The sequence below is a fragment of the Mytilus trossulus genome, chromosome 5 (assembly GCF_036588685.1).
Source record: "Mytilus trossulus isolate FHL-02 chromosome 5, PNRI_Mtr1.1.1.hap1, whole genome shotgun sequence".
Classification (NCBI taxonomy): Eukaryota; Metazoa; Mollusca; class Bivalvia; order Mytilida; family Mytilidae; genus Mytilus; species Mytilus trossulus.
Window position 1 is genome coordinate 14,490,835 of NC_086377.1, and position 72,089 is coordinate 14,562,923.

General features: G+C 32.0%; 4 protein-coding genes across 4 annotated transcripts in view; 2 read left to right on the plus strand and 2 right to left on the minus strand.

Moving 5' to 3' along the window:
- The window catches only part of LOC134719432 (adenosine 5'-monophosphoramidase HINT1-like), an 11,402-nt gene extending 6,265 nt beyond the window's left edge, over positions 1–5,137 (minus strand). The window contains exon 1 of the mRNA XM_063582432.1: positions 4,962–5,137. Within this exon, the coding sequence (XP_063438502.1) occupies positions 4,962–5,072 (111 nt within the window). The 5' untranslated portion in view covers positions 5,073–5,137. The remainder of the gene's footprint in view (positions 1–4,961) is intronic.
- Positions 5,138–25,299: 20,162 nt separating this feature from the next.
- Positions 25,300–39,349, plus strand: LOC134717635 (glutathione hydrolase 1 proenzyme-like). The gene is made up of 12 exons (XM_063580129.1): positions 25,300–25,342; positions 28,447–28,609; positions 31,383–31,508; positions 32,382–32,473; positions 33,175–33,367; positions 33,855–34,018; positions 34,625–34,774; positions 35,497–35,651; positions 36,263–36,453; positions 36,935–37,175; positions 37,725–37,838; positions 39,021–39,349. Exons 1-12 carry the CDS (start codon positions 25,300–25,302, stop codon positions 39,168–39,170), a joined length of 1,782 nt encoding a protein of 593 aa, XP_063436199.1. The 3' UTR covers positions 39,171–39,349.
- Positions 39,350–42,756: 3,407 nt separating this feature from the next.
- Positions 42,757–44,356, minus strand: LOC134719433 (otolin-1-like). Its single transcript, XM_063582433.1, has 2 exons — positions 43,921–44,356; positions 42,757–43,183 (listed from the first exon to the last, which is right to left on the minus strand). Exons 1-2 carry the CDS (start codon positions 44,270–44,272, stop codon positions 42,789–42,791), a joined length of 747 nt encoding a protein of 248 aa, XP_063438503.1. The 5' UTR covers positions 44,273–44,356; the 3' UTR covers positions 42,757–42,788.
- A 16,758-nt stretch (positions 44,357–61,114) lies between these two features.
- On the plus strand, positions 61,115–65,846 carry LOC134717636 (uncharacterized). Its single transcript, XM_063580130.1, has 6 exons — positions 61,115–61,240; positions 63,256–63,306; positions 63,562–63,618; positions 64,089–64,148; positions 64,396–64,461; positions 65,695–65,846. Exons 1-6 carry the CDS (start codon positions 61,177–61,179, stop codon positions 65,844–65,846), a joined length of 450 nt encoding a protein of 149 aa, XP_063436200.1. The 5' UTR covers positions 61,115–61,176.
- Positions 65,847–72,089: the final 6,243 nt, after the last annotated feature.

The window sequence follows — 72,089 nt, forward strand, 5'->3', positions numbered from 1 at the left end:
TGAAGAAAACATTATACCCATAAAAAGATTTAATTGCTATTAACATTCCAATATATTTTACCGATATTTAGTCCAATCCAATTCGGTAAAAAAAAATGCACTTAGACTACTTACTGTAAATGACTATTTGAGTCAAGTGTTTCAAAACAAGGTCATCACGAGCTGGAGATGAAAAAGTTTAGAAATTGAACATCTGTTTTAAAACCCAGTATAATTATAATTTCATTTGTTTAAACGGGCAGTGCATTAGAATAAAATTAATTTTTCCTGGTTGTTTCATCATATGTAGTATAGAGGGCGTAATGTTTTCCCGCTTCAAAATTATTTTCAAGGTATTTTATTGCCTTTGTAATCATTCAGCACGACATCGTCAATCTGTCAGAGCAGTCAAATTTCTTGGTAAATTTTAATTCTGGTTTGGACCAACTTGAAATCTGGGCTCATAATCAAAAATTTAAGTACATGTTTAGATTCAGCATATCAAAGAGGCCCAAGAATTCAATTTTTGTTAAAATCAAACTTAGTTTAATTTTGGACCCTTTGGACTTTAATGTAGACCAATTTGAAAACAGGACCAAAAATGAAGAATCTACATACACAGTTAGATTTGGCATATCAAAGAACCCCATTTATTCAATTTTTGATGAAATCAAACAAAGTTTAATTTTGGACCCCGATTTGGACCAACTTGAAAACTGGGCCGATAATCAAGAATCTAAGTACATTTTTAGATTCAACATATCAAAGAACCCAACCGATTCATTTTTTGTCAAAATCAAACTAAGTTTAATTTTGGACCCTTTGGACCTTAATGTAGACCAATTTGAAAACGGGACCAAAAGTTAAGTATCTACATACACAGTTAGATTCTGCATATCAAAGAACCCCAATTATTCAATTTTGATGAAATCAAATAAAGTTTAAATTTGGACCCTTTGGGCCCCTTTTTCCTAAACTGTTGGGACCAAAACTCCCAAAATCAAAACCAACCTTCCTTTTATGGTCATAAACCTTGTGTATAAATTTCATAGATTTCTATTTACTTATACTAACGTTATGGTGCGAAAACCAAGAAAAATGCTTATTTGGGTCCCTTTTTGGCCCCTAATTCCTAAACTGTTGGGTCCTAAACTCCCAAAATCAATACCAACCTTCCTTTTGTGGTCATAAACATTGTGTTTAAATTTCATTGATTTCTATTTACTTAAACTAAAGTTATTGTGCGAAAACCAAGAATAATGCTTATTTGGGCCCTTTATTGGCCCCTAACTCCTAAACTGTTGAAACCAAAACTCCCAAAATCAATCCCAACCTTTCTTTTGTGGTCATAAACCTTGTGTCAAAATTTCATAGATTTCTATTAACTTAAACTAAAGTTATGGTGCGAAAAACCAAGAAAATGCTGATTTGGGCCCTAAAATGTTGGTAATCATCAAATGTTAAATTGACCAGTTATGTGTATAATATATGAAGCCTTACAAGCAACCTTTCTGTTAATTGCCAGATAGATATGCAAACTGCTTAGTTAATAACATGGTTAACAACTGACCAAATGTTTGACCAGATGGCAGTAACCATGGTAACAGCAATTTGGTTTGTGTATTTTTCTTGAATGCATCATTATTATTTATTTATCCTTATTATTTCCTATTCACTTATGTGTTATTCAAATAAAGTTGATATGATGGACTTTGATTTAAAATCAGTCACAATGTTCACAAGCCTCAATGTAATAAAATGTCAAACATTACCATTCTATCTCAAATGGTGTTAATTGCATAATTTTATTTAACATTTGATGAAAGGGAAAAGGTTGTGTGCAGGACTGAAATATGCTAATAAGTGGTATGCGATTAAGTGGAATTGACTCTAATAGGTTTTCATTCGAATTTTAAAAATCAACCAATAGATATAGGAATAGGTAGTGTGAGTGCCATCTTTAAACTTCTTACCAAAAAGAAGTTGTTTTGCAATGAAGATCTAAAGAGCACAGCTATTGTTTGTAGATGGTGATGTGATTGTTTGATCTCTCTAAATCTGAAGAAAACATTATACCCATAAAAAGATTTAATTGCTATTAACATTCCAATATATTTTACCGATATTTAGTCCAATCCAATTCGGTAAAAAAAAATGCACTTAGACTACTTACTGTAAATGACTATTTGAGTCAAGTGTTTCAAAACAAGGTCATCACGAGCTGGAGATGAAAAAGTTTAGAAATTGAACATCTGTTTTAAAACCCAGTATAATTATAATTTCATTTGTTTAAACGGGCAGTGCATTAGAATAAAATTAATTTTTCCTGGTTGTTTCATCATATGTAGTATAGAGGGCGTAATGTTTTCCCGCTTCAAAATTATTTTCAAGGTATTTTATTGCCTTTGTAATCATTCAGCACGACATCGTCAATCTGTCAGAGCAGTCAAATTTCTTGGTAAATTTTAATTCTGGTTAACGTTTATCAAGCTTTTATTTGGAGAGTTTTTTTATTGATACTGATGTTTGAATTATATATTATATATATGTGTAGATATATAATGTTTGAATTGTGTTTATTTCTTATTAAATATAAGTTGTCATGCGACTATCCACTTTACAAAGTCTTTTATGGTGTGTATATATATATTCAGAGTGTATATGTATACTTGGATATTTGGTACAAGTATTGGTTATACTTGGATATATTGGTACAAGTATTGATTATACTTGGTTATTTGGTGCAAGTATTGGTTTTATGTCTACATTGATGGGTGGTTTATACCAGGAGAAAAGTGGGTTCCAACTACGTGTCCCCATTCAAATGCATTGATTATCAAACAAAAGAGAGTAACACAACTTGTCACTCTGTACTAATAATTTATTTTCTCTAATTATGACTTATGGTACATAGGTCAACTGCTGATCGTGGTAATAAATTTCCCCCCCCCCCAAAAAAGACAATAAAGTCTTCAAAGTAGTAAAGATAATTATTTAAGAACTCTGACAAATCACTAAAAAGGATATTTTGTGAATCAGAGTAAAATTTTAACAAATGGACGCTTACACTAGCATTAAATGACCGTATGACGCAAGACGGCAAAGGGCATAATTTACAACTCTCTAAAATAGGATAGGTAGTTTTACATAGTCTTATCGGGGCCTTTTATAGCTGACTATGCGGTATGGGCTTTGCTTATTGTTGAAGGCCCCATGGTGACTCATAAAATCAAAGTGCTGGATAGCACCTCTGGAAAGTTTGCAACTGTAGCTATGTATTATTCCCAAAGGGTTATAGGCGTGTATTATTTCAAATATGTATTTCATCTCAGCTTTGATGTTTTAAACTAAACCATCGTCTCGTCAGTAATTATCAAAAATCACTTTTTTTATGTTTATCATAAAAAGTTTTGATATTTTCTCATGATTGCAACCTTAAGCTGCAGATCTAAAATAAAGAAATATATATACATGAAGAAAGCTCTGTTAATTTCTTTAAGTACCATGTTAACTTCAAGGGCCTGTGAATTAGTATTTTTCTATTGATTTAGGTCCTTCATATTTGTTTTTTTGTAAATAAGCACGTAAGTTTTTTTGTTTAAAATTGTTCCACATGTTTCATATCGGGGCCTTTTCATAGCATTGGTTCTTTGCAAAAAGTACTGCATCCTCACTTATAAATATGACAGTTACAGTAACTTAAACCAATACAACTGTAAAGAAAATGATATATATATTAAAGGCTTTTATTAAAAATAGGGAACATGTCCATGGGACTCAAATGATGCCATCGCTAGCATTGGATGAAGACCGAAGAAGAATTGACGTTGGGTCAATGTTTTTTCTGCTGTCAGTTTGATCCACTTGAGCATGCTAAATGAGTAAAGGCCCCTATATCCACATTGGAATGCATTTAAATAACAGAATTAAAAGTTTTCAAATGATTTTTGGCATCAAAACCTTTTGATCGATGTTTAGACAAATACAATGCATTTTTTTTTTTTTTTATGAAAGCCGGTACCGTATTTACAAATGTACCTGTACTCGTTCATTGATGAGACATTAGACATATAATTATGGAGTATTTTATATTCTAATTATATGGAGTATTTTATATTCTATCACCTGTGTTTTGTTATAACAAACCATTATCACTTGTCAATTATCCGACCGATTGGCAGTCAAAATGTCAACTTGTTCTCGCATTTTTATCAGTCATTCCCGATTTTTTGATACTCTCGGGCTTTTACCACGTTTACGTACATACATATAGTAAACAGGTAAAAGAAGAGCGGAAAATGTTCATTCATGAAATTTTCATGAATGAAACTGACGCAATCTTGCGTAGATTTCTTGTGATTTTCTCTTCAGCGTATGGCAGATCCGCGAAGTAGTGTTTGAGATACCCATGTTCAAAATGAAGTTAAATTCATCTGAATCGTCGGTGAACATTCAATTCTTTTTTTTTAAAGCTGTAATCTTTTCAGTCAAATGAATAGTTACTCAAAAGAGCCTTCCAAGGATCAGAATTCAAACACGTACTAGTACTAAATTATCTCGGATCAGAATAAATGGCGATAATCTGTCACCATAAGTTTGAGGCCAACGGCTATGGAAAGTAGCAATAGCAAGCTATAGCAAACTTTCCAAAAATAGCCTATACAGTCGTCATAATCATTAGGACTAAGTAAACTCATTTACCTTTTTTGTTTGGCCTACATGTATGTGGTTCAAAATCATGTTTGTTTTTATAAATAGATTTGGTTTTAACCGTTTAGATAACTTGAATAATGCTGGATCATAATTTGATTATTATTGTTGTAAAACATCAAAGCAAAAAAATGTAATAGTCTTTTTCAAGACGTCATAATTATTTGGACTAGGGGACGAACGAGAAAGGGGACGAACGTGAATGGGATTCACCATGATTGAGAAACCGAAAGTAGACCGTATTTGGTGTTATTTATGTTTATTGGGTGTACCTGCTCATCCTCATAGATAAATTTAGTTGGTATTTCACCCCTAACAATTTTCCCAAATATTGTATCTCCTTCTGGTTGTGCAGTTTGTGCCTTTTCTGTTTCTGAGGCCATGCCGGATTCTGTTGGCTAGAGCGTCAGGGTACCGGAAGCTACCGAGTTTTGACGAAGGAAAATCAATAAAGCTTAATACCAGTGCGTCAAAGAATATAACAACGTATAGGAAATCCCCACAAAATCAAATACTTCAAGAAAATTATAAGATTTTTAAAGATAAGATTGGTCGTCGTACTCTATTCTAAACAATACATGGAATATTATTTAGATTTGAAAATTTTGACAGAACAGAACATAACATGTTTTATTTCCAATTAAGGGGCATATATATATACAACTCGTCTAAACATCAACCCAACAATGTTAGATCTGTAAATTTGCTTTCGCAAATTTATGGTTCTTCCCTCGCCGGGATTCGAACCCATGCTACAGTGATATCGTGACACCGAATCGTCTGCACTGCAGCCGTCCCGCTAGACCAAACGACCACCTGGGCTCTCAAAACTAGAGGCTCTAAAGAGTCTGTGTCGCTCACCTTGGTCTATGTGCATATTAAACAAAGGACACAAATGGATTCATGACAAAATTGTATTTTGGTGATGGTGATGTGTTTGAAGTTCTTACTTTACTGAACGATTTTGCTTCTTACAATTATATCTATCATGAACTTTGCCCATTAGTAACAGAGAACTATATTTGGTAAAAATTTACATAAATTTACCAAATTAATGAAAATTGTTAAAAATTGACTATAAAGGGCAATAACTTTTTAAGGGGTCAATTGACCATTTAGGTCATGTTGACTTATTTGTAGATCTTACTTTGCTGAACATATTTGCTGTTTACAGTTTATTGCTATCTATAATAATATTCAAGATAACCAAAAACGGCAAAATTTCTTTAAAAATAACCAATTGGAGGGCAGCAACCCAACAACCAGTTGTCCAATTCATCTGAAAAATTCAGGGCAGATAGATATTGACTTGATTAACAATTTATCTTCTTGTCAGATTTGCTCTAGATGCTTTGGTTTCATAGTTATAAGCAAAAAACTGCATTTTACCCCTATGTTCTATTTTTAGCCGTGGCGGCCATCTTGGTTGAATGGCCAGGTCATCGGACACATTTTTCAAACTAGATACCCCAAAGATGATTGTGGCCTAGTAGTTTCAGTGGAGATTTTGTAAAAGATTACTTAGATTTATGAAAAATGGTTAAAGATTGACTATAAAGGGCAATAACTCCTAAAGGGGTCAACTGACCATTTTGGTCATGTTGACTTATTTGTAGATCTTACTTTGCTGAACATTATTGCTGTTTACAATTTATCTCTATCTATAATAATATTCAAGATAATAACCAAAAACAGCAAAATTTCCTCAAAATTACCAATTCAGGGGCAGCAACCCAACAACCGATTGACCGATTCATCTGAAAATTTCAGGGCAGATAGTTCTTGACCTGATAAACATTTTTATCCCATGTCAGATTTCCTCAAAATGCTTTGGTTTTTGAGTTATAAGACAAAAACTGCATTTTACCCCTATGTTCTATTTTTAGCGATGGCGGCCATCTTGGTTGGTTGACCAAGTCACGCCACACATTTTTTAAACTAGATACCCCAAAGATGATTGTGGCTAAGTTTGGATTAATTTGGCCAAGTAGTTTCAGAGGAGAAGATTTTTGTAAAAGATTACTTTAATTTACGAAAAATGTTTAAAAATTGACTATAAAGGGCAATAACTCCTAAACGGATCAACTGACCATTTTAGTCATGTTGACTTATTTGTAGATCTTACTTTGCTGAACATTATTGCTGTTTACAGTTTATCTCTAACTATAATAATATTCAAGATAATAACCAAAAACAGCAAAATTTCCTCAAAATTACCAATTCAGGGGCAGCAACCCAACAACCGATTGACCGATTCATCTGAAAATTTCAGGGCAGATAGATCTTGACCTGATAAACATTTTTACCTTGTCAGATTTGCTCTAAATGCTTTGGTTTTTGAGTTATAAGCCAAAAACTGCATTTTACCCCTATGTTCTATTTTTAGCCGTGGCGGCCATCTTGGTTGGTTGACCGGGTCACGCAACACATTTGTTAAACTAGATACCCCAATGATGATTGTGGCCAAGTTTGGTTTGATTTGGCCCAGTAGTTTCAGAGGAGAAGATTTTTGTAAAAGTTAACGACGACGGACGACGACGGACGACTACGGACGCCGGACGCCAAGTGATGAGAAAAGCTCACTTGGCCCTTCGGGCCAGGTGAGCTAAATAGAGCTTACGGTGGGCATGTGTTACCTTTCCACGTCAGTTTTAATCTAGCGGCGTACTACAGTACATGATATATAAGGCATGAAGATGTTATTGTTATATATATATACAGATTATACATGAATAAGGAAAAAGTTTAAGAATATTGATTTGCATAGATACATAAATACAAACATTTTTTTTACATACAGTTACAATACAATTACTAACTCATATTCACTTTAATAAATTTACCAACAGCATTAAGGACCTGATTGTCCCAAAGACAAGACAATGATGTGAATTCATCCTGATTTTTTTTTTAAAGACAAAAAAGTCATTACACTATATAAAAAAAGTTTATCAATTTCTTTTCACTGGTTTGGGGGATGATGACAAAAAAAAATCGTTATTCAACCACATGTTTGAAGGTTGATTATAGTACTAGTATTATGATACTACTATATGACCCGTCAGTGTTTTATTTGTTAAGATAGTCTTTTCTAGTAGTTTTGGTGTATAATTATTAGTACCTCTACTTTGGTTATGGAAATTACTTTCATTTCCTTATTGAATTTTCGACGTATATAGTATGTAACAGTATCGGATCCAGAAATATTCATAAAGGGAGAGTGGGCCTCGCTAACTGCCTAAGAGGGGGGCCAATCCAGTCATTGTTATATAATTTCCTAAATAATCGACAAAATATTTCACACAAAAAGGGGGCCCGGGCACATATTTGCAACGTTCTATACGTATTTAAGACCATATAGGTATTTTCAAAAACAGTCTGAAATACTCAGAGCAACACCCAGCCTTTCAAGACTGTCATCATAGGCGGATTAAGGGGAAAAATTTGGTTGCTTATATAGGGAATCACTGAAGCGTGACTGGAGCGGGCCCCTCCTAGGTCTGTCAGTGAACCCCCCCCCCCCCCCATTTATGAAAATTTCTGGATCCGCCACTGGTCATAACCAAGATAAATACTTGGACAAGTATTGTGAAATAATTGTAAATTTTCATATAATTGTATGAATTTCAAGATTATCTGTACGTCACAAAAGAACTTCATTGTTTGTGTTTTGCTATATACACTATTGTTAAAGGAGGAGGTCCGTTGTTTTGATGTGGGTTACATTTAATGTATTATAATAGGCATTTCTATATGCTGAGTGTTCTTGTTTGTGTGTTCTGTATTACTTTCACGCAGTGTTGTCATCATTTAGCGACATCTTTTAACATTGCCATATAAGCGAAAACTTTGGTTAGCAATAAAACCACCATTTTTTCTTAAAATGTCCTGTACCCAGTCAGGAATATGGAAGTTGTTATATAAAATATTCCGTTTTCATGTATGTTTTACGTAAGTCAGTGTTTCTGTTGTTCTGTTGTTATTCTCTAATAGATGACGTGTTTACCTCGGTTTTTGTTTGTGACCCGGATTCTTTTCCCATCAACCGATTTATGAATTTTGAACAGTGATATATACTGTTGTATGTATTTTAGATCGTATGAATCGAAGGAAGAATACATTTAACATCTTTTTTAAATTAGTAATATTTAAGAACATTGAAATAATTGAAAACAAGCTAAAAAAAATTAGATCGAAAAAAGAAAAACAAGAAGGTTCAATGCCAATGTTCTTACGACTGTGAAAAAACAATTTACTTCTCGTTTATAACGGTTCATTTAATTACTTCTTATAAAATATATTTCAAAGCCGATATATTGTGTTTTGCAAGTTAGCATTTTAACCTTTTTTTTTGTATTTCTTTTGTCTTTCGTTTTTCATGTTTGAATATTCTTTTAAATTATAGCTATTATTTATAAAAATAGAACTTCAAAAGATCGTATGATTTTTAGAACATTCATATATTTTGTGCATTGTGTCTTATAAGTCAAATTGATATGGATGGGAAATGATTGTTTTATGTTTGCAAGTTCTTGTATAATATGTATGTCAATCAATATGTGACACAATAATAAAAACAGATTATTACATGATGGTCATTACAATACCCGTATGGGGTCAATTACTCATATGATACGGAAAATATCCACTATACATATTATCACATTCAAATTTGATTATGTTTAATGTGAAATTTCAAAACAAAATCACGTTAGATTACGAGTATACTGTAAATTACATTTGTTATCCATTCGTTTGATGTGTGTGGACTTTTGATATTTGCATTTTGATTTTGGACTTTCCTTTTTGAATTTTCCTTGGAGTTCAGTATTTTTTTGTTTTTACCTTTTACAAATTGAAATTCAGTTGAAATTAAACAATAGGAGTGAAGCTATCTCTGGAATTGTTCTTTATGACTTGAATACTTTACACGTCTGGCGTGTTACAGACAAGGACTAACACAACCACAGAGCTATCATTTCATTTTTTAAACATTTGTTTTAATGCCATAAACAACCCCAAATTCTCAATGTTTAATATTTTATGTCACATAAATCAGTTTTTTTTTTATTAAATGGTAAAATATATCATAAGATTGATGGTAGATCTTGAAATTATATAGTACACACACAAGCAACATTCATTCACCATACTGTTTGTAAGTGTCAATTCAATTTGTAAAGCATTACAGCAGTTTACGACATTTATACCAGTAAGGATTTAGCTAGCTATAAATCCAGGCTCAATCCACCATTTTCTACTTTAAAAATGCCTGTACCAAGTCAGGAATACGACAGTTGGTGTCCACTCGTTTGGTTTATTCGCGGTTTTGAATTTGCATTTTGATTATATTTGTAAATTTTATTATGCTTGACAAATAAATTTCATCAAAGTGAAAGGGTAAGCGCTATAAAACCAGGTTTAATCCACCATTTTTTTACATTTAAAAATACCTGTACCAAGTCAGGTATATGACAGTTCTTGTCCATTCATTTTTGTTGCGGTTTTTTTTATATTGTAAAATACTGTAAACAATTCTATCATATCAAACTATCATATTGGTAAAACATTTGGACTGTTATTGACAATGGCTCTTGTCAGGAGCAGACGTAAGAAGATGTAACAATTTGTTAAGAGTAAACCATAATTTATACTGCAATCAGCTATTTTACTGTACAGATAAAGCTATACGTATAAACGTTAGCTTTATACGTCAATGACCCCAATTGACCTATAAGCCCCGCCTCCTTATTGTATTTCATCAACAACATCACGTCACGACCATGACAACGTAAAGTAACAATGGTCAAACTTTTTTGAATTTAAACTTTTATGTCTTCAAATTGGTTATTTATATATCATGTTTATCAAATGCTATTAATTAAGTTCATTTTCCCTTTCTAATTCCTTAATACGCCAATGTCTTACCACCTGGACTACGCTCATAGGGAAATACCCCAAAATGGTACCCCAAGAGGGAAATTCCAAACACTTTTTTTAACAATTTTTGTTACATGTTTTTTTCATTTTTCATTTTTTTTTTCGATTTCAGTATAAAGACAATATACGTATAGTGTCTTGAAATATGAAATTTATTTGTATTCGGTACGAAACGGGAAAATGCTCGGTAGAACCTCGCATTTTCCCGTTTCTAAGCCTCATACAAATAAATTTCATATTTCAAGACACTATACGTATATTGTCTAAAAGCACGTTCTGTAACACGGAGTAGTGGCTTACACCGAACAGCAATCTATAAAGGGCCCCAAAATGAATAGTGACAGGAAAATCAACAGTCTAATCTATAAAAAAAACGAAAAACGAGAAACACTTATCATGCTTATGAACCACATCAACAAATGACAACTACCGAACAACAGGTTCCTGTCTAAGGACAGGTTAAAAATGATTTATTCAAATCCAACTCACGTCTTTCCAAATAATGACACACATATGAATTAATTTTGTTGTTTCGGGAAGGAAAAGCCAAACCTGTATACATCAATAGTTTTTTTTTTTTTATAATAAATGAATTCAGAAAAAAATATTTAATCTAAATCAATCCAAATCAAAAGAATTTAGTACATAAACTTCACAAAGTTCGACATCTGATTACAATGTCATATAAAAATCATTTATGACAGCTTGAAAAAAAAATCGGTTAACAATTAATTGTTGAGTAAAAAACGAAAACAATAGTATCGTTAAGCTCAACTTTAGCCGGACACCGACTTCTTATTTCAAAAGATGCATCACCTATTTCAACTTGGTAAATATATATAGATATATAAAAAGATTTCATCGAGCCGGTACATTAACGTAATGTTTGAGTTTCAATGTTATCAAAACATTATTAAGATGTAAAAGAAGCTGACTTATATGTTCCATAATCATATAATCATGCTGCCTGTCTGCCTAAGAGGGTGCCGCTCCAGCCATGCTTCAGTGATTCCATGAACAATCTACAAAATATTTCAGCAAAAGGGGGTCGGGCACGTATTTGCCGCGTTCTGTACGTATCAATTTATGAATATTTATACCTTGTAGGTGTTTTCAAATAAAGTCAAAATAACTGATCATAGCAATCCACAGAAACCCACAGCAACCCACAGCAACCCACAACAACCCACAGCCTTTCAAAACTGTAATAATCATGATAATTATTGGACTCGTATTGTGAACATAATTGTAAATTTTGGGATCCCATTTAATATAATTATATGTATTTTTAGATAATATATACGTCACAAAAGTACGTCACTGTTTGTGGTAAGCTGTGCAGTTGTTAGAGGAAGATGTCCGTTGCATCATACGGTTTACATCTTGAAATGTACTAATATCATTTATGTATGCAATTCTCGGTGATGAGTGCTCTTGTATTTGTTTGTACTGTATTGCTGTCACGTAGCGTTGTCATTCCAGCAATATCTTTTAACATTGGCATATAAGCGGGGGATTTGGCTAGCCATAATACCAGGTTCAACCAGACATGTTTTCTTAAAATGTCCTGTACCAAGTCAGGAATAAGAAAGTTGTTATCAAACATTCAATTTCTATGCATGATTGCGTTTGTTTTTGTTGCACGTTAGTGTTTCTGTTGTTCTGTTATTTCCCTCTATAGTTGATGTGTTCCCCTCGGTTTAAGTTTGTTACCAGGATTTGTTTTCCCTCAGTTGATTTATGAATAGCGGTAAACTGTTGCCGGTTTTCTATATCGTATGAGTAGGAAGAAGAAGACATTAAACTATTTTTAAAAATTATTTATAGTTATATTTAAGAAAATTGAAATAATTAAAAACAAAGTTATCAAAACCAAATTAAGATTGAAAAAGAAAAACATTAAGGAGATTTGTTAACAACTATTATAGTATAATAAAGTATCTGAAGTTGTATAGAAAAAAAAGAAAAAGAAAAACAATTAAGAAGGTTCAATGTTCCAAAATCTTGCGACTGTTAAAAAAACCCAACACTTTTACTTCTCGTTTCGACGGTCGGATCATTTAAATTTTCTTGAAATCATAATTCAAAGTCGACATATTGTGTTTTGCAAGTTAGCATTTTTAACATTTTTTTTCGATTTTTTATTTGGTGTTTTATTATGGTTTGATGGTATATATTTTGTGCAATGTGTCTCATAAATTAAATATATGGCTTAGAATTGATAGTTCTATGTATTCTTTAATGTTATTGTATAATGCATGTCAATCAATATACCACTTTTGAGTTTGTCCTTCACCGAAAAAAAAATCGTCAATAATGTGCGCCTTTATGACGTCATTTACCCGAAAGAGGAGATCGCCTTCATCCCCACACAATTAACGTTCATCAAGCGTCTTAGTTGTCGCCATTGTGTAGGAGACACAATATTTGTTCTGTAGGTTCTTAATCACAATTCCCTAATGTCAGCAGTGCTGATTGTCAATTATGAGAATTCAATTTTCCGAATTATTTGTGCAATATAGCATCACAGTTTTCCAACCACTCGCTCCGACATGGGAACGGAGGTGACGATGCTCCTAAACACACGAATGATGTTCACTTAAACCAAAGTGTTTGTCGGAAATGCATCGAATTCTAATTCTAAAGTTGTTTATTATATGTGACACAATAATAAAATAGATTAATATTTTTATTGTACATATAAGGACACATTGCCGAAGATGATCATGTAAAACTTCTTTTACTATATTGTTCAATTCGCCGTTTCAGAATCTAATGCATTCTGGGTAATATTTTCAAAAGCGTACACCAAAGCGTTTTGATTGGTTTAAAACGTTATAAACAATGGAAATTAAACCAATGACGTAACGTTATTTTCACTTTGGGGTACGAACAATGAAATTACCGATGATGCTTTAAATTCAGAAACGGCCAATCGTCGCCACAGACAGTAGATAATCAAAATTTATCAAGCTAGTAAAACAACAGTTAAAATGCAAATCAGAGTTAGAGATCGTGACAAGAGATGCATTACAATCAAAAGTATAACAAATTAAATCTGGGATAAGGATGACCCGGGTTTTTTCAACCGGAAAGCATTTAACTGGAGAAATATTCTAGATACAAAAATACAATAACTATGACCAATTAAAGGACAACAAAATTTGTATAATTTCTTTGAAGTAGAATTGCTGTAACTGATATATGTTGAATAGCTAAAAGGGAAATGAGATGAACACACCTGAATATAGTTCTATAATATAAGACTTCCTTAAGCATTGAAATTGAAAAAATATATGAAAAAAAACAAACGTTGAATGCGAACGATATGAAGCTACGATGTCTTTTATCATAGGATATGCAATTTATGAAATAAGACATTTTAAAAAATTTAAGCCAGAAAACTAAATGTCTGTTTTATGCACAATACAATGAACGAAAAGAATTTGATCTACAGCCACAAACGATAACCACTAAATTACAGGCTCCTGACTTGTAAAAAAATGAATAACAAAAATTAAAAAAAAGTAAAATACTGTAAACAACTCGAACTATCATATTGGTCTAAAGTTTGGACTGTAATTTACAATGGCTCTTGTCAGGAGTAGATATAAGAAGATGTCACAATTTGTAAAGAGTAAACCATAATAAGTAAAACTACGGCCTTCAACACGGAACCTTGGATCATACCGAACAGCAGTCTATAAAGGGCACAAAAATGAATAGTGACTGGAAAACCAACAGTCTAATCTATATAGAAACGACAGGTTCTTGACCTAGAACGGGTTAAAATGATTTATTCAAACCCATCTCACGTTTGTCCAACAAATGACACTTGGTGTTTATATCACAATTAAAATTGTGGTTTTTAGGAAAGATAAGCTAGACCTGTATACAATCTATAATTAAACTTTCTGACTATACTTTTAAAAGTAAATTTAAAATGATAAATGAATTCAGAATAGAATCAAACTCTTAATCAGTCTAAATCAATAGAATTTAGTACATAAACTTCACAAAGTTCGACACCCGATTACAATGTCATATAAAAAACATTTATGACAGCTTGAACACAAAATTCGGTTAACAATTGTTGAGTTAAGAAAAACAAAAAAATACAGAATCGTTAACTACACCTTGAGCTGGACACTGACTTCTTATTTCAAAAGATTCATCATATATTTCAACTGGGTAAATATATCAAAAAGGAGATTTCTTTGAGCCGGTACATAAACGTTATGTCCGAGTTTAAATGTCAGCAAAACACGTTAAGACGTAACAGAAGCTGACTTATATGTTCTATAATCATATAATCATTCTGACTTCATGCCTAAGAGGGGACTGCTTCAGGCATGTTTCAATGATTCCATACAGTGTACAAAAAAATTCACACAAAAGGTGGTCGGACACGTATTTGCCGCGTCTATACAACAAAGTCATATACATTTATGAATATTTATACTTTATAGATATTTTCAAATAAAGTCTAAATAACTGATTACAGCAACCCACAGCATTTCAAAACTATAAAAATCATGATAATTATTGGACAAGTATTGTGAAGATAAATGTGAATTTTAGGATCTCGTTTCATATAATTATATGAATTTTAAGATTATATATAAGTCACAAAAGTACGTCACTGTTTGTGGTATGTTATGGTGTCGTTAAAGGACGGTTTCCGTTGCTATTATACGGTTTACATGTTGAAATGTACTTATATTATTAATGTATGCGTTTCTCTGTGCTTAGTGTTCTTGTGTTTGTTTGTACTGTATTTCTGTCACGTAGTTTTGTCATTTTAGTGATATTGCCATCAAATAACAAAACGCATCAAATCATCAAAGTAAGAGGGTTAGCACTATAAAACCAGGTTTAATCCACCACTTTCTACATTTGCCTGTATCAAGTCAGGAATGTGACAGGTCTTGTCCATTCGTTTTTGATGCGTTTTGTTATTTGATTTTGCCATGTGATTATGAACTTTCCGAATTGATTTTCCTCTAAGTTCAGTATTTTTGTGATTTTACTTTTCAATAGTAAATGAGAAATAAATAAATGAATTCAGAAAAAAAAGTAAATTTAAATCAGTTTAAATCAATAGAATTTAGTGTAAAAACTTCACAAGGTTCGACTTCTGATTATAATCTCATATAAAAAACAGTTATGACAGCTTGAGATAAAAAGGTTAACAGTTGATAAGTAAAAATAAAAAAATAACAGTATTAGTAATTGCATCTGAAGCCTGACACTGATTTTTTATTTTCAATGATGCATCACCTTTTTCAACTTGGTAGCGATTCAAATAGAAGATTTCATTGAGTAGTTTCTGAGTTTAAATGTTATCAAAACATTGTTAAGATGCGAAAGAAGCTGACTTCTACGTTCAATGATCATATAATCATGCTGACTGCATGCCTAAGAGGGGGCCGCTCTAGTCATGCTTCAGTATTACCCTAAACAATCTACAAAATATTTCACACACATAGGGGTAGGGCATTTGTTTGCCGCGTATAATTATATATTAAGATTGTAAATACGTCACAAAAGTACGTCACTGTTTAAGTGTTGTGTGCTGTTTTTAAAGGACAATGTTCTTTGCTATTACATGTATATGTTTTTTTAGATATAGGAAGGTGTGGTGTGAGTGCCAATGAGACAACTCTCTATCAAAATAACAATTTAAAAAAGTAAACCATTTGAGTTTAATGTAAAGCCTTTTTGTCTATTTTTTGTCTGTTTCAGTCCTCAATGCTCTCCAACTTTATTTGGCCTTTAAACTTTTTTTATTCGAGCGTCACTAATGAGTCTTTTGATGACGAAACAGTCGGGCGTAAATACAAAATGTAATCCTGGTATCTATGATAAGTTTATTTATTATATTTGTTGCAATAAATTACATTGATTTCCCAGTTAAATAAAGAACATTTAAATAGAATAAATTCAAATAGAAAAAATATTTAACTCGTGACGTGATAGTTAAATTCTGCGCTACTCGCATTCATTAATTAATTTGTTGTTCGGTCACTCGTTGTAATTAAGAGAGTTAATATTTCATTTTAAAACTTTAATAACTTGTAACTTATGAAACCTGGAAGTGTTAGACTTATGAAATTTACAATAATTAATTTAATAAATAATTTAAATTTGGATGTAACGTGTCTTCTGATTGGCTGACAGTGTTTTGTCATCAACGTTTTTTCATGATTTACGCCGGTGAAAAATGGATTTTACTTATTAGGAATGACTTTAATATTTTGTCTGTCTGTTCAAAATAACATAACAAATGTGGTGCACACTTACTAATAACCCACGTCCACCACATTTTTTTATGTTATTTCTTCATAGACAGAAAAAAATATTAGTCATTCCTTGAATAACAGTTATTTATCAACGTTCATCGTACCGGATCGATACATGTCTCTTAATTGATGTTCGTGGCCAAAATATTTGAAAACCAATATAAAAGATGAAGATCTATAATACAAAAGGTCCAAAAAGTATAGCCAAATTCATTATCTTTTTATCGTTCTTTTACTGGACTTTTCTCTGCTCTTAAGATAGTTTTACGCTTGGCGAAAGCAAGCTTGATAATGTCTTCTCTTGCATTGTGACGTCGCTGATAATGCATGGTCTCGTATTGAAGCCTTGCTACGAGAATTACGGAGCGACAGAGCAGGGTGATATAGGCATAGGGAGGGCCGATAAGAACTGAGCCATGCCAATATAGTATTACCAAAAAATATACTAAATAGTAAATCTTCTTATTTTAAAAATACAGATTAAAGATCACAATAACACGTTACAAAGATGATGAGCAACGATTCAGTACCAAGCTTTTATACTGCAAGACCATCATGTATTATTTGTGAAGTTGGTACATAATATATGGAATAGTTATCAACAAGTGTTAGTATCTTTTGATTAACTTCACTTTAGAAAAGGACGATACATTCTTTGACCTACCCGCTGATTCGTGAACTTCATAAAGTCTGTGATGCAGCTGCAATCTCTTCAATATTAATGAGTTTGTCAAAGTGTAATTAGGTAAACTAATTAGTATCATAGCGTATATTAAACATATATCTGAGTTCTGAGGTATAAGACGAAGTTTTCAAATATACATGTATATGTATACACTGAATAGACTTCATATGAACTGTGTTACATCGCGTTTATAGAATATATTTCGAATTCAGGTCAATTCTCTACAGATGTCACCTTTTACCTTTAACGTTGAATTAGTACTATAGCGTTTAAAAATAGATATGGTTATATTCATAAATTTGCTGTTTACACATTTTTGAATTTTTTGAAATACTAAGGCTTTTCTACCCCAGGCATAGATACCTGAGCTGTATTTGGCCAAACTTTTAGGAATTTTGGTCCTCAATTCTTTTCAACTTCGTACTTTATTGGACCTTTTTTTCACTTTTTTGGATTCGAGCATCACTGATGAGTCTTTTGTAGACGAAACGCGCGTCTGGCGTATATACTAATTTTAGTCCTGGTATCTATGATGAGTTTATTTTCTACTTCAGGAAGATATATACCTATCAAAATTTCCACTTGTCTTGTAATTGTGTCAGAACAAATCTTTTAAATACATATTTCTTTTTCGCCGTTTCAAGTTTTCAACTTGTTTTCTATTGTAGTTGTATTAATAAGTCAGTATCATAGCGTTCAAAATATATTTCTAATTCGGGAAAATGTAAAAAAAAAAAAGCTTATCCGGTAGAGGGACCTGCCTGCATCCCTGCACTATTAAAATACCTCAAGCGTCTTCGTTGGTCGACATTACGAAGGATTTAAATGCACGAGGCTTGCCGATCTTTTGAAATAATTAAAACTAAACTGCTGAAATTGGATAAATATTGTTATTCACGAGTGACGGCGTTGAAACATATTTTTCTAATGATATTTATCCTCGCTTTTCAAAATATTGCAAACAAATGTGTTCTTTATACATGACGTACCCCGGTTTGGTAAACTTTTTGCAGGTCGTCACATTATGAAATGCAGAAAAACATCAAGAAAATTTAACCTCATAATAAAATTTCGACCGACCGTTTTTTGAAAACAGATATTTCACTAGTGAAATATTTTTCGCACAACCCTCAGGAAACATATTTTAGGTCAGAAATCGACACCCTCTAAAATGTGAGCACATATAATTGTTTTTATAAGTTATGAAAATTAAGGACACGAAGATTCTATCAAATTTGTTTATTAGGAAATGGATTGTTTTGAAATTTTTTATTTTCGTAATAGGAAAAGAAATATTCAAGAATTGAGAGTTAATCAATTTGTCAATCGTTGTTCAAACATTGGAACCAAAAAGTAAAATCACAAAAGTACTGAACTCTGAGGAAACTTGAAAACGGAAAATTCCTAATAAAATGACAATGGTGGATTGAACCTGGTTTTATAGCACGAAACGTCTCACTTTTATGACAGTCGCATCAAATTTCATTATATTTACAATAGTTACTACAATGCGTGAACAGAACAGACATAATAGGCAAAATAGTCAAAAAGTGATACAGCAGTCATAACTGAGTTACAATCTCTAAACAAACAAATATTTTACAAAAAACACAAAAAGCATCTATCAAATTTAAAAACGACGTGCATTGCTCCTAATAAAAAATCATATGGGGAATGGAAGTATACAGGGTTACAGGATCAAAAGTATGTCAGAACAAATTTTAGAAACATACCTAGATTTTAAATTATCCAGAATTCCTTTTGAATTTTTAAGAAACCATATATGAGTAATACCCCTACGCAAGGAAAAAATTTTGTCGTTCAAAGTATTTTCAGCTTTATAATAGAAAAATAACGTAATGAGCTATAATACAACAATAACATATTGGCGGGATATTTAGAAGTAGAGAGTCACATCATATGAACCAAAGAAACACAAAAAGTCGCACATTTAAAACACACCAGCAAAAATGAAAGATAATACAAACGCATTGACGGGATGTAAAAGTTCCTAGTCACGTCAAATGGATATCACAAAAAACAGAACAAACAGTTAAAGTAATATTAATAATAGAACAAAGAAAAATGAAAAAAAAACAATATAACACGTGTAAGATGATAAACAACGTCAGGACGCAGAATCTATACATCAAGACCATCCTGTATTATTTGTGAAGTTGATACGGAATATTTATCAACAAGGTCCTTGTATCTTCCGATGGACGTTTTTAGAAAAAATAATGAGACGTTCTTTGACACACCCCTGGTTCAACAACTTTTTGCTCAGACGCTGGTGAAGTTTTATAAAGTCTGAGTAGGAGCTGCAAACTCTTGAATATCGAATAAGTTGGGAAATATATATCCCATATGCAGGTGAAGTTTGTATATTGCTAATAAGAAGGGGAAAATTGATAATTTCAAAATTAAAATCGTCTCGTTTGTCATCGATTCTGGTTCTTAGATGACTGTGTATGTCAAATTCGAGATATAAGGCCGTGTTCACATTGATCTAAATTCGGTGTTGTGTTAGTATAACTCACACGTAAACTAAACACAATTGCGTTCCCATTGATAAACTCAATGTTTACATGTAGTTTAAATCATGTTTTACCTACACACAGTCGATAGTCAATGTAGGCCTTGTGTAGGTGAAGTGTACACAAAACCAGGCATTTAGGACATTAGTTTATCGTGTAAATATTTAAGGAGTAAACTATTTTTGAGTAAATTTGATATTTTTGATAATTATTAGTTATCTAATTTTACAGATTTTTTTTTTGTTAAAAAAAAATAACGTACTTTATTAACCCATAATCAAGACTCAAATCAGCATTATTCCCGAACCCTTAAGGCAGCAACCAATTTGATTTACGGGGGGGGAGGGGGAGCTATTATAGTCGAGTATAAAACATAAAGGTAAGGGGGTTGGGGTGGTGATCTATGGATTTTGTTTTGGAAACAAAAAATGTTTCCAGTTTTTGGCCTTGAAAAAAATTTGTTTGTTTCACCCTCAGCTACCACTATATATTATGCTAAACTTGATTTCGACTTGTCACCAAAATTTGTCCTGAAATAAATCAAAAGCTCACGCCCCCCTCCCCCTCCACAAAAATGAAGTAAATAGTTGCTGCCTAATTCGTTTGAAAAGGTCTTCCCGAATCGACTTGACGTACACAGAAATATTCGCCACTGGTCTTTACTCAAAAAACGATTCACGCATAAATGCATGACCAAAAAAAATGTGTGAGGTAAATGATATGTTTGTCTAGTATCTCAATTCCGTTAATTAACACGTAAAATAAATTAAAAAAAAACCCGTTCCCTATCCCTTTACCAAATACTCCTTGGAGAAGAAATAGCATTTGAAACGAACAGAAAAGATAAAAATGTAGTGATCCCTAATATCTCAATCCTTTTTTTTCGGCTGTAAGCACGCTGTTGCAACTAACGTTTTCTAATGCGTTATCGAGACATCTCTAGTATATTCAAACTACTGCAAATTATAAAAATGGCTTTCAAAAAGTAGCAACCACTTAACTTAAAAAAGGGGGAGGGTTATTTTTTTTTATCTGACTCAGATTTTTTTTCGCGCGTATGTTTTTATTCCTTTTTTTTCGATGCTGGTGATCAAATACTTTTTTTTCAATATTTAACACTATAATGTATGGGGAAACTCTTGATTTAGAATATTTTTTTTATCATCTGTATGACCATTTTTTTTTATCAAATTGGGGATCGGAATATTTCCATTCCCATCCCCCACCCCCCTTTTGAAGTCAAATGGATGTTCCCTTACCGCTAGAAAAAATTTCCAAAAAATTTGAATTCAGTTCTACGTAATGAACATTTAAAATATAATTTCTTTCGCTTGAACGTAGTGAATAAGAGTGAAAATATTTTCTCTTGTTTGTTCATGATGTATGTAGGTGTCGTGCTTATCGCACGGTCATTTTTCCCGCCAAAACGGGGGTTTTGGTCATTCAGCACGACAGCGCCGAACCGTCAACACACATTTATCTAAAGTTTAATTCTTAAGTAAGTTGGTAAATTTTTATTTATGATTCCCCCTTTTATCGTAATTATATGATTGCCAGGACTGGAGGGTAGTTTTTTATGTTTGGAAAAAATATAAATTATATTGTTGAAATATTGTATTGTGTATACAAGTTATATGAATTGTTTCATATCTTTAATAAACTGAGCAGCGGCGTTGTCGTGTGGCTTTGCACTTTATTTACGAGTTTATTGTTTTCTTCATACTGTTTAGCAGTATGTCATTTACAATTTCATCAATACGAAGTATTTGTGGTATATGGTATATGAGACCAATACGAAGTATTTGTGGTATATGGTATATGAGACGGCATTGAGTAGTAATTCTGTTTTTTGAATACAGAATGAAGTTTGTTACAAGAGAATGACATATAGTTTACAAGTGGGAACAAATCTGATGTACAGGTAGCTAAACAAGGTGTATAGATGTGAACAAATGTAATTTGAAACCAGTGTACACTACACTAAACTAATTGTAAACATGTTTACTCTACACGGCGTTTGGTGTGAAAACGGCCTTAGTCTACAAATGAGGCGGAAGAAGCCGTGTCTGTTGTTGTTTTGTATTTCTAGTTCTGGAGGATATATCAATGGAACCCAATCAGAAAAGTTCGGATTGTTCATGGAAAAAAACATCATCAATATATTTGAAAGGAAAGTTAGATAATCTGGCTGCCTTTATCTTCTTGTTTTTTGACAAATGTCCGAAGGAAGTCCAATTTAAATGAAAATAAAAAGATGTCGACAAGGAAAGGTGCGCAGCTCGTTCCCGTAGGAATGCCGACAGTTTGTTGTAAAAGCTACCATTTTGATGTTGAAAGGCATTAAAGCCTTTGTCAATTACCGTTCAAACCTTTGAACCAAATGACAGTCATTTAAAGAAAATTTGATATTTCTATTGATTTTTTAAACATTAAACTTTACAAAGTAATATTTTGTCGTATCGTAAGCTTGGCATCGTCCAGATATAAAAGAGGGACGAAAGACACCAAAGGGACAGTCAATCTCGTAAATCTAAAACAAACTGACAACGCCATGGCTAAAAATGAAAAAGACAAACAGAAAAACAATAGTACACATGACACAACATAGAAAACTAAAGAATAAACAACACGAACCCCATCAAAAACTAGGGGTGATCTCAGGTGCTCCGGAAGGGTAAGCATATCCTGCTCCACATGCGGCACCCGTCGTGTTGCTTATGTGCTTATAACCTACACAAACAACTGTTTATTACACCATAATATATTTTGTGTACAAACTTAAAAAGTAGAGTTGAAAATGTTGGCATGCAGACTTCGATTATGAGACTTATTTGTTGATATTGTTGTACTGTTTTTTTTCATTTTAAAGTTTCGGTATTTTTTTCGAGACAATAGGTAAAAATGAAAAACAAATATATTATTAAGACGACGTCTGACAGTTAATGTACTTTTTTGATTGAGTTAAGTCTGCCATTTAATATTTTATCGTATGTTTTTCTATGTTGTGATGTTATGCTATTGTTTCAGAAAAAGGGAGAAGGTTTGGATCCATTAAAACGTGTAATCCCGCTGCAAATGTTTGCACCTGTCCTAAGTCAGGAATCTGATGTACAGTAGTTCTTGTTTGTTTATGTTGTATATACGTGTTTCTCGTGTCTCGTTTTGTTTATATAGATTAGACCGTTGGTTTTCCCGTTTCAATGGTTTTACACTAGTAATTTTGGGGCCCTTTATAGCTTGTTGTTCGGTGTGAGCCACGGCTCCGTGTTGAAGGCCGTACTTTAACCTATAACGGTTTACTTTTTAAATTGTTATTTGGATGGATAGTTGTCTCATTGGCACTCACACCACATCTTCCTATATCAATGTAAATACACATTATGTTATTTACATCATCCGGAACATGTTTGCGTTATTTAATGATTTTCTCCTAAGGTGTTTCCAAATAAAACGAAAAAAAAAATCATTTTCCCCTTTTTTAAATTTTATTGCCATGTTGGCCATGTATGTCACAAAGCGCGGTAATCGGACACGTTTCAAACCAGATATCCCATTAATGATTATAAGTTAAAGTTTAGTTAAATTTGAGTTGATTTTCGTAAAAGTAAGAAGATGACGTACGCCCACACGACCAACTTAATACTAGCTCACTAGTTTACATGTCCTAAAAATGAGTTTAAAAATAACCAACCTGTACTTAACTATTTGTTCTACTTGAATCAAAGAAAGCAAACATCTGTTCATATGCAATTAAACGGATATTTTTTTAAAGTTAATGTGACAATGATGTCGAATTGTTACAATTTGAAAAAAACCCAGAATTGTTAACCATATCATTGGTCCGGCGTTTAGACGTTCCATCATCAATCCACTATTCAAGCTGACTTATTCGTTTTTTTATAGTACAATAAGTTATCCAACAATAGCAGTTGTGTTTGAAGAAACTTATAGAAATGACTTTTTTAGTATCAGTTATAATTCTTGTACTATCACTTTGCTTTTTCAATGAAGGTAAGATTTTATTTCGTATGATACCGTATAGCGGGTTATTTTCGCAGGGGTGAACTTTTCGCTTTTTCTAACGGATAGAACAAAATCGCCAAAATAAAGTCCGCCAAATTAAAGTGTACATGCAAAGGTATTGATAAAAGCTTTGAATCCGCCAACTAATAAATGGAAAAATATTTCGTATACCTTATTCAATGAAAATCGCCAAATTATACACCCGAAAAAAATAACCCGCTTTACTGTATATTATGTCAGATTGTTTTGTTTAAACAATAATGTTTTTTTAGATTTTGATTTTTTCATTTGATTAGGGACTTTCCGATTCGAATTATACTCGGAGTTCAGGATTTTTGTGATTTTACCTTTTTTTAATGTACATGCAGTTTCTATGACAGGTATGAACAGTTACTTTATCTGTTGAAAAAAATCATGTTATAGATTTTAGCTTTTCATCTAATTAATAAATATTTGATCTATTTTTCTTGTTTAAAAAAGAGGAATTAGTTTTGATAAAACGGATAGAGTGTTTTTGTTTTTAATATGCAGTAATACTTTCGTAAGATTTTACGTAATAATGGAATATTAATTGCGTCTATTTATCTGTCATCAAATTCATACCGGATCACTGCTGTCGTATAGTAATACAAATCGCTGTTCTGTTTAGTCTTTTTCTGATATAATTGCCAAAATCTAAACTTTTGTTTATAAATATTCTATGTAAGGTATGATATACATACAAGTAAATTCTAGAAGTGTTCTAAAACATTTTTGTTTCGATTGAAGACGAAGGATTAAAATATAACAAAAATATAGAAAATATGAAATAACTGTCACGAACTGTGATATGGTCAAAGATTTGTACTATAATTTAAAAAAGCTGTTTTATCATGAAAAATTAATTATACTTTATCTTATTCAAATTTATGATGTCTTGAAATTAAAATAAATCTGAACAATCTTTTTCTAAAGAAACATCTGCCACGTTAACCTGATACATGCCACAGTTTTAAACCTACGGTCACATGTACAAGACGAAATTTGTTAATGAATTTAGTGTATTCAGAGTAAATACATATAAGTTGAAAATGTTGTCTTGTAACTGTGGTACGATACACACACATTTTTTACAAGTGCAAATATGGATATGAGACTGTCCTATCGATATCACAAAAATGTAAAAGGTAATATGTGGCTGATAAATTGACATGATTACAATTGCACATCAGTTCATGGTTACATCTGAACGCCTTGGAAATTGTCATGAGTTACAAATATTTAAAAAACGCTATGATACCGATTACAAATACTTTGAACGTCATGTTAAAATCTACAACATTGGTCTTAATAAGAAGAAAGAAAAAAACCCCAGAGTGTTGAAATGCTATGATACTGAATAATTGACATAATTACAAGTTCAAATAAGTTCATGGTAACATCTGCAACATTGTTCTTAATAAAACAAACAGGGTTTTAAAACCCTATGATAATGGTTACAATTGAAAGTTCAAATACGAATTTAATAACGTCTTCTATATGGAGTAGTTAAAAGTGCAAATTATGAAATGATCACATAAGGCATATTGTCGTGAATTTGAAATATTATTGAATGTAATGATAATGTAATAATAATATTCTTATTGAACCTTTTTCTATGCTACTACCATCATTTGTGGACAACCAATAAAAACGAACATGACGATGTAATTTTAAAAACTGAAAATGCGTACTTGAAATTTGGGATAGTGACACTATTCTTGGATGTTGATAAAACATATGAAACTTCATTGCAATCAATAATAAGTTAAGTACTTCAAAAGTTAACAAAACTAATATGAATACTGAAAAAATTACATGTGCAAATTAAGATTTGGTAACTTATTCTACACGCTATGATATTGAGTAATTAACATAATTATAAATGCAAATAAGGACATAAAAGAACAAGTGTCCGGACGATACTTCTGATACCTTGTTAATGCAATGTTGACACATGAATAATGTTTTTGATTTAAATTGAAAAGTAGTGAGAAAAGGGAAGATTTTGTTTCATTATGCAATATTGGAATACATCTATGTCAACTAGGTTCCAATAGGAAAGGAATGACTCTATGCAAAATAAGAATCAGGAAATAAACTAACGTACATTAATTTTGTTTTCAAAATAAAAGCCTAACTCAATATGTATTGGTGTACAGTTATGAAGACCTACGAGTCTTCCTTGTTGTCGAAACCTATGTGTTAGCCATTTTTTAGGTGACATGCATTATTAATCTTGCACATTTTCTTTGACTGGTTAGGACACTGTGAAATTCGTTTAATTTGATGATAAGGAGAGGCACAATCACTGAATGTAATGTTTTTAAACTTGGCATACGTGTACATTTTATAATATGACTTTCGTTTCATAAATTTATTATCGTTAAAAACGGTTTTATTTCATGAAGATGAAGGCATTTGAATTTAATGACGCAAGAGAATTTATTGTAATAGAAAAACTTTGTGTGGAAAAATCAATTTTTAAATTTTGCATACGTGCAACATTTCATAAAATAAATACCTATTTATACATTTATATAAGATCAAGGTTATTGTATCAAAGAGTTTTATTCCTCCCGAAGATGAACGATTTTATTTTCAATAATTTACAAGTGCAATAAGTCCAAGGTAACAAATTTAAAATTTTCTTTGACTTCTTTAAAATGATTTTTTTCCACTCAATAGTACTGAAACAATTACATGTGCAAATCAAGATTTGGTTACTTCTTCTGCACGCTATGATACTGCGTAATTAACATAATTACAAGTGCGAATAAGGACATAACAGTACAAGAACCGGGACATACCTTCTGTAATACCTTTTTAGCGAAGTGTGGACACATGAATGTATTTGAATCAAATTGAAAAGTAGAGAGAAAAGAGTAGATTTTGTTTTTATGGTACTACAATGGAATACATCTGTGTCAACTAGTTTCCAATAAAGAGGGAATGACTCTATGTAAAATAAGAATCAGGAAATATACTTTCGTACATTGATTTTGTTTTCAAAATAAAAGCCTAACTCAATATGTATTGGTGTACAGTTATGAAGACCTACGAGTCTTCTTTATTGTCGAAACCTATGTGTTCGCCTGTTTTTTAGGTGACATGCCTTATGACTTTTGCACATGTTCTTTGACTGGTTAGGACACTGTGAAATTCGTTTAATTTGATGATAAGGAGAGGCACAATCACGAAATGTTATGTTTTTAAACTTGGCATACGTCCACATTTCATAATATGAATTTCGTTTCATTAATTTATTAACGTTTTAAAACGGTTTTATTTTATGAAGATGAAAGCATTTGAATTTAATGACGCAAGAGGATTTATAGTAATAGAAAAACTTATGTGTTGAAAAATGAATTTTTAAACTTCGCATACGTGCAACATTTTAATGAAATAAATACCTATTCATATATTTAATATTAAATCAAGGTTATCGTACCAAAGAGTTTTATTTCTTTCGAAGATGAACGATTTTATTTTCAATAATTTACAAGTGCAATAAGTCGAAGGTAACAAATTGAACATTGTCTTTGACTTCTTTATTAAAAGATGTTTTTTCCACTCTATTGTACTGAAACAGTTACATGTGCAAATCAAGATTTGGTTACTTCTTCTACACGCTATGATACTGCGTAATCAATATAATTACAAGTGCGAATAAGGACATAACAGTACAAGAGCCGGGACATACCTTCTGTAATACCTTGTAAGCGAAGTGTGGACACATGAATGTATTTGAATCATATTGAAAAGTAGAGGGGAAAGAGTAGATTTTGTTTCATTATGCTATGATGAAACACATCTGTGACAACTAGGGTCCAATAGGAAAGGAATGACTCTATGCTGAATGAGAATCAGAAAATATACTACGTACATTAATTTTGTTTTTAAAATAAAAGCCTGTATTGTTGTACAGTTATTAACACCTATGAAGATGAAGGAAATTGAATTTAATGATGCAAGATAATTTATTGTAATAGAAAAACGTTGTGTTGAAAAATCAATTTTTAAATTTTGCATACGTGCAACATTTCATAAAATAAATACCTATTTATACAATTAATATTAAATCAAGGTTATTTTCTGATTTAGACATATCCAAGTGCCACTTTTTCCTAATATTCTCAAACGTATCAAACATTTTGATTAAAAAAAATGTCCTCACCTATTTAATTGATTTTCTTACGTTTCTGTCTTTGTATGATTGTGTTCACAAACTATTTTGTTCTTCTGGTGACAGGATTTAGCTTTCGGCACAGAAAATACCATAACAATGGACGTCACCAAACAGTTTCCAGTAAAACCGAAACAGAGCCTCGGTTTGAATCCGATTCCATAGAGGGACATTATAGATCTGCTGCTGTGGCGTCTGATGCTGGAACTCCATGTGCAAGGATCGGAACGTAAGATTATATATTTGATTTTAAACATATTTTATTTATCAAGATATGAAAAGGATTGAGCAACAGGCACATCCTATGAGAGGTCTCTCCATATTACATGTTCAAGGTATAATTCAATTAAAACAACTGTGTCTAAAAAAATGCAATATAGTGGAACATGCATGCTTTTTATGAGCACACATGAGAAAATATATGTTTACAGTGTTTTTTTACTAAATGCTAAGTATAGTTAAGTATATATTAGGTAATTATTCATCATGCATCGAGAACCTTGATACATGCAAATATCCTTTATAAGTCATTAGAAATAAAAGATATATATTTACTTTTTGATCGGTATATAAGATAATGTATTAACTTGTAATCTGAACATGATATTATGTATAAGCATGTTATCTGAATATGGTATTATGTATTAACATGTTATTTGAACACGAGATTATGTATTAACATGTTTTGTGAACATGAGATTATGTATTTACATGTTATTGGAACATGAGATTATGTATTTACATGTAATCTGAACATGAGATTATGTATTTACATGTTATCTGAACATGAGATAATGTATTTACATGTTATCTGAACATGAGATTATGTATTTACATGTTTTGGAACATGAGATTATGTATTTACATGTTTTGGAACATGAGATTATGTATTTACATGTTATCGGGAAATGAGATTATGTATTTACATGTTATCTGAACATGATATAATGTATTAACATGTTATCTGAACATGAGATTATGTATTTACATGTTATCTGAACATGAGATTATGTATTAACATGTTATCTGAACATGAGATTATGTATAAACATGTTATCGAAAAATGAGATTAGGTATTTACATGTTATTGGAAAATGAGATTATGTATTTACATGTTATCGGAAAATGAGATTATGTATTAACATGTTATCTGAACATGAGATTATGTATTGACATGTTATCGGAAAATGAGATTAGGTATTTACATGTTATCTGAACATGAGATTATGTATTTACATGTTATCGGAAAATGAGATTTTGTATTTACATGTTATCGGAAAATGAGATTAGGTATTAACATGTTATCTGAACATGAGATTATGTATTACCATGTTATCGGAAAATGAGATTATGTATTTACATGTTATCTGAACATGAGATTATGTATTTACATGTTATCGGAAAATGAGATTATGTATTTACATGTTATCGGAAAATGAGATTATGTATTTACATGTTATCTGAACATGAGATTATGTATTTACATGTTATCGGAAAATGAGATTATGTATTTACATGTAATCTGAACATGAGATTATGTATTTGCATGTTATCTGAACATGAGATTATGTATTTACATGTTATCGGAAAATGAGATTATGTATTTACATGTTATCGGAACATGAGATTATGTATTAACATGTTATCTGAACATGAGATTATGTATTTACATGTTATCGGAAAATGAGATTAGGTATTTACATGTTATTGGAAAATGAGATTAGGTATTAACATGTTATCGGAAAATGAGATTATGTATTTACATGTTATCGGAAAATGAGATTATGTATTTACATGTTATCGGAAAATGAGATTATGTATTTACATGTTATCGGAAAATGAGATTATGTATTTACATGTTATCGGAAAATGAGATTTTGTATTTACATGTTATCGGAAAATGAGATTAGGTATTAACATGTTATCTGAACATGATATTATGTATTTACATGTTATCTGAACATGAGATTATGTATTAACATGTTATCTGAACATGAGATTATGTATAAACATGTTATCGAAAAATGAGATTAGGTATTTACATGTTATTGGAAAATGAGATTATGTATTTACATGTTATCGGAAAATGAGATTATGTATTTACATGTTATCGGAAAATGAGATTTTGTATTTACATGTTATCGGAAAATGAGATTAGGTATTAACATGTTATCTGAACATGAGATTATGTATTACCATGTTATCGGAAAATGAGATTATGTATTTACATGTTATCGGAAAATGAGATTATGTATTTACATGTTATCTGAACATGAGATTATGTATTTACATGTTATCGGAAAATGAGATTATGTATTTACATGTAATCTGAACATGAGATTATGTATTAACATGTTATCTGAACATGAGATTATGTATTTACATGTTATCGGAAAATGAGATTAGGTATTTACATGTTATTGGAAAATGAGATTAGGTATTAACATGTTATCGGAAAATGAGATTATGTATTTACATGTTATCGGAAAATGAGATTATGTATTTACATGTTATCGGAAAATGAGATTATGTATTTACATGTTATCGGAAAATGAGATTATGTATTTACATGTTATCGGAAAATGAGATTTTGTATTTACATGTTATCGGAAAATGAGATTAGGTATTAACATGTTATCTGAACATGATATTAGGTATTTACATGTTATCGGAACATGAGATTATGTATTTACATGTTATCTGAACATGAGATTATGTATTTACATGTTATCGAAAAAATGAGATTAGGTATTTACATGTTATAAAGTTTTGGCAAAATGAGAAGCAAGAGGATAGAGAGGGTACTAGTATTTTTACGTTTATATAATTATTTAACATTATTTTTTCACATTGTTTATGTCGTTGTTGCCAACGGTTATACTTTTAAAACAAATTAAATATAAATTCTGCCCTTCATGCAAAAATCTATGATAAGATTATTTAAAACGGAAAAGCGAACAAACGAACAAGACGAATAAATTCATTTTTGTTTGTTATTGTAGTCACATCATGAGAAGCCGTCATGGGTCAGCTGTAGATGCCGCTATTGCCACTCTTCTATGTCAGTGTGTTACTAACTTTCACAGCTGTGGCATAGGAGGTGGATTTTTCATGACAGTTTATAATAAGTAAGTATTTGTGTTAGATATAGGCATCTTACATCTGATCTACAAAGATACTTTTAGAAACTAAATATATTTTCTCTTTTCCCTTGTTTTAAAAAGAACAATTAGTTTTGATAAAATAGGAAGTATTATCATCTAAAATTTCCAGATTTAGTGAAACTTTAAGAAGATGTTTTGCAGTTTTAGCTTTGGAATGAAATTTGTCATCAAATTGATATCTTATTAATAGCAGATTTTTTTCTGATAAAAAAAGCACTTCAGTAATGACAAGTCTATCGCATTTTCATGCTTATTTGGCAGCATTTTCCTCTGATAATTTTTTTTTCTCTTTGATCTTAAAAATAGTATAAAACCGATCTAAACATCAGCTTAAACTTTAAACTAATGCATTTAACAATTAGAACCAAAACAAAAGAGGACAACAACTAAATCAAACAAATCAGAATAAATAACATGAATTGGGAGTGGTATCACGTGTCCTGATAGGATATGCATATTCATATTTTGCTGCTCATGTCCTGAATTCCATAAATTGCGACTCCCGGTGATGAGTCATATTTGGCTTGTAGACAAGGAACATACTATGAATATGGCAGTTTCCATTCATGTGTTACTGTGTTATTATCGAGTAGAAAAAATATTTAAAACAATGCATCTAAAATCAAGAACTAGTATCGAACATTGCTTTCTAAAACTTAAAGACCGTTTGCCACTCAAATCGTACAGTTACTGAGTTGATTTTTCGATATCTGAGCTTTATCACGTGATATAAGCATAGAAATTGACCAGTCGGTTCACATTTATAACTGCCACTAACTTTTGAAAGATAATGTGTATATAAGAGTTTACTTATCGCCGACAACATCTTGATTTCAGGGAGTATAGGTCTGCATACACGATCATGGCTCGTGAAACGGCTCCCAGTGAAGCTAATGAGACCATGTTTGTCAATAGATCATCTACATTAGGTACGTATAAAGTCAGGAATATGACAGTTCTTGTCCATTCGTTTTTGATGCGTTTTGTTTTTTGATTTTGCCATGTGATTATGGACTTTCCAAATTGATTTTCCTCTGAGTTCAGTATTTTTGTGATTTTACTTATCACTACCAACACTTGGAGAAGAGATTTGTCTTGATCATAAGTTTAAAGATAAAACAATAAAGCAATCAGAAAACATTTACTTTGTAAGCCCATTTTAGAAATGTCGGACAAAACACCAAACGATCATATATAAATACTAAAAAGATAAATTAATTTTTGATATAAATTTCGAATTAGATAATAGAGTACTTGTAATACTATAATCGGGCATTCTCGATGAACGGAAGAATCGGCCGAGTTGAGAGGAATGATGTTTTACCACCATATGGTCCCGTGACTGTCCTTTTCGCAGATCATTGTCTCGTCACTTATCTCTTAATATTTGGTCTTTCTTTTATGAAATTACTATTTATTGACTTTTGAGATTATTTGTTACATATTATCATAAGTATTTGGTTTTTTTTTGCGGCACTTCTGTGTTCTGTTTCGTTGTTTTCCTCTTATAGTCGATGTGTTTCCCTCGGTTTGTAACCCGGATTTTTTTTCTCATAAGCGATGTATGACTTTTGAACAGCGGTATACTACTGCTGCCTTTATTTATGAAAGAAAATATTCTTGGTTTTAGGTGGTTTGGCTGTTGGTGTTCCTGGTGAGATACGTGGTTATTGGTTAGCTCATCAGATCGGTGGAAGACTTCCATGGAAAGAATTGTTTCAGCCATCAATACAATTATGTCGGGAGGGTATAGTGGTTGGATCCCCCGTCGCTTTTGCTATGTCACGTCAAACCGAAACTATTGAAAAATTCCAGGGGTTAAAGTTAGTACATATGCTTTTTATCATAATCTGATAATTATCGGTAAAGCTGTTTCCTCAACGTTAAAATATACCAAACATCTAATTATAGATAGCATGTGTAGTAATATTAACCATTTGTTTTCGGGCATACTCGATTGCTTAGATTTATTGTAGTCTTTCAAGACCAATTTAACATAGGGAGTATGAAACGGAGTATGAAACTCAATTAATCTTTTGAGCTTTTTGAACGAAATACACAAATTAAATCCCCCAACAATAAATTATTCATGAGTTTTCTGTTTATGTTTTTTTCAACAGAATTTGCTTAAATGCTAAGAAGGTGAAATAATATTCGAGCTAGTAATACTAAAGAAATTATGTAGTTATTTGATACTAATGACGATTAGTCGTCTCCTTTGGGATTCGATAACAATTTTTTTTTTCAGAGAGAACATAGATATTTGGACTACGAAAAACACTTTCCTTGACATAGATTATATTTTTACAGAGATTTAATAGTAAACCCAGCAACAGGGCGTTTCTATGAAGCTGGGGAAACTGTTAAAAGGCCAAAATTAGCCAGAAGTTTGGAGATAATTGCTTATGAAGGTGTTGATGCTTTCTATAAAGGCAGATTAACGGAAGATATAGTGGCGGACATACAGGATGCAGGTAAGATGTAGCGAAGATTGACATAAGCATCACTGCGTAAGTCAAACGTATAGTTATGTTTCCTGTCTCCCTATCTGTGTTTAATTGTAATACAGGGTGCGGGTAAGATGCAGTGAAGATTGATATAAGCATCACTGCGTAAGCCAAACGTATAGTTATGTTTCATGTCTCCCTATCTGTATTTAATTGTAATACAGGGTGCGGGTAAGATGTAGTGAATAAACGTATAGTCAGGTTTCCTGTCTCCCTATCTGTATTAAATTGTAATACAGGGTGCGCGTAATGATGTAGCAGTCATTTAAGATCCTCGACTTGGAAACTTTGCATCATGCACTGAGGCCAAACATAAATTTCTTTTTACTGCCTCCCTATATAGCTATCTGCATTCAATTGAAATGCCTACCTTCAAATTTTTATGCATCATCAAGTCCACACTTTTTTGTTGTTAAAGACTTTGTACATTTACCTTTTTAGTCTGTGTAATTAATTTAGTTCTAAGTTATTATAGGTGTATCGAGAATGGTCGAAAGTGGCAATTGTTATGATATAATAGTATAATAGAATAAAATATATTTCCATTTTGTAAAGTCATGTTTCTTTTTACAGGAGGTATCATCACTGAGAATGACCTTGCTGGGTACAGGGCACTAGTAAAGGATCCGTTGGTAGTCAAACTAAACACAGAACAAACTGTTTTCTCCCCTCCGCCACCTTCTAGCGGAGCAATTTTACAGTTCATATTGAATATACTGGACGGTTAGTACTAGAATAAGATGTTTTACCTGCTCTTTCACCTGGAACATCTTTCTTGTGGAACACCTTTAATATGGACTTGCCCTTACTCGAAACCCCTTTCACCTGAAACCCCTTTCACCTTGCACACAATTTACATAGAACACTTAGATCAACTTTACCTGGAATACTTTTTCATCTAGAGGATAGTTTTTTTTAGATTACTATTCTGGTTTGATAGCCGGAAATGTGCTTTAAGGACATTGAAATACTAAGCTAGTTTTAGTCTTAATGATCAAGATATCGCCGGGTACAGAGCTAGAGCTCTTCGACTCATTTAAAGCTACGATTTTGTTTATGATGAATGAAACAATATTTTTTATGAAGTTATATGTATACAGTTTGAGCAACATGTGGAGCAGGAATTGCTTTCCTTCCGGAGCACCTGAGAAAACCCCAGTTTTTGGTGGGGTTTGTGATGCTTATTCGTTAGTTTTATATAACGATTATGTTGTGTCATGTGTACTATTGTTTATTTGTTTTTGTTTTCAATTTAGCCATGGCGTTGTCATTTTTTTTTTCGATTTGTGAGTTTGACTGTTCTTCTGGTATCTTTCATCCCTCCTGAACATTTTGTACGAATGATGAACTTGTAACGGTATTTTCAAACTCGATGTATGAATGACCTATTGTTAACATTCAGTAGTATGTGAACTAGGCATCTTTATTTTTACATGGTATTGTAGGATATAACCTGAACGAGAAAAGTCTTTCATGTAAACAAAAAGAAATAGTGATTTGGCATAGAATCATAGAAGCTTTTAAGTTTGGTTTTGCTAAACGAACGAACCTTGGTGATGGAGATGTTGAAGACGCGGCTTTTAACGAAGAATTAAACGAGGTCAGTACATATCATATATATAAAAAGAAAGATAATGTGGTATGATTGCAAATGTATCAACTCTTTGACCAAAATGACACAGAAATAAACAAATATAGTTCACAGTATTGCTTTCAACAATGAACAAAGACCATACCGGATGGTCAGCTATAAAGAAAACCTCGAAATGACAATTGGAAAACGCGAGAAAAATTAACGGCCTCATTTATGGACAAAAAATTAACGAAAAAAAATATGTAATATATACTTAAATGTTTGTAAATCAATTGAAAGTAGATCAGGCAAAAAACAGCGAAAATATGAAGGCATGTATAGAAAACATGTTTTTCTTGCTTACAAGTAAAAAGAATTGTAGCACGTAGGAATGTTTAATGCAATTTTAAAACATACGAAATTGTGCAAATGACAAGATTTCTACTTACAAAAAACACGCTTTTGAACTGCAGTTTTATCGCTTAAAAGAAAGAAAATCTTCAATCTGCACTGTTTTTATAGTCATGTTAATTATTAGTTTTGATTCATATTTGATATTGTAATGTATTTCATTTCTATAAGCTAAGGTATTCATGTAGACATAAACTAAACAAAAAGCTTTCTAATTTTTATTATAGTTTGTCAGAACCTTAACGTCCGAGGAGTATGCCGATGAAATACGTTCTCAGATTTCGGATAGTCAAACTTTCGGAACAGAATACTACGGGCCAACTTTTTTTGACAGATTAAATTCGTCTGGAACTTCACACTTGTCTGTACTGGCTCCTAATGGAGATGCAGTGTCGGTAACCAGTACAATCAATCTTCAGTAAGTGATAACGTGTAATATAAATGTTTCGCGATTATTGTTGGAGACCGAATAATGGCCTCATAATATAGATGTTTTGATGGTTCTATTGTTTCGGAATACTGTTTACTTGTATTTCCCTCATCTTCTTGTATTAACATTCTCATGAAAAACAATTTTAATATAACTTTGCTTAAGAGGTTGACAGATCACATCAGCACTCATTTCTAGTCTGCGCGCGGGCTCGAAATAGTTTAATTCTAAACTGTCAACCGTTAAAAAGTAATATAAAGTGGTTTACTTGAATTATAGAGCGATTGACATAGTAAAAACTTTATCATTATTCAAAGAAGAACTACAAATATGTTATTACATGAAAAACACAACGAAATATTCTAAACAGCAGAACAGGAAGCAAATTGTCATTGACCATCACAAATTACAAACAAAAATGGCTGCTTTAATTTAATGCTTAAAATGAATGTATGTATATGTATTTTAGTTTCGGATCTAAAGTTGTTGGAAGTCGAACTGGTATTATATTTAACAACGAGATGGACGATTTCTCTACACCAAACACGGTGAATGCTTTTGGTCTTCATGCATCCCCAGCAAATTTTATTAAACCTGGAAAACGCCCACTTTCCTCAATGTCTCCTAGTATTGTAGTTGGTCCTGACGGCGTGGTTAATCTAGTCGTCGGAGCCTCGGGTGGTACGAAGATAATTACTTCCACGGCAATGGTGAGTTACACTGATTTAGTTTAATAATACCACTGATGGATATAAAAAAAAGCTGTTGCGCATATTATGGTTCATTCTGAAGTCTAGGTTAAACTAGCTCTTTACATTAAACGAATATACGGATGTTTTTATCGTTATGCCTGTGCTCTTTTGGTTAAAGCTTGTTTAATGATTTAGCTTACACATATATATATATGTATTTGGTTTCTGATTGAGGATCTGAACCAGATCATTCCTTTATTTAGAATCGTCAAGTAACAGTTCTGATACTACTATACCCGAATACCATGCACACGTTTACCGCCCCTTCTCTTTGGCATGGAATTGGTATTGACATGATTCTAAAAGTACCTTTCTTCTGTGAATTCCTATTTCTTAAAACAATTGCATTAATGTATAAGATTATGGCTGCAACGGTCCGTCAAAGTTTATTTACGAAAGTATTGGGTTTTCTGTCTTTAACCTTCATCTTCAATGGTTTTATAGTCATGGCTTTGAAAACACATAGTTTTACTCAGTTTCCTATAATACACATGGTTTAATTTTCAGGTTACAATATTGACCCAATGGTTAGGTTTTAGTATAAAGGAGGCTATTGACCATAGACGAGTACATCATCAGTTACTTCCTCCTAATATTGCTGTTGAAAAAGGATTTCCACAAGTAAGTATAGACAATTAACCATAGAGGTTACATAAGGGAGCTACCTTTAGCTCTTTATGGGAAGGGTGCCCGTAGGGAGGTCCAGAGATAAATAAAATCTAATTTTAGAAGTTATAGTCTCTGTTCCACATTTTTATTTTTCCCTCTTTTACATGTATGTCCTGCATTTGTTTTTACATTAGACATATCCTTCCTTGTTTTACATGAATTGTGGTCCTGCCTTTTTTTGCAAGTTGCTCATCCGGCATTTTTTTCACTCAAGTTCCTGTCCTGTATTTTATTCAAATTTCATCTAAGCCAACCCCCTTCCTACTATAAAAATCAAACTGTAGCTCCCTTATTAGAAACGGATAATATTTCCAAAATTGATTAAACGAGACTCGTACCCGCTATTAACGTTAGAGAGACCGTTCCTCAAATAAACCTGAGAAATATCATTGATACGGAGTTCAGAAAGTGTAAAAGAATATTTTATTGTGGTTAATTTTATAGTTTTATTTGAAAACTTAATAGAATCGTTTTTTAAGGTAGTGCATAATTGCTATGAGAGGAGTACTGGACTATACAACTAAACTGTGTGTCAATGTTACTAATAATATTTAAAATAAACTGTGTAACATAATTGTATGGGGTATGATATTTAAATGAGACAAGTATCAACTCGAGGCCAAATTAAGTGGCTGTAAGCAACTACATATTACTGTACGGTTTTCAACATTGACCAAAACCAATACGTATAGCCAGCTATATAAACGGGTATAAAATGACAAAATGTTAAATAAGTCATACAAGATTACCAACGGCCTGATTTATCTATCATACAAAACAATTAACAAAAGTCAGAAACAACAGACAGAAACTCAACAACAACCACTGAATAACAGATTCATGAGCATACATAACAGGGTAAACTATGCCGTTCGTGAACGCTCAGCCCCACCCTTACGCTGAATAGAATGTTCCTAAGTAATCACACTGAAGTAGTGAGTGGGTGACTGATGAGTATATAGTATAGAAATATATGAGATATGGTATTAAAAACTATTGGACGGTTGATCCTTTCGTTCCTTGTCGTATCTTCTACCCTATTTACTGCACTTTTCCTTCCCTATTAACACACGTGACTCGATAAAATGATAACTCGACAAAATGATAAATCGCAATAATCGTCTTCTATTTCAGTTTATTCTGGATGGATTGTTGTCACGTGGACATAATATAACAGTACAAGACAGTGCAGGGTCTGTCGTACAAGGTATACTTCAGCGACAAGAAGGATGTGTTACTGCTAACTCCGATTTCCGCAAGGAGGGAGTGCCAGACGGATTTTAGACTTTTAAAAAAATGTATATGACTGTCTAGTGAATATTTTGAGATACACATTATGTTTTTAATGAAAAACCATCTTTTACCACAGGGAGTGTCTGCATATAAATTTGCCATTTCATATTAGAAAATATCGCTACTCCACATAAGAAACGGGTTTCTCGATTATCATTTTCTATAGGCTGATTAACAGAAAATAAAACATGCAAATTTATATTAAAGAATATAATTTTATTTTTATTAACTCACAGAATCTCCTAAGTAGTTTTTTATGGTTCGATTTTGCATTTGAATTTGTATTTTTAACTATATGTGTTATATTATTTGTACATGAAATTATTGTCTCTGATACCGTATACTGTACTACATGTACATGTATGGTGTACGAGAAAAAAGATCTATATGATATGATTTAGAAAGAAATGTGGTTCATAAATTTTGCTCATAATAGTAAAATGGTTAAATCAACAGTCAAAATACATAGAATGTTGATTTAGCTTCTGAAATTAGTATTGATGAAGTTTTAAAGATATTGGTATTGATGTTGATAGTAAAAAAAAGGTTCTTTTTTATATGCAGATAGTATTGTTATAACTGCTGAAAATAAAAATGACTTACAATTACTGTTAGATATTTTTAATATGTGGTGTAAAAATAAAACATAAAATGTTATCTTTGAAAAACAAAGAGTGTTCATTTGCAGATGAGCCGACGCCGGAAACAGCATACCTTTGAACAGGCGCGGATCCAGAGGGGGGATTGGGTCCGGGGGTTGGAACACCGTTTTATTAGACAATCAATGCATGACACGGGTTATGTTCTTCTCATATACGTTATGATGGTATGATACTAAACCCCTCACGGGAAGGATTGTGCCTGATGTTCATATGATGAAATCATAATCTTTCAGTCAGTTTAATTGAAGTCTGGAGCTGGCATGTCAGTTAACTGCTAGTAGTCTGTTGTTATTTATGTATTATTGTCATTTTGTTTATTTTCTTTGGTTACATCTTCTGACATCAGACTCGGACTTCTCTTGAACTGAATTTTAATGTGCGAATTGTTATGCGTTTACTTTTCTACATTGGTTAGAGGTATAGGGGGAGGGTTGAGATCTCACAAACATGTTTAACCCCGCCGCATTTTTGCGCCTGTCCCAAGTCAGGAGCCTCTGGCCTTTGTTAGTCTTGTTTTATTTTAATTTTAGTTTCTTGTGTACAATTTTGAAATTAGTATGGCGTTCATTATCACTGAACTAGTATATATTTGTTTAGGGTCAGCTGAAAAGACGCCTCCGGGTGCGGGAATTTCTCGCTATATTGAAGACCTGTTGGTGACCTTCTGCTGTTGTTTTTTATTTGGTCGGTTTGTTGTCTCTTTGACACATTCCCCATTTCCATTCTCAATTTTATTTGAATGGGGACAAGAAGTTGGACCCCCCTTTTTGTCCTGGGTTAGGACCCCGCTTTTTGTCCTGGGTTAGGACCCCCCTTTTTTAAATGTCTGGATCCGCCCCTGATGTATCCCTTTTTGGCCCCGTCAAGCGAGACGAAAACTGGTGTAACAGAATTCTGACAAAAATTAGAGAATGCAATATATAGACAACAATAGTGCATTGACTTGACATATCAACTATATAAGGATGAGGCTTAGAAACGGGGAAATGCGATGCTATAAAAAGTAAGATGTGGTATGATTGCCAATGAGACAACTACCCACAACAAGACTAAAATAACAAACATTAACAGCTATAGGTCACCGTACGGACTTCAACAATGAGCAACGCCAATACCGCATAGTCAGCTATAAAAGGCCCCGATAAGACAATGTAAAACAATTCAAACGAGGCTGTCGTTTCGGGCCGAATCCTTATATCGTTGATATGTCAAGTCAATGCACTGTTATTGTCTTTATACTGCAATCTTAAAAAAAACCCAACATTTTCTATTGTTGTTTAGTGTGTTAGTGTTATTTATTTGATATAAGTATTGGGAAAATCCCCCTTTAAAAAGGTTTCATATCATACAGGCGGAGAAATATACAACACGATGAAATGTACATCATTACCTGTTGAAAACGGCAATCAATGGTGAACGAATTCGTTTGTTAACAGACTAAAATATCATCAATTTACATAAAACATAATGATTTATAAGTTTCAAACAAAAAATATTAGTAAGTTATATGTTTTTCCAAAAATTGAAACAAGTTTGAGACGTTAAACGCATCGTTGTTTACATTGGAAACAAGAACAGGTTGAAGAGGTCGTATGAATAATTAAATATAATTTCGACAATTTCTATTTAAATATCAATGAGGAAAAAGGATATCAGATCAGTGACTGTATATGACATAGAAATATATGGTCAACGCATTTTGACTGCTCAAATAGAACGAGTGCAGTATACAAATTTATTCACTTATTTAGGAGATGTGTTCATAAAAAAATGTTATAACACGTAAGAAGATTTGTATTTGATAAATAGAAGACAAGTATAGGCATAATAGAATATTGTCAAGACTTTGGTATTGCCTGTTTTATACAATATTTATGTTCCCGACCATATGAGTATTTGGACCATACGCGTAAGATGATAGTGTTTATATAAAAGAGAGGCAAAAGCTACAAAGGGGACATGAAAACAAGTAAATCGAAATAAACTGATATCGCATTGGCTAAACAAGAAAAAGACAAACAGACAAACAATAGTACAAAACACAATATGGCAAATTATAGACAAAGCAACACGAACCCTATTAAAAACTGGGGGGGGGGGGGGGGGGGGTCAAAGGTGCTCCTCAAGGGTTAGCAAATCCTGCTCGACGTGTTACACCCGTCGTGTTGCTCATGTTTGTACAGACCCGGTAATGGGTCTAATTCGGTAGGTCACATTCGGAACATCTCTACTATCATCTGTGATACGGACAATTGGTGAGACATAAATGAAATCTTAAATCTGAATCTAATGTAATACATGTCAAAGATGTCGCACTTTAAACACATTAAAGTTAGACCCCCTTCACTTTCAGACTTATGTACAGATGTAGCAAATTTTTAAACAATGTGTTTACTTTAGTTATAAGAAGATGTGGTATGATTGCCAATGAGACAACTCTTCACAAGAGATAAAATAATACATATAGGTCAACGTACGGCCTTCAACAATGAGCAAAGTCTATTATACCGCATAGTCGGTCAAAAAGGGATCGAAAGGAAAATCATAAAACATTTCAAATGAATAAAATCTAAAGACCTAATTTATGTACAAAATAATGAACGAAATATAAATATGTAAAACAGAAAAAACGCCAACCACTGAATTAAGGCCTTTACAGAATGTGGCGGGGTGAACATGTTAGTGGGCGCCATGTCCTTTCCATAACCCGGGACAGTAGTATAACAGTTCAAACTATAAACAATAACCAGTTGAAAAAGGCTTATTTCATCAGATGGAAACTAATAGAATTAAATCTAACATCAATACAGACTGGACGTGGACGTGGAATGGTACTTGTACATCCCAAGAACAAAAACACACTAAGTATAGTTTGCTTTGAAAGAAAATTAAATGTTTTGTCGGTTTCAATTTTAATCTGATTGTGAGATATAAAATCAAACCATTGTTATCCAGATATAAATACACCAGAAAAGAATGATGTTGTTCCACCTTGAATAACTTCGTTGTTTACATAAGAACCATCATTATGTTTTATATAAAGTTTATCGCCTACGTTCACATCAACGGCAATACTAATGCTGCCCGTATTCCAATTTACCCCATAAGCAAGCATGATTCGATCATTATTTCGCCAAAGTGTTACATGTAAAGATTTTCCTGTAGAGCGAACCGAGCATGACATTAAGTAAATTCCAGTTTTCTTAGCAGTAAAATATCCAGTGGTCGGGTCATATCCTCCACCAATATTGAGGCGAACTTTATCGAATTTCAATATCTGGCCCCGAGCTAATGGCATATATCCATTATTACTAAAGATGGCTGTGAATGCTGGTATTTTTTCTGAAATGAGAAAATTAATGCACTGTTCACTTCAACTGTCCTTCAAGGTATACATAAGACCATTACGTCATATCCCTATTGCTTTCAGAATTAAATTCTGTAATTTCAAGCATTAATGGGTACTTTGTCTTTAGTTCAAATAAAGTAGCAGTTATTTCATGTAAAAACTATACCTATCAAAATTTGTGCTGAAAATCATCATACTTTTAAGTTCATATGCGAGCGTACTGGTTCCCGGAAGTTTGATATAGCACAAAAAATCAGTGCTTCTGATCTGAACAACAGAACAAATGTGCCCTCCTTTGGCACAACGCTTAGTATTAATGAGAAAGATCATACATCAACCCAAATACTAGAAGTATTTAACTTATTGTCCATGTGATTAAAAGCCGTTTTAGTACAGCTAGTAGGTAGAAAATCAGTTTATACTGGAAGAGTTAGTAAATCGACCATTTGTTTTACCTAGAAAGATAAGATTTTTTTACTAGAAAACCTAAAATTTTCTTATTAGAAACACTATTTAATCAGCACATGTACTTTTATTTCTCCCTTACTGATCGGCTTGTACATCTACTAGGTATTTCTTTCAATGGTATTCGTTAAATATTTCATTCCCTTGATGAAGTGTATACCATTTATATTGACTTCTAGTTTTTTGTTTTATTGTTCTAGGTTGTTGTCCTAGTGGACTTTCACCCTATTCTTTATTTTATTCATAATAAAAAATTATCTCTTACCATGATGTTTTCGTAATGCTGAAATTTCCCTATTAAACTTGTCCTTTTGCGATTGTAAATTTGTTTTCAAAAGGTTGATTGTAGAAGACAGCTTGCAGGTTTCGTCTTTGGTGACGGTCAACTGCTTTCGCAATACTTCATACAACTTTTTGTTTTCGTTTATCGTCTGAACTAAGGAATCTGTAAGTTGAGGGGGACTATTTTGTTTAGCTTCTAATCTAAATAGTTGTTTCAAGATTATTGTCAGAATAGAATGATCATTTGCTCCAGAAGACAAACTTCTCGCTTTGTTTCCTTGATCAGCGTGTGTTGCAATAAGAAACAAGAGCAATGCTTTGAATTTAATTTGCATTTCGAAACAAATCTGCGTCTTTGAAACCGGCCTTTCACAAATATCAAGAAGTCGGAAAAACCTTTCACAGAAATCAAGTAGTCGGAAAAATATCAAGTAGTCAAACAAGCTTTTGTACATGTGCGTGATACCTAACATCTGTTACCAGTATATAAACCGACATATTATATCATGCCGAATTGGGATTCTCAGAAAGGGCGCAGTACAATTGATCACATAAAATCGTTAACATCAATAATCAAGACTAGGAATTTGAAACGTTTATCGACTTTCGTGGCTTTTATTGATTATGGTTAGGAATATGGCGGGATAAATCGAGCGATGTTATTCCAGAAACTATTCGACCTTGGTATATGTGGGAATATTTATAACGCTATTTTGTCTCTGTATAAGTCCGTGGAATGCTGTGTTCGTATTAATGGACTTCAGACAGACTGGTTTAACGTTCAATGTGGTCTTAAACAAGATTGTTTATTGTCGCCATTACTTTTCAACTTGTATATAAACGGATTAGCTAGATATATTGATATAACAACCATTCATTTTCTTTGCATTTGTTTTTTTAACATAAAATAACATAGTCCACATCAGGTGTTACATTGTTTCCTATCAAGCCAAAATAGGAAGAGAGGAGTAGGACAGAAACAAATCTTCATTGTGTGTCAATAACTCATACATTGAAGCACATAACGATGGCAGAGTTGTCTAGGTGACAAAATTTGCTGTTTTTTTCATACCTGGTAGAATAGTTGCAATAAAGCAAAAATGGATATACAAAAATGTTGCAACCAGTTTATATAAGGATTCAACTTATTTTGACCGTTTCATTTCTTTCCTAGATATTATATTACTGATCGGTTTTGTTAATTAATCTCTTTTTTATACAATTGTCCTATCAAAAGTCGCAAAACATGCGTTAATCATCCATGCGAATTATTGGAAAATTTAGCTGACTTTTGTTGTTGTTTTAGTATAATAGAGATTTCAATCAATTAACTTATGCTTATATAGATCGTTTTCCCCCTCAAAGGGTTTTTCAAATGGTCTTTAACATAACGATAGCGTGAAACTCTAACTACACTCACTAGGCATCGGATATACGACTTTTCTTTTTTTTTGACCGAACGAAGCTGCGTATTCATATATACATTTGAACAGCTAAATCGGATGCATCCCTTTAGCAAGGGTATACAGTCTGACGGGAGCGGTCCAGAGATGTCAGAAACGTCGCACGATACTGGTGTCACCTAACGTTACACACTCATAGACGTAAGATAAAATAAAAACGTTGGAATGCATGTTGTTCAGATAGCTTTTTACAATAAATTTTAAAGGATTAAAGTTTTTTTCCTAAGAAAGCATTATTTTTTCTTCTTAGATGTTAAGCTTTAGTTTTATTAACAAATTAAAAATAAAGTAACTTGAATTGAAACCATTTTATTATATACATTTTAATTATAAAGGCACTCGATTTTTTTAAAGATAAACTATGCACATGCAAATGCATTAATTTTTCGCGGCACTCCAGAATGTCAAGGCGAAAAGACTACGGCATATCTAGCATTGCAGTTCTGTTCAAATATATGCAAGAGAATCAGCGGGAACAATTATTGTAGCTGTTTTTTTTTCTAATAATTTGTATTATAGCGGATCCGACTATTATAAACACTTCAGTTCCGCGAGGGAATCTCTCTCCCCACCCCTTGAATTGGTAGAGCTTCAACATAAAACATTAATTTTAAAGTTTTTTATTAAGCAACAAAATAAAATAGCCGTATTCCAAATCGTCTGTGAAAACCGTAATCATGACAATATTAGACGGAACGGTAGAAGCATATTTTATTTTTAAAATAACGTCAAAATCGTATGTGGGGACATTGTATCGGACATTTTTGTTTTATCTGATATCTCGTATATTAGATTTAATTTATGGGAATTTAATATAAAAAAAAAGAGATATTTTTTTGTACTTTTATCCATTATAATGTTTTTAATGTAGCGAATAGCACTGTATTGAATAAATATCATGAAAAAAACAGAAAACGTAACCCTACGTTTAATTTGGTTTGAAGGGGACAAAATGTCGGACATTGCTAATCAACTCGAATAAAAAGAATTTGTTTTAAAAAATCCTGATTATTGCATGAAGCGAAAGTGTGATCTTTGTACAAAATACTAGTATAAAAATTATTTACTTTAGACATGGGGATTTCTCTGGAATTCCCTTTTTGGGACAATTTAAAAAAAAAAATACGGCAACATTTCGTGTAAGGGACACAAAATTTGTATCATCTTGATCCTTTTTTGTATATTTCCGTCTTTTCGAGAGAGAAAATCGACTTTACGTCATCTCCCACTTATAAATTGCTTGTTATAGACGAACTTTTAAATCGTTTGGTAAAAAAAAATATATGTTTTTTACGGTATTCAGAATTTCACAAAACTAAAAGTGTAACGCGGGACAAGGAAATCATATCGCAAAATCAAGGTTTTATTGAGTTTTAATTAATGAAAATGGTCTGTTACATATACAAACTTGCAATAATCTGAAAGAAGAATTCAAAAGCTTTAAAATGATATACAACGCTTTATAATATCATTTTTTATGTTTAAAAATTAACAAGATTAATGTGTCCTGTCCGTGATTTCACCGAAGTAACACCAGTAGCTTATACCCAAGTCAATCCATTGGTTTTGAATAAAAGGAGATAAAAGTATGCGTTAATGCGAAAGCAACCCAATGACACAGACAAATCCAAATATAAAGAGTTAATATAGTGTTTTGTTATCGAAAGATGTGTAAACAGAATAATAAGCTCAAACCGTCCAATGACTAAAACATACAGAGTTAATATAATAATATTTACCGTCAAAGGTATCCCAAAGGCAAATTTGATTAAATATTAATTACCGTTGAAGATATCCTCACAGGCACAAGTTTTTGTTGGAAAAATATCACCTGCCCTTTTTCAATTTCGATCAGTGGAAATAAATAGAGGTGTTATATAAACCAACAGAAGAAAAAACACTTCCTGGTATAGTTTAACGATAACAAAAATGATGATACTGAATGAGTCGACGTCCCGCGGCAACTTAAATGAATATTCAGGACGATAACTTGTGAATACAAAATGTATAATATGAGTATTAACCTTGCTTGAACTAGGCCGAAAAGCTTAGTCGATGTTTTAACGCGTAATTTCAAAAGATAATAGTTCGTATTAAGAACAGTCACCCTACCCGAAAACATTTCTGACTCCGAGCCGACAAGTGTAAAAAATGTATGTGCGCTTACTCTTAAATGCCGCTAGTTTAAGCGTTGAAACATCAGATACCAATATTCACGTCTTTGTTTGACCCGGTCAGGTAACTACACGTAATTAGATATAGGAAGATGTTGTGCGAGTGCCAACGAGACAACCCTCCATTCATCCAAACAGTTAAAAAAAATAGTAAACCATTAGTGTACGGCCTTCAAAACGGAACCTTGGCTCACACCGAACAACAAGCTATAAAGGGCCCAAAATTTCTAGTGTAAAACAATTCAAATGGGAAAACCAACGGTCTTATCTATATAAAAAAAAAAACGAGAAACGAGAAACACGTATAAATTACATAAACAAACGACAACTACTGTAAATCAGATTCCTGACTTAGGACAGGTGCAAACATTTGCAGCGGGATAAAATGTTTTAACCAAACCTTCTCCCCTTTTCTGAAACAACAGCATAACATCACAACATAGAAAACACACACGATAAAATATCAATTGGCAGGCTTAAGGGACGACATCAAAAGTTCAATGTAGGATAAAAAACTTAATTCACATAGTTTTCTTACTGACCCCCCCCCTTCTTAACGTAATTTGGGAAAAATTGATTAACCTATATGGATATATGTAAAATCGATGTAGGATAAACAAAAGTTTATCCCCCACCCCCAAACTATTTGAATTAAGTTTTTTTTATCCTTCATTGATCTTTTGATGTTATCCATAACTCAATCAAAAAACGTATATTAATACACTATGAGCGAATAAATTTGATCTGATATCTGAATGTAAGTGCACAGTTAAAAAAATATTAGGGACAAACATAAGTATGAATGACCGACTTCAGAATATATTTCATTGATCAGCGCTCTCTGCTAATAAGAAACTCTTGCACCAATTATTTAAGTGGTGTGTATGTAGCGGGATGTAGCCAGCTGATGCAAATTTATGTCCTAATTCAATATCCCCCTTATTTCAGTGGTATTCCAAGTTTCACGTCCAACCTAACTGTCGACTTCTTATTGCAAGAAAGACCTACGAATTGTATTAAAAAAATACATGTTCTCGTTATTAACATGCATGAAATATTTGCCACTGAACGTAAAGCAAACAATGATCCATCAATTCCATAAATTATCCCATGTACATAGTACACGAAGGCAAGATTCTATAATGCTATAACGGAAAATAATAGTGCATTTTTTTATGGTTTTAAAATTTATCAATTACTACATAACGTTTACTGATCATTTATAAAGAAAACAAATTTATTATGATACGTATCTACTGTTTTATTACTATTAAGGATATGTTTTTGTCAGGTAATTATCATAAATCTAAGAAAGTTAAATGTTTTTTTTTCACAGTGTTTGATTAATGTATGTGAAGTTAGCAGCCGGTTCGTTATTCGTTATTCGATATTCAATATCCAACCGGCTGCTAGCAGCCAGTTTGATATTCAAAATTAAGTGTAAAACTATAAGAAAATTAAATATTTGATATCATAAAAAGCATGATTTTCATAGTCAAAAGGACTGATAAAATACGTAGGAATCATTAAATGACCTTTTCAAGCTGTCGTAATTTCTCGTTTTCCTCGAATATAAACCATTTTCCGTGTTACTTATTTGTCTGTATGTAATATAGAGTTTTGTCATAAAAACGACTTCAAAGATGTACTTTTGTGTATAATATTTTTTACGACAAAAGAAAAAACAATAACTCTAAAAATATTTATAACTATAAATAGAAATATATATGGAAAGCCAAAAAAACAATTTCAGTCAAAAAATGTCGGATATTCAAAATATATAGCGAAAACCTACCCGAGATCGCTTAAATGAGGTTGAGACCCCCCTGGTCTTTCAATGTCCATAAAATTCAACCAAATCATTGACTCTGTATATATAAAGATTGTATTAGATGGATTATCCAGAATAACGTCATCTTCAATATCTACGGAGGGCTAAGATTGTCACTTTTCAGTCAAAAAATGTCAAAATTTTAGGACAAAGGGCACAGGGTAATGGTGAGAGCCCCCTGATTTCTCAATCTTTCTAATATTTAATAGATATTTAGTCAATAGGTAGATACAAACGTGACTAAAAGGAATTTGGGTACACTTCCTGTCTTCTGTGTTTACGGAGCGCCCAAAGTGCCAGTTGGATATTCAAAATATATAGCGAAAACCTACCCGAGATCGCTTAAATGAGGTTGAGACCCCCCTGGTCTTTCAGTGTCCATAAAATTCAACCAAATCATTGACTCTGTATATATAAAGATTGTATTAGATGGATTATCCAGAATAACGTCATCTTCAATATCTACGGAGGGCTAAGATTGTCACTTTTCAGTCAAAAAATGTCAAAATTTTAGGACAAAGGGCACAGGGTAATGGTGAGAGCCCCCTGATTTCTCAATCTTTCTAATATTTAATAGATATTTAGTCAATAGGTAGATACAAACGTGACTAAAAGGAATTTGGGTACACTTCCTGTCTTCTGTGTTTACGGAGCGCCCAAAGTGCCAGTTGGATATTCAAAATATATAGCGAAAACCTACCCGAGATCGCTTAAATGAGGTTGAGACCCCCCTGGTCTTTCAATGTCCATAAAATTCAACCAAATCATTGACTCTGTATATATAAAGTTTGTTTTAGGGGGGTCTCACACTCATTTAAGCGGTCTCAGGTAGGTTTTCACTGTATATTTTGAATATCCAACTGGCACTTTGGGCGCTCCGTAAACATGAAAGACAGGAAGTGTACCCCAATTTCTTTAAGTCACGTTTGTATCTACATATTGACTAAATGTCTGCTTAATATTAGGCAGATTGAAAGATCAGGGGGCTATCACCATTGCCCTGTGCCCTTTGTCCTAAAATTTTTATAATTTTTTAACTGAAAAGTGACAATATAATTTAGTTTAAACATATTTATTTATAGTGGATTGGGAAACAAGTTTTACAACTTATATTAATCCCTTTCCACTTTGCGGGTGCGAGTGCTGCCTTGTAGCGGCATTAGCCTACTCTTTTTCGAAATCTACAAGGGTGTCTTTAACGTGCAAGAGATATGTCTCTCTCTTAACACGGGTCAGCCATTTATCGTCCCCGTCCGACGGACTATCATCGTTTCCTCAAGACCATACTCGCAAATGGTGTCAAGGGAGAGCCGAAAATTGAGTTCCTGAAATTTTCATCCCAAACATAAGCCCTCCATAGATATCGAATATGACAATATTCGGAGAAATCCTTCTAATACAACCTTTATATATACAGAGTCTATGATTTAATTAAATTTTATGGACATTGAAAGACCAGGGGGGTCTCACACTCATTTAAGCGGTCTCAGGTAGGTTTTCACTGTATATTTTGAATATCCAACTGGCACTTTGGGCGCTCCGTAAACATGAAAGACAGGAAGTGTACCCCAATTTCTTTAAGTCACGTGTGTATCTACATATTGACTAAATGTCTGCTTAATATTAGGCAGATTGAAAGATCAGGGGGCTATCACCATTGCCCTGTGCCCTTTGTCCTAAAATTTTTATAATTTTTAACTGAAAAGTGACAATATAAGCCCTCCATAGATATCGAATATGACAATATTCGGAGAAATCCTTCTAATACAACCTTTATATATACAGAGTCTATGATTTAATTAAATTTTATGGACATTGAAAGACCAGGGGGGTCTCACACTCATTTAAGCGGTCTCAGGTAGGTTTTCACTATATATTTCTTTTTTGGGCATTCCATAAATATTTCTATTTATATTTCATGTTTCTACAGTTAGTGGTTTTTCTTTTTGTTTAAAGAAATATCATGTATAAAAATAAATCTTTGGTGTTGTTTTATTGACAACAATCTATATTATATAAAGACAAATATGCAACATAGAAAAGGGTTTATATTCGAGGACAACGAGAACTTACAACAGCTTGAAGAGGTTATTTTACGATTTCCTACGTATCTTATCAGTCATCTTAACTATGAAAATCATGTTTTTAATGTTATCAAGTACTTCTTTTTTTAAAGATTTTCAAAAAATTTTTGAATATCCAACCGACTGCTAGCAGCCGGTTGGATATTGAATATCGAATATCGAATAACGAACCGGCTGCTAACTTCACATCCATGTTTGATTATGCTACATTTCGACGTGAAAAGGGAATGACGAACGACTAAAATAAAAGTGCTTGTTTTCATGTTACACAGTGTATTTCAATTTAAGAATGATCCAGACACTCAAACCTACATAACTTGATGCTAATGATGTTACATTTGGGCTATTTAAGGTTTATGTACCCTTCTGTAGCCATTTTTGTACGAATTTTTTAAACATCAATTGTATCAAAACTACAGATATAATGAATAATAGAGACAGGCCATTTAGAACATATACTAGGGGGAACTTGATGCAAAGCATTATTATTTACTGTTGCATTGCATTAATAGAAAAAGAGTACAAATAAACAAAGATTTTTATAGAAAAGCCACAGCCTTTAATAAAGAGATTTTTGTTATAAAATTTGAAACAAAGATTACTCACTTGCTTTTCTATGATGTGCTAGTGTTTACATTTTACAAAAAGCTCTAACTAACCGGTAAATTCCAAAATACCTCGTGCATAGTAACTAAAGTCGAGCGCACCCTAAAAGGTGTACTTGATTTGGTCCATATTTTTATTTGTTCTAACCAATAACTACTTTAATAAACTTGTTTTAAGGATACCAATGTTAGCAGTGCATGCTATAATCCTATATCTATCGGTCGACAAATTGCCAAATATGATAGAACAAGGATAAAGGCTGTGGATTTTCTATAAAATTTCCATATGTTAAGCATTGAAGCAACAGAAGGGTACACAATCCTTAAGGTTTATGTACCCTTCTGTAGCCATTTTTGTACGAATTTTTCAAACCTCAATTGTATCATAGCTACAGATAAAATGAATAATAGAGATAGGCCATTTAGTACATATTCCAAGGGGAAACTTGATGTAAAGCATTACTTTTTACTGTTTCATTGCATTTGATAGAAAAAGAGGACTTTGTGGCAAATAAATCAAGATTTTTGTAGAAAATCTACAGCCTTTAATACAGAGATTTTTGTTTTAAAATTTGAAACATTAATTACTCACTTGATTTTCTATGATGTGCTAGTGTTTATTTTTTACAAAAAGTTCTAAGCAACCTGTAAATTCCAAAACACCTCGTGCTGAGTCACTTAAGTCGAGCGCAACCTAAAAGGTGTACTTGATTTTGGCCATATTTATATTTGTTTTAACCAATAACTACATTTATAAACTTGTTTTAAGGAAATAAATGCTAGCACTGCATGCAATAATCTTATATCTATCAGTCATCAAATTGCCAAATATGAGAGTACAAGGATAAAGGCTGTGGATTTTCTATAAAAATCTTGATTTATTTGCCACAAAGTCCTTTTTCTATTAAATGCAATGGAACAGTAAAAAACAATTCTTTACATCAAGTTTCCCCTTGGAATATGTACAAAATGGCCTATCTCTATTATTCATTATATCTGTAGTTTTGATACAATTGAGGTTTGAAAAGTTCGTACAAAAATGGCTACAGAAGGGTACATAAACCTTAATACGATTTAATTCACTGGAGTTTAAATGCAAAGTTTATATATATATAGACAATAACTGTCTTTAAATATCAACTGTATTTGTACGAGGCTAGGAAACAAGGTGTATGCGAGCTTTTAGGAAGCTACTACACCTGTTTCGAGCCGAGTACAAATACAGCTGATATTTAAAGACACTAAACAGTTATTGTCTTTATCCTGCAATTAATTCTGTATATTGTTTGTGTTTTGAAAGACACAAAAACTAACATATTTAGCATTTATTTTCGATTTGTAATCCCTTGAGACCCGCGTAGTAATATTAAAATCACACATTACGCTGAAGACGGGTTCGCAAAAAAGAATCTCGAATGGTCAACAATAATACATCGCTCAAGGTGAATAATTATCTATTTTAACATAAGTTAACAACTAATTTCAACAGTAAAAACAAATAACAAAACATTGTCAAATTTGAAACAGAAGTGTACGAGTTATCCTACGCTTCAGACTTGGCATTCACTAAACATGCATGCTGAAATTGACATGGTTGATTTTGTAACTCAATCAAACACATTCAAGTTTTGAAATCGAAAATTGTCATCGTCATTGGAATGCAACTGAAATACACATTCTGAGGTCACACAGGTTCAAACAATACTCAGTCCGGCAGTGGGCGGAGCTTTAAAGCGATATCTGTATAGTCAACAGATACAGCACAGCGATATCTGTAGGGCTGTATCTGTATAGTAGGTCACCCAATTGCAGGATAAATATAAAAACACACGCTTTATTAATTAATTGGACCGAACAGACAACACTAATTATTTTGTTTTCGAATGTAACGTAGTGTTGGAAAATTACAAAATCAAAGCCAAAAGGAACATTTACCCGAACATTGTGAAGGACCTTATGTTGTATTTGCTTACGGAAATAATGTATTATTATTATGCGTCTAGGTCTGTTCGATTAGATGTTGTGAAACAAGCTGTTTAAATAGTTAACTGTTGGAAGCGTTAACCTACTGTTTTCATTTGGTCTGGTCTTTACGAATCTTTTTCATGATTACTGACATCTTAAAAACATTAAATATATGTATCAATGTTTGTACAAAACATTCACTGGTCAGTTGTAAATGAGTTCTGTATAGGGTTTTGATTTCTTCATTTATAAAATGTAAAATCGTCATAATAAAAATTTGGAATAAAAAAATAAAGAGTTACCCCTTAATTTTATAAAACTATCATATGGTGTTAATTTATTGCTAAAAAATATAAGTAATTAATACTTAAAATTTGTAATGCCATTTAATCGGGCCATTTTCAATGCAATAAGGTAACTGTTATTTGTATATATCAGTCTGAGTAGTGTTTAACCATCATTTGAGTTGACCATATTTAGACTCGTTCAATTCAGAGGAATAAGTCTTCTGCAAGTGTTTTAATGTTTTCTTTTCTTATGTTTTTGACGGTTTGTAAGTCAGTAAAAGTTCAATAATTATGGTAATATTGACAGTAAAAGACCTCCTCACAAATTTCAACATCCCTTTTTGTTCGAAGATCTTTTGATAACAATATTAACTTATCATTGAGCTTTTACTATTACTAAAAATTCAGAAACCGTCGTCAATGCACAATTAAACTTTCGAATTGATATTGTGAAATAGTTACATGGAATTTCAGAGAGAAGCAATAGTATCTTATGTAGACGAAACGCGCGTCTGGCGTACTAAATTATAATCCTGGTACCTTTGATAACTATTGGCACACATTTATTTTGAAGTGCCAGATTTTGTAAGAATCAGGCAATTTAGAAAAATGTCAATCATGACCGAAAACAACCCACAGACCAAACCATTCTATTGTGAAGTTACATTCATCCTGAGTTAGAAATTGTAGTTCTTTCGTTTCTGGTTGTCTGGAAATTCAAAAAGTCTCTAGATAACTTTTGGTTAGAATGATAGAAAATTACATAGTAAGCTCCCCTTTATTTGTTAATTTCTTGTGCATTTCTACCAAATTATGTCTTGAATTACCAAAACAGGAAAAGGAAATGAATGTCATATTCATGCATCATTATACACTTTGAACATAAATTAATGTCAACTTGACTAACTGGAAGTGTTTAACGACCTTGACTGGCTTTTCAGCCCTCGTACTATCGGCTCGATGCCGGATGGCGTTTGGTTAGCTTGATCATATTTTGATGCGTAGGTTCAGGAACAGGTGAGGACGCCATATGTAGATCGCCATCTTGGTTTTGTTAAGTTGTTTTTATTTTGTTGACTATTTTGCTGTTTCTTTTACTTCACAACGGCCGTTTTCAAAGCAAGGTTGATCAGCTTGGCAGTCCGCTAACCACGACGATGTGTTGTTGGTGGATGAATCATTGGCTCTGTAGTAGATGACTGCAACCTGCACGGATTTAAATACACATAGCCCTCGGACGTCTGGACAGCATGAGACACACACCCACCCACAATGGGTGTCAGAGTGTCGCTAACGCGGGTCTACTTTTAAGGTAAGCTTGTTTGTCAATGAACCATCTGAGCAGCGTAACATGTTGTAGCCAACGGGTTATCAGGAGCTGATCCAGCACGTCCTTTCAGCAGTAAGGACTGAGACGTGACTGTGTGTGAACATGAGTGGGTTTTTGTTTGTCATGTTTTCACCACTGATTATTAGACAGAGTGGAACTTGACTCTGTTATTATATACTCGATTATCATTTGTTTTATATGAGCACATTTTCACTTTTAACTCTTCGGGCATAATGGTTGACGTACGTTGCGCACTTTTGTCATTTTTGTTTCCAAACAACTTATACATGTAATTGTATACATGGCAAAATTATTTCCAAACAGTTGTTACAAAAGTACGTAGGACGTTTAAAGATTGAATAATTAAATTATTAAAATTACAAGAAAGCAACGTAATTTTCGTAATTTATTCAGCATTTATGAATGCATCTGTTAAATATAAACATGAAACAGTGGATAACATATTTAACAAGGCATAAAGTCCATATTTCAGTTTTATACTAGTTTTGTTCTCTTCTTTGTAAAAATAGAAACTCAAATAATATAAAATTACAGAAAAATGTAGTTCGACATAACATATACAATTTATCCTATGCATTCAAGAACATGGGTGCTAATATTCTGTTTAAGTCATACCAGTAAACTGTAGGAGAAGTTATGATTAGGTCTTGTTTTGACCCCTCGAAGTCAAAAATTAGTATATATTATCACTGCAATGCCATTCTTAGTATTTATTGAAAGACTACAATGCCATTCTTTGTTATTCATAAGACATAGGTCTCAAACATCAGTATATATTATTGATTTCCGTCTTACAAATCGCTTTTAAGGCGGTATGGGAGTATAAACTTGAAATGATAAAATTTGTTCATACTTTGGCAAAATGGAGTATATATTGTGATATGTTAAAAAATAAAATAAAAAAGATAGGTCACCGAACATTTTCTCAAGCTACAGGTTGTGAAAAAATGACACATTTTGTATGGATCATACAGGAAAAACATCATTATGATTAGAACTAAACCAAATGATAAAATTGTAAAATAAGATACGAAAAGATCACTTTTAGAAAATGCATTGTGAATATCAAGTTGAAAAGATAGGGTCACCGTACGGTTCCCCCCTCTAAAATATGAAATAGCAAAATTTCATGTAGATTTCTTCAGAAAATGCACTATTTCAGAGTTACCCCCACTTAAAATACCAATTTAAAAAAAATAAAAATGAATCAACAGTAATCTACGCTTGTAAAACTTTTAATATTTACAGGTTAAAATCTTAAAGATATATTCATTTAAATGAAAATTAACATCAGTTATCTGCATTCCTCATCAAATTTTGCTAATTTGATCGAATTTTTGGACCTTAGGTTCTCTGTTGTTTAAAAACCAAGATGGCGAAAGACATAACTATCTAAAGGTTTCAAATTGACACATTTTGTGCAAAACATCAAAACCTGAAAACAAAGTCTTGTATTTTTTTTAATTTTTTTTAAACAACATAATAATTTTATTCATCAAAATATTGCTTGTTACAAAAACTATCAAGATTCCAAGCTTCTCTTGATGTACCCTGTTACACTCCACTGACTACCTAGGGAATAATCAATTAGATATACATTATTTAAGTCAACAGTTACTGTAGAGTATCATACTATAAAATTATTCATTTTTTATGTTATTATTAATTTTTAATAACATTGGACTTATTATCTTATCTCTATTTGTGTATACTCTCTTGTTTAATTCATTCACACAAATTCTGTAGACATCTATATTTTTTTTCTGTTCAGATACATAGTATGTCTTATATATAAAAGTATTGTAATTAAAAAATTGATGGCGAAATACTTGTTGTCTGTTATTTTGTACCCAAATAGTATATTTATTTTTTTGTCATGAATACTGAGATTTGTACATGCTGTAAAATTTCGATTACCATTTGTTTTATATCTTCTCAATCGGAAAATAATAATGGTTGACGTACTTTGATCCCCTTTGTCAATTTTTGTGTATAACAACATCTTTATAGTATATAGGTGATAAAGTAATTTTCAAACAGTTGTTTTCAAAAGTACGTATGAAGTTAAAAGATTGACTAAAAGTCCAAGGGGGCAACGAACGAATGATAAGTTATTCAACTTTTACATATGCATCTACCTATTACTACGTATAAAAAAGAAGATGTGGTATGATTGACAATGAGACAACTATCCACAAAAGACCAAAATGACACAGACATTAACAACTATAGTTCAGCGTACGGCCTTCAACAATGAGCAAAGCACATACCGCATAGTCAGCTATAAAAGGCCCCGATAAGACAATGTAAAACGAATCAAACGAGAAAACTAACGGCCTTATTTACGTACATACATCAAACAATATATATAAAAGTACTTATTGATTTACTGTTTCAAGGATAAAGTTGTTGGAATACAAGTGTCTGGAATTTATTTAAATTCACTAATCAAATCATTAAAAGTACAAGTCAGCTTCAACCTATTGGTAAGTTATTCAACTTATATGGGTGCATCTGTTGCTACAATGTACATACATACATCATTCTCTCCAAATGCATAACATCTTTATTTTGAAATTTATACTTGTGTTTTTCTCTCATTTGACACAAAGGAATTTATGATACAACGAATCGAAGAATATATGACAAAATTACAAAGATCCACGTCAATTAATTTGGCTCTGTGCATAGTATTTCATTACAAAATCAACGCAAATGAAGACTGTTAAAAATACCACCCCTTCAAAAAGAAATATAGAATAATATGAAATTATCTCGAAAAGTTGCGAGACAAGGACATAGATTACAAGACATCGAACATACCAAAAAAAAAGGTTTACTTTATGCATTCAAAATCATGGGTGCTCCGATTCTGTTAAAGTCAAATATCGAAGGGAATGTTGAGATAAGACCATTCTGAGACCCCTTGAAATTAAAATCAAAAACTACTATAAATCTTGCTAATACATTGCAATGGCATCATTTATATGTTCATTAGACATAAATCTGTCAAATAACAGTATCTATATTTGTGCATTTAGAACATTTTCCCATGAAGGCTGCAAACGTCTTACATTTTGTGAAAACACCAAAAAAATGGCCAACAAAGTCTTATACGTTTTTTTTCTTGTGATGATTATCATGATTATACAGATTGCGTTAAAAACAATTAGCCAAAGAAAAGAAAAAATGAAAGTGTCACAAACATGTCTTGAAAACGTGAATCTTTACCATGAAGCCTGTGTGTCTATATTTAAAATATTTACCATTTCTGCATACACCATTCTTCTATTACTTTTATCGGACATATGGATAAATCTATCAAAGTTTATCAGATGCGCGTTTCGTCTACATAAGACCCATCAGGGACGCTCGGAAGAAAAAGAGTATGAATTTGCATTGCTATACGACGTGTCTCGGTATTTTGAACATCTAACATTGATGTATTTTTGTGATGTGTCTGTTATGGTTTCGGTTGCATAATGTGTTAGGTCTTATCGTTTGTAGTTCAAATGTTTAATAAAATAGCCTTTAAATGCCGGCATTGTCATGACATGACTAGTATTGTGAAATTTATTTCTTAAAGTTCGTGATTTTATGTTCGTTACGTTAGTGCGTGTTTTATTCAAGAAATACAAGCCAGGTTGTTTAACATTTATTGTTTTATTATGATGTACGTTTCAACCTGAAATAAAGAACAAACCACATTTACTACATTGTAAGATAAACATAACAGAATGATAAGTCTATAGTATGCCATGCATTGTCCGATGTATATTGTCACTTTAATTCAAACAAACTTACGCATTGACGAGCTCCAATATGTAAATAGCTTGAGAAAAAAATTGTCAACATTTCTCTGTTCCGAGGGAAATTTAGTATCGGGGAAAGGAACGTAAATTACTATATCGCCTTGCGATACAGTGCGTCACTGTTGTTGTTCTGCGGTTTGCATGTGTTGTTGACTATTATATCATTTGTGTGTAACCTTACCATGTGTTCTTAGTATACCAAAGTAATATGTAACTATAACTATAACTATTGCGTTTATTATAGAGAAACACATTCAAAACATGACAGTTACCATATTTTAATAAACAATTTTTTTTGTTTTCTGCTGTTTAATTTACCTTTGATCTTTTGCAATTACTGTCAACACTGAGGTTCTAAATTCGAACCCCAAACGTGGCAAGTGCGCTCGACTAAAATCTAAATTATTGACTATGGTTGTCATTTTTCCCGCGGTAGTTCGTTGGTTATCTCCGAGCACCCTGGCAACCGCCACCCATAATAATTACCCATCACGAAATAGCACAATAGTGCTGAGAGGCGTTAAACACCAATAAATCAATAAATATTTACAAATATGTGTAGTCGAAAGTAAATCACACGGAATTTTTATTGAGAGTTGTCTCATTGACAATCATACCATATATGAAGGCAACAGTGGTATACTGCTGTTCAAAACTCATAAATCCATGGCCAAAAACAAAATCGGGGTAGCAAACTAAAACTGAGGGAAACGCATTAAATATAAGAGGAGAACAACAACACAACATTAAAATGTAACACACACAGAAACGGACTAAGCATTAGACAAAATCCTATGAGAATAACAAATATAACATCAAAACCAAATACATTAATTTGGGATAAATCCTTCTTTTGTATGGTGACTGAAATCGTATGATCTGATGTTTCCAATTCGATTTCAAGATTTTATTATAATTGTGTTGTGTTCCTATATTTTCAGTTACGTTTTAAACTGTCACATAACTTTTACTTCTTCTTTGTCTACTTTTGTTTTGCAAACATATGTAGCATTGTTAACGAGAGAAAAAGTAGTTTTAACCTTGAATAAAGAATGAACAAAAACATAAAATCGTTTTTAGCACAAATAAAATAATAAAAGAACCCAAAAAGTCATTCTGGATGAATGATCAAATTCCGTAAAACAATTATTGTGTAGATACTTTTGATGAATATATCTGAAAATACTTTTTGTGATGTAGCAAAGACTATTTGTAACACAACTATAATAATAGTTTAATGTGTGAATGTAACCAATGTAATTTATTAGTTAATTTTACTGAATATTATCCCTGGGTATTCAGTGGTAATCTAACATGGAAACTTGATGAAATGCTATACACCAAATTTAATTGTTAAACAGCAATATGTGCAATAAAGAATCAATTAGGGAGGTAAACAAATCGTTTTTAGCTCACCAACAAATAAGATTGTCAAGCCCGGTCAATATGAATAACATGTATTTATCTGATTGGTCAAATAAGATTTTCAAGCTCGGTCAATATGAATAACATGTAATTATCTGATTGGTCGTGATATATTTTTTAATGTTTCTTAAACAATACGTCATGTACCATGTGATTTAACTATACATATATATATACTGCTGTCAGTTGATAATAATTACAAATCATAAACGTTTTAAATTGAATAAGTAAAAGCGTTAACGATGAAATCATCAATTCTTATCATAGCAGTTCTTTTGGGAATGTTATTTGTTCCAGCGATAGAAAGTAAGTTTGTAATCTGTTCATATACATTTCCAGAAAAAATCACGGAAAACATGGAAAAGGCAAAGATTTAAATTCAGTTCAACGTAAGAAGCTTAAAAGTTTTGCGTAAAGATGGATAGTTTTAGGAAGAAATTTTTATAAAAAAATAGATTTTCAATGCCTGCAACAAGTCAGGACTACAGCAGTTGTTTCCTTCTTATATGAGATGTTGATTTTGACAATTGTGCAGGGGCTTTCCTTTTTGAATTTGCTTGGATTTCGGCATTTTTGGTGTTTTGGTTTTTATGAAACAGAAGAAATTACAAAATACAGAATTAGATATTATAAATATTAAGAAACACTTTTTACATTTATGAAGTCATAATGAAATAAGAAAATATATTACAATTGATATGGTTAAGAATGTTCGCTCTATTTAACTTTGAGTTTTTGCCTTGTATTTGGAATCCTCGTGTTATGTCTATGTAATGTTGATATGGTTAAGAATGTTCGCTCTATTTAACTTTGAGTTTTTGCCTTGTATTTGGAATCCTCGTGGTATGTCTATGTAATGTTGATATGGTTAAGAATGTTCGCTCTATTTAACTTTGAGTTTTCGCCTTGTATTTGGAATCCTCGTGTTATGTCTATGTTATATTTTTATTAAACATTGCCTACTCACCTCTTCTTTACTCTTCCTAGGTTTATAACGTTATGCGTTTTTAAAAGTCAAGTATCATCAATGTATTTTAAGCATTTACCTGAAACAGATTGGAAATAATCTATGTAACCTAAAAGCTAAGAATATATTTATGAAAATAGTTAACACAAACGTACTGATGATTTTAAGAGTAACTTCCCTTAACCTAGGTCTACCTCCTTTAATTGAAACAGAGTACCAAACATACTTAATGTGGCTAAAGTTTTGTACATAAGTTAAACAAACAGAGGATTTTCCTTGGTTTCCAATATCTAAAATAGTCTATCCCACAATGCTTTTTAGGCAATGAGTTCTTAGATCTACTTTTGAATATAAAGTATTTTAATGGAAACACAATATTTGTATTACTATCAGACACAGCAAACACTTATTTCATTTGTGATAAAAGACGGCCATATAATTATTTCTAATCTAACCCAGTCTGTTATGGATAGCCATAAGTTGTGTGCAACATTGTATTCCAAAAACACGTAAAATATTTTGTCTCTGATTCCTAAACAAAAAGTGCATTGTCTTGCATGTAAATAAAAATAAAAATACATGGTCGAATTCTATGAACATACGTTTTTCTGCTCATGAAATAACAGGCATTGGTATGGGGAGGGTTGAGGACTCCCAAACATGTTAAACTCGCCACGTTCTTTATGAGCCTCTCTAAATTTAGGAGCCTGTAGTTCAGTGGTTGTCGTTGGTTAATGTTTTTAACATTTGTTTTTGTTTGTTTTTTTGTTAAAATTAGGCCGTTAATACTATTCAATTGAATTTTTTCATATTTTTCATCTCAGGTCCTTTTATAGCCGACTATACGGTATAGGTTTTTTTTCTCATTGTTGAAGGCGATACGGTTGCATATAATTGCTTACATCCATTTAATTTAAACTTTGGTGGAAAATTATCTCGTAGGCAATCTTACCACATCTCTTTATTTTTAAGTTTAGTTAAAACATATTCTATCTGGTGAATTAAAGCAAAATGGATTATACACAAGTAAATCATACTTATGAAGTCTTCTCCATAATACAATATAAATAAATACAACTATAGTATAATGAGCATGCATGTAAAGCAAACAGTTTTAGAATAAATACAAGATATCATAGGTAGAAAAAAAGAACAGAGAGAGAGAGAGAGAGAGAGAAAGAAAGTTTGAAAAGTCATGTAATTCTGTAATGATGACGTGAGTGTTGCTGATGATGTTAATGATGTTACGTGTTATTATCCATACAGAATTCAGTCTTAATACAATCTTAATTGATAATTTAGATAAAAAATGTTTGACATTGACAGAATGATATTTGAATTATTATATTTCAAGGTCGTTGGGGAAGAAGATATTATCAAGGAACCCGCCGTGTCACCTTTCCTAGTATGTTTATTAAAATGATATTTGAAACATAATATTTGATGTGGTAACATTTTATAATTGTTCGAATGTTAATTCAATCTTTATAATGTTGATGGAAATTTGTTTGCTTTATTAGAACTTTGTTTGAAATATTATGGTTTTAATGATTTTTAAAATTGATAGAATGATAATTCAATCTTAATATAATCTTTTTTAATTAAAATAGAAACATTATTTGAATTCGAGCGAATGATATTTGAATTATTATATTTCAAGTATTTGGTGGAAGACCAGCACCAGCACCAGGTGTCGCAGCAGCTGCAGCCTTTCTAAGTATGTTTATTATAATGATATTCAAATTATAATATTTATAGTGGTAATATTTTAGATTGATAGAATAATTGTTCAATCTTTATAATTTTTATGGCAATTTATTTGCCCTATTAGAATTTTGTTAAAAATATTATATTTTAAAAAAATGGTATAATTTTGAAATTGTTAGAATTATTTTTCAATCTTTATAATTTTGATTGCAATTTATTTGCCCTATTAGAATTTTGTAAAAAATATTATATTTTTTAAAAATGGTATCATTTTGAAATTGTTAGAATAATTTTCAATCTTTATAATTTTTATGGTAATTTATTTGCCCTATTAGAATTTTGTTAGAAATATTATATTTTTCTGAAATGGTAACATTTTGAAATTGTTAGAATACAAGTTCAATCTTGATACAATCTTTACCGTTTAATGAAAAATGTTTGCCGTTGTGAAAAAAAATAATGGCATTTTTCTATTTCAAGGAAATGATAGAAGAAGAACTTTAGCTGCAGCCTGTGTCGCAGCCGCTACCGCTGCTCAAAGTATGATTATGTTAAAAAATTATTTTTAATTCGTAATATTTGTTTTAATAACATTTTAAAATTGGTACAATAATAGTTCAATCTTTATAACTTCAATGTTTAAATTTTATTAGAATTATTTTTGAAATTTAATATTTTTATAATGATAATATTTTGAAATTGTTAGAACAATAGTTTAATCTTCATAGATTTAATGAAAAAAATGTTTGATATAGTAAGAATGATATTTATTTTTTTCTCTTTGAAGGTGTTTGTCTTCAAAATGCGTTGACAGTAACCCTTGCCTGTTCTACAGCCGATTTACAAGCTCGAAGTATGAATATTAAAATAATTTTTGAATCATAAAGTTTCTTGCAATAACATTTTAAAATTGTTACAATTAAAGTTCAATCTGTATAATTCCAATGCTAAAATGATTGTCCTATTATGTTTGAAATGTTATATTTCTATTGGTAACATAATAAAACTGTTAAACAAATAGTAAAATCTCAATAAAATCTCTATAGATTTAATGAAAAATGATTGACGTTGTGAGAATGATATTTGAAATTTTCTATTTGAAGTTACTTGTGGAACAAGAATTTAAGCTGGTGTTCAAGGTATGTTTATTCAAATAATATTTAAGTCGTACAATTGAGAATGGAAATGGGGAATGTGTCAAAGAGACAACAACCCGACAAAAGAACATAAAACAGCCGGAGGCCATCAACATACTTAACACAATGCATATGTCTGAGCAACACGAGATCTTCATCATGATTGTTAAACAAATAGTTGCATTTATGCGAGAAGAATTTTATAATAAACACTTACGATCAACAAAATTAGATATATATTTCACATGAACAAACATCGTAAGACACATCAAAATCTCTTATTTTTAAACATAGTTATATAAATACACGAGGAGTTAGTTTGGGAGATTATTTATGAGGAGGTTTAGGATGAAGTCTTAGTGGAAATGGTGGAGGAATTTTACATAAAGAATGGGGGATGAAACGTTAAAATTAAATTCATTCAAATTGTACAATTAAATAAGATATCCATATGAATACAATGATTCACAATTACCGGTAATTGGCCATTTCAGAATCTAATGCATCCTGGGTAATATTTTCGAAAGCGTTCACCAAGGCGTTTTGATTGGTTTAAAATATTATAAACAATGGAAATTCAACCAATGATGTAACGTTGTTTTCACTTTGGGGTACGAACAATGAAATTACCCATGATGCTCTAGATTCTGAAACGGCCAATTACTATTACTTTTTGTATAAGATAAGATGCACACACATGAAAGCGAGGACCAAAATTTCTTTAACGGTTGCGGACTTTAACTGCCTTGTTGTAATTAAAACAAAACATGATCATACACCTTCTTTGAATACATTTATCCGACTTTGTTTTCTATATGCATTAAAAGAACATAGTCCAGTCCTTTTCTAGTAACACTTATTATGTCCTAAATCTTAACTTATTGATTGAAATGTATGAAAATTATAGTATCTCCCTACATATAACTCATATCTTATTTCGTTCATTGCAGGTTTGCCTAATCACCATGACGATACTGAAAAGACAAGAAGAACATATCGTTATAATAAATCTCAACCAAATTTTATACTTGTGAAGCATTGTTTTCTGCCAAATCCCATTTCATCCGAATCTTTGTCTACTGATTTTATCGGGACTAAGTAATGAAGAGTTGGACAGGGGTAAGGGAACATGGGAATGACGGGGAAGAATGTAAGAGATTGTAAAGAGGGGATTGGACATTCACAAACATCTCCAATACTGCCTAGTTCGACGTGTGGCTGTGAAAAAAATCATTAGCATGATTTCATTGGTTGTCGTTTTCTTGTTTTGTACTATATTGGTTTTTCGTTTATTTTGTACATAAATCAATGACACGCCGTTGATTTGGTCGTTTGAGATTGTTTCCATTTGTCATGTCGGATCCTTTCATAGCTTGTGTTGTGATATGAGTTTTTCTCATAGTTAAATACCATTGGTGTGATGTATATTTGCGTCTATGTCATCCATGTCTATAGTAAAATTGAGAATGGAAATGGGGAATGTGTCAAAGAGACAACAACCCGACCATAGAACAAATTACAGCAGAAGGTCACCAACAGGTCTTCAATGTAGCGAGAAATTCCCGCACCCGGAAGTGGATACTTACAACATTCGTTACAATACCACATCTTCTTATTTTGATGGTATAAATATGTGAATGGCTAATTTTCTGGACCATATAAAAAAAAAGATGTGGTATGATTGCCAATGAGACAACTATCATGTCAATCATATTTAATAAAACTTCAGTTTTTAATATTCACCAGCACTTTTCAGATGCAACGTTCTAAATAATAAAAACATTGGCATGAAACTGTGGTTATTTGTTTTCTCAGATGTTAGTTCCTGTTCCTTGACTTAAGGTCGCCTTAATTTGTGGATTTTGATATTGCATATTTATGTAATACTTAATTGTGTCTGTCCATTCAGAAGTGGTTTTCCCAACTAAAAAGCCTAAAACTGATATTCCTTATATAATAGAAATACCCTTGAAAGGGAAGATAAACACAAAAAATAAAGAATTATATAAAAACGGTTAATTATGACGTTGTGATTTGTTTAACGCCGTCACGTGTTGACCCCTTTATGGGGTTAGTAAAGTTCATATATGTTTATGGTGGCGTCATCTATTGATACTAATGTATTTCATAATTTATTTTCTTCAAATCGCAGCAAAAAAGTCCCTCGTGCGATAAATAAGTTAAATGGTTCTCTTCTCAACTCCTAAAGACCATAAAGAGTAAGTGAAATCCAAATGAGATTCGGCCTTATAATGGGGGTCAGTAGCAAACCATAACACTTATAGTAGATGGTATATTTTGTGTTTATTATGCTTTACACATTTCTTCATACACACCCGTTACCAGTAGGCTAGCTACCTAGTCGACTTATTCTTACAGGCATGATTTTTTTATTAGTTGTTAGTGACTTTAAACTAGCTGTCAGATAACTGCGAGTACTCTCTGTCTGTCCCAAATCAGGAGCCTGTAATTACTGGTTGTCGTTTGTTTATGTGTTACATATTTGTTTTCCGTTCATATATTTTTTTTACCTAAATAAAGCCGTTTGTTTTCTCGTTGAATTGTTTTACATTGTCTTATAGGGGCCTTTTATAGCTGACTATGCGGTATGGGCTTTATTCATTGTTGAAGGCCGTACGGTGACCTATAATTGGTAATGTTTGTGTCATTTTGGTATTTTGTGGATAGTTGTCTCATTGGCAATCACACCACATCTTCTTTTTTTATACTATTAAGGTGGTATGGGTGTCTTTCGCCATCTTGGATTGTAAAAAACAGAGAATCTAAGGTCCATATTTTCTATCAAGTTAGCAAAATTTGATGCAGGAATGCAGATTTTTAATGTGAATTTTTATTAAAAAGAACCAATTTATATGAATATAACTTATAAATATTAATATTTTTACAAGTGTAGATTGTTTTTGGTTGTTTTTTTGAATATTTTCAAATTGGCAATTTAAGGGGAAGTAACTCTAAAACAGTGCATTTTCTGAAGGACTCTACATGAAATTTTCCTATTTTGTCTTTTAGCCAGAAAAAACGTACGGTGACCCTATCTTTTCTTTTGATATGCTCAAAGCATTGTCTGAAAGCAATCTTTTCCTAATTTATTTTACAATTCTATCATTTTGTTTAGTTTCTATTCACAAAATGTTGTTTTTTCCTGTATAATCCATACAAAATTTGTCATTTTGTCACAACCTGTAGCTTGAGAAAATGCGCGGTGACCTATCATTTTTATAATATTTTTGAACATGTATCAATAGATACTACATTTTGACAAAGTATGAACAAATTCTATCATTTTTATTTTAGACTCCCATACCACCTTAAGGTTTTATTACTGTAAGACCTACCTATTTTATTTAAAAAAAAAATATGTTCTCGTTATTAAAATGCATGAAAAATTGGCCATTGGACGTAAAGCAAACAAAAATCAATCAACTCTATAAATTATCCCATGTACATAGTACACGAAGACAAGATTCTGTAATGCTATAACGGAAAATAATAGTGCATTTTTTTCTATGGTTTTAAAATTTATCAATTACTACATAACGTTTACTGATCACTTATAAAGAAAACAAATTTATCATGATACTTATCTACTGTTTTATTACGATTTAGGATATGTTTTTGTCAGGTAATAATTATAAAACTAAAATAGTTAAAAGTTGTTTTTTTCACAGTGTTTGTTTATTCCTCATTTAGACGTGAAAAAGGATTGACGAACGACTAAAATAAAAGTGTTTATTTTCATATAACACAGTGTATTTCAATTTAAGAATGATGACCATCCTATATGTATCTCATCTATTCACGTTTTGATTTAGCCACTCGAAACCACATAACTTGATGCTAAAGATGTTACATTTGGGCTATTTAATACGATTTAATTCACTGGAGTTTAAATGCAAAGTTTATATATATAAAACACGCTTTCTTAATTAATTGGACTGAACAGACAACACTAATTATTTTGTTTTCGAATGTAACGTAGTGTTGGAAAATTACAAAATCAAAACCAAAAGGAACCTTTACCCGAACATTGTGAAGGACCTTATGCGTACTGTGTAACCATAATTTGAGTTGAACATATTTAGACTCGTCCAATTCAGAGGAATAAGCCTTCTGCAAGTGTTTTTGTGTTTGCTTTTCTTATGTTTTTGACGGTTTGTAAGTCAGTAAATGTTCAAGGATTATGTTAATATTGACAGTAAAAGACCTCCTCACAAATTTCAACACCCCTTTTTGTTCGAAGATTATTGATAACAACATTAACTTATCATTGAGCTTTTACTATTACTAAAAAATCAGAAACCGTCGTCACTGCACAATTAAACTTTCGAACTGATATTGTGAAATAGTTACATGGAATTTCAGAGAGAAGCAATATTATTGGCACACATTTATTATGAAGTGCCAGATTTTGTAAGAATCAGGCAATTTAGAAAAATTCCAAACATGACCGAAAACAACCCACAGACCAAACCATTCTATTGTGAAGTTACATTCATCCTGAGTTAGAAATGGTAGTTCTTTCGTTTCTGGTTGTCTGGAAATTCAAAAAATCTCTAGATAACGTTTGGTTAGGATGATAGAGAATTACATAGTAAGCTCCCCTTTATCTGTTAATTTCTTGTGCATTTCAACCAAATTATGTCTTGAATTACCAGAACAGGAAAAGGAAATGAATGTCATATTCATGCATCATTATACACTTTGAACATACATTAATGTCAACTTGACTAACTGGAAGTGTTTAACGACCTTGACTGGCTTTTCAGCCCTCGTACTATCGGCTCGGTTCCGGATGGCGTTTGGTGAGCTTTTTCATATTTTGATGCGTAGAGTCAGGAACAGGTGAGGATGTCATATGTAGGACGCCATCTTCGTTTTGTTAAGTTGTTTTTCTTTTGTTGACTATTTTGCTGTTTCTTTTACTTCACAACGTCTGTTTTCAAGGCCAGGTTGATCAGCGTGGAAGTCCGCTAACCACGACGATGTGTTGTTGGTAGAAGAATCATTGGCTCTGTAGTAGATGACTAGAACCTGCACGGACGTCTGGACAGCATATGACACACACCCATTCCCAATGGGTTTCAGAGTGTCGCTAACGCGGGTCTACTTTTAAGGTAACGTCATAAGCTTGTTTGTCAATGAACCATCTGAGCAGCGTAACATGTTGTAGCCAACGGGTTATCAGGAGCTGATCCAGCACGTCCTTTCAGCTGTAAGGACTGAGACGTGACTGTGTGTGAACATGAGTGGGTTTTTGATTGTCATGTTTTCACCACTGATTATTAGACAGAGTGGAACTTGACTCTGCTATTATATACTCGATTATCATTTGTTTTATATGAATACATTTTCACTTTTAACTCTTTCGGGCATAATGGTTGACGTACGTTGCGCACTTTTGTCATGTTTGATTCCAGACAACTTATACATGTAATTTTATACATGTCAAAGTTATTTCCAAACAGTTGCTACAAAAGTACGTAGGACGTTTAAAGATTGACAATTAAATCATTAATATTAGAAGGAAGCAACGCAATTTTCGTAATTTATTAAGCATTAATGTATGCATCTGTTACTAAAAACATGAAACAGTGGATTACATAATTAACAAGGCATAAAATCGATCTTTCAGTTTTATACTAGTCTTGTTCTTTTCTTTGACACCAGGGAGGTATTGCTACTAAGAATCGATGGATATAAGACAAAAATACAAAGATTCATGTCAAGTGATTGTGGTCTTTGAACAAGTGGTTCATTTGAAATCAATGTAAATACAGACTGTTTAAAAATACCCCTCTGTAAAAATAGAAATTCAAATAATATAAAATTAGAGAGAAATGTAGTTCGACAATAACATATAGTTTAAGACAGAAAACTTTTAAAGAAAAAATTATCCTATGCATTCAAGATCATAGGTGATAATATTTTGTTTAAGTCATACCAGTAAACTGTAGGAGAAGTTATGATTAGGTCTTGTTTTGACCCCTCGAAGTAAAAAAAAGTATATATTATCACTGCAATGCCATTCTTAGTATCTATTAATACACTACAATGCCATTCTTCGTTATTCATAAGACATAGGTCTCAAACATCAGTATATATTATTGATTTCTGTCTTACAAATCGCTCTTTATGCGGTATGGGAGTATAAACTTGAAATGATAAAATTTGTTCATACTTTAGCAAAATGGAGTATATACATGATATAATGTGATATGTTAAAAAATATAATAAAAAAGATAGGTCATCGAGCATTTTCTCAAGCCACAGGTTGTGACAAAATGACACATTTTGTATGGATTATACAGGAAAAACATCATTATGTGATTAGAACTATACTAAATGATAAAATTGTAAAATAAAATACGAAAAGGTCACTTTTAGAAAATGCGTTGTGAATACCAAGTAGAAAAGATAGGGTCACCGTACGGTTTTTCCCCCCAACTAAAATATGAAATAGCAAAATGTCATGTAGATTCCTTCAGAAAATGCACTAGTTCAGAGTAACCTCCACTTAAAACAACAATTAAAAAATTAAAAATGAATCAAAATAATCTGCGCTTGTAAAAATATTAGTATTTATAAGTTAAAAGCTTTGAAAATATTTTCATTTAAATGAAAATTCACATCAGTTATCTGCATTCATCATTAAATTTTGCAAAGGCAGCAACCATTTCGAGAAAAAAATAATATGTTTTTGATTCTGAGAAAAAAATAATGTTTGTTTCACCCACAGATGCCACTATATGTTATACTAAGTTGTTTTCGATTTGTCGCGAAAAAAATATATAGTTTTCGCCGCAGGCCAGAAAAAAAGACATAGCCCCCCCCCCCCCCCCGACAATCAAATGATTGCTGCCTAATGTGATCGAATATCTGGACCTTAGGTTCTCTGCTATTTAAAATCCAACATTGAGAAAGACATTATTACCTTAAGGATTCAAATTCTTACGTTTTGTGCAAAACCTCAAAACCTGAAAACAAAGTCTTGAATTTGTTGATTTTTTTTAACAACACAATAATTTTATTCATCAAACAAATATTGCTTGTTACAAAAACTATCAAGATTCTAAGCTTCTCTTGATGTAGCCTGTTAAACTCAACTGACTACCCATGGAATAATCAGCTGATTAGATATACATTTCATTAAGTCAACAGTTACTATAGAGTATCATACTATAAAATTATTCATTTTTTATGTTATTTTTAGTTTTTAATAACATTAGACTTATTATCTCATCTCTATTTGTGTATACTCCCTTATTAAATTCATTCACAAAAATTCTGTAGACATCTATATTTTTTGTTTTCTGTTCAGATACAT

Excerpts from the sequence above, each read along its gene's own strand:
- LOC134717635 (XM_063580129.1), top strand. The coding sequence starts at position 25,300 with ATGGATATGAGACTGTCCTATCGATATCACAAAAATGTAAAAG. Across the intron at positions 34,019-34,624 it reads GGCGGACATACAGGATGCAG|GAGGTATCATCACTGAGAAT; the intron begins GTAAGATGTAGC and ends TTCTTTTTACAG. Across the intron at positions 34,775-35,496 it reads CATATTGAATATACTGGACG|GATATAACCTGAACGAGAAA; the intron begins GTTAGTACTAGA and ends ATGGTATTGTAG.
- LOC134719433 (XM_063582433.1), bottom strand. The coding sequence starts at position 44,272 with ATGCAAATTAAATTCAAAGCATTGCTCTTGTTTCTTATTGCAACACAC. Across the intron at positions 43,184-43,920 it reads AGCATTACGAAAACATCATG|AAAAAATACCAGCATTCACA; the intron begins GTAAGAGATAAT and ends TTCTCATTTCAG.
- LOC134717636 (XM_063580130.1), top strand. The coding sequence starts at position 61,177 with ATGAAATCATCAATTCTTATCATAGCAGTTCTTTTGGGAATGTTATTT. Across the intron at positions 61,241-63,255 it reads ATTTGTTCCAGCGATAGAAA|GTCGTTGGGGAAGAAGATAT; the intron begins GTAAGTTTGTAA and ends TTATATTTCAAG. Across the intron at positions 63,307-63,561 it reads CCGCCGTGTCACCTTTCCTA|TATTTGGTGGAAGACCAGCA; the intron begins GTATGTTTATTA and ends TTATATTTCAAG.